The 67,422-nt window shown below is 48.4% G+C and overlaps 3 protein-coding genes across 3 annotated transcripts; 1 reads left to right on the plus strand and 2 right to left on the minus strand.

Annotated features, from left to right (window-relative positions):
* Window positions 1-10,622: 10,622 nt before the first annotated feature.
* IGLL1 (immunoglobulin lambda like polypeptide 1) lies at window positions 10,623-17,797 on the minus strand. The gene is made up of 3 exons (XM_059408993.1): window positions 17,396-17,797; window positions 12,162-12,280; window positions 10,623-11,029 (listed from the first exon to the last, which is right to left on the minus strand). Exons 1-3 carry the CDS (start codon window positions 17,593-17,595, stop codon window positions 10,713-10,715), a joined length of 636 nt encoding a protein of 211 aa, XP_059264976.1. The 5' UTR covers window positions 17,596-17,797; the 3' UTR covers window positions 10,623-10,712.
* Window positions 17,798-42,181: 24,384 nt separating this feature from the next.
* Window positions 42,182-43,275, minus strand: LOC132023395 (immunoglobulin iota chain-like). Its single transcript, XM_059408994.1, has 2 exons — window positions 42,943-43,275; window positions 42,182-42,858 (listed from the first exon to the last, which is right to left on the minus strand). The coding sequence occupies exons 1-2, from the start codon at window positions 43,118-43,120 to the stop codon at window positions 42,452-42,454; spliced, it is 585 nt and encodes a 194-aa protein (XP_059264977.1). The 5' UTR covers window positions 43,121-43,275; the 3' UTR covers window positions 42,182-42,451.
* A 19,860-nt stretch (window positions 43,276-63,135) lies between these two features.
* PRAME (PRAME nuclear receptor transcriptional regulator) lies at window positions 63,136-65,840 on the plus strand. Its single transcript, XM_059409918.1, has 3 exons — window positions 63,136-63,425; window positions 63,828-64,418; window positions 65,315-65,840. The coding sequence occupies exons 1-3, from the start codon at window positions 63,136-63,138 to the stop codon at window positions 65,838-65,840; spliced, it is 1,407 nt and encodes a 468-aa protein (XP_059265901.1).
* The last annotated feature ends 1,582 nt before the right edge of the window (window positions 65,841-67,422 follow it).

The raw sequence follows: 67,422 nt of genomic DNA on the forward strand, positions 1-67,422 counted from the left end.
GGGGGGGTGGGTGGAGGTAGGGGGCGGAGAGACCACTCACAGTGGAGGTACTACGCGTGGCAGGGAGGGGGCACATGGGAAACTGCACCTTCCTCTCAGTTTTGCTGTGAGCCTAAAACTGCTCTAAGGTGAAATATTTGAAAACAATCAGCTGGCCACAGGTGTGGTTTTCTTTCTCTCAACTCCATTGCCTTGATCCTTGGGCCAATACTGCATGGTATTGTTGCCTGTAGCTTTTAGTAAGCTTTGAGATTGGAAGGTGTGAGCCCTCCAGCTTTGTTCTACTTTTTCAAGATTTCTTTTTCTTTTCCTATTCTTTCTTTCTTTCTTTTCTTTTCTTTTTTTTCTTTTCTTTTTTTTTTTTTTGGCCCTTCAGGGTCTTTGCATTTCTGTATGAGTTTCAGGATCAGCTTTTCCATTTCCATAGTGGACAAGGCCACTGGGATTTGGGTAGGGTTGTTAAACCCGCAGAGCGGTTTGGGCAGTATTGCCAGTCCGTGACCAGATGGGATGGAATGTCTTTCCATTTATTTAGTAGGTCTTTTTAAATTTCTTTCAGCAACATTTCATAGTTTTCCTAAGTATTTTGTACTTTCTGATGTTATTGTAAATGGAATTGTCTTAATTTCCTTTTTTTGTTTGCTCATTGCTAATGCATAGAAATACAAATGACTGGGGTGCCTAGGTGGCCCAGTCAGTTAAGCAACCGAATCTTGGTTTTGGTTCAGGTCATGATCTCAGCTTAGGCTTTATTTTTATTCGTCCCAAAGTATTTTCAATATCACCTGTGATTTTTTTTTTCTTTGACCCATTGATGACTTAGCAGTGTGTTGTTTACTTTCCACATAGCTGTGAATTCACAAAATGTCCTGTATTATTTATCTCTAGTTTTATTCCAAGGAAGTTAGAGAAGATACTTTGTATTAATGTAATTCTTTTAAATTAGTGGGATTTATTTTATAGCTAACTGTCTATTCTGGAGAATGTTCATGTGCACTTGAGAAAATTTTGTGTTCTATTGTCGGATGGAATGTTCTATACATTTTTGTGATGTTTGTAGTTATTAGATATGTCTTATTAGATGTGTTTTTTTTTAAAGATTTTATTTATTTATCAGAGAAAGAGAAGGGGAGAGAGCGAGCACAGGCAGACAGAATGGCAGGCAGAGGCAGAGGGAGAAGCAGGCTCCCCGCTGAGCAAGGAGCCTGATGTGGGACTCAATCCCAGGACGCTGGGATCATGACCTGAGCCGAAGGCAGCTGCTTAACCAACTGAGCCACCCAGGCGTCCCTTATTAGATGTGTTTTATAGTGTAGTTCCCCTATGTTGTGTTATGCCCAAGTTTTCGCGTCTGAGAGACCACCAAGGATCCAAGCACTGATGCAATCACACGAGGGTTTATTTGACAAGCTTAAGCTTGGGCCTAAGTATACCCGACACAGCACAGAGTAGGGACTTGGACCCCGAGGCTAGTTAAGGCAGGGGTTTTATGGGTCATTACAAGAGGCTTGGCTGGGGGAGAAGTTTCAGACTTTTCTGCAGTGAGCTGATTAGCTGTTGCCGGGCTGTTGTAGGGTGGGATACTTTCTTGGGACTAAAGCAGGGTGGGCTTTAGTTCCTAGAACTAAAGTAAAGTAGGGGAAAGTTCAACACTTAGGCCTGAGATGCCACCAAAGCTAAGATGGCTGTACTTGTGCTAATGCTAAACCTGAGGTGGGATGGCCTTAATTTTCTTAGCCTCCACAGTTTTTTGTTTTTTGTTTTTTGTTTTTTTAAGAGAGAAAGGAGAGCAGGGGGAGAGAGAGAATCTTAAGCAGTGTGCAGTCCCATGTGGAGCTTCATCAAACTACCCTGAGATCATGACCTGAGCCAAAATCAAGAGCAGGACACTTAATGAACTGAGTCACCCAGGTGCCACTCCTCTATGTTCTTATTAATCCTGTCTAGACCTTCTATCCATTATTGATAGTGGAGCATAGAATTCTCCAAGTATAGTTGTAGAATTTATAATTGTAGAATTTATAATTTTATAATTGGAGGACTGTATTTCTCCATTCAGTTCACTTTGGATTTTGGGGCTCTGCAGTAAGATATGTATATGTTAATTATTATATTTCTTTGCCAATTGACCCGTCCATCAATATGTAGTATTTTTCTTTGTCTCTTGTAATAATTTCTGTCCCAAAGTCTATTTTGTTTGGAACCGGTATATGGTCTCAGTCACCTGCACAAGGTCATGCACTTGGAAAGTGGTGGAGTCAGGACTAGAACCCAGGTCTGTCTGGGCTCCAAGCTGGGGCTCTTCCCACAAGCTGTGATCCAACTCCGGAGGATCAGCTCAGTGACCTGCAAGGTCCTTCCACACCAAGAGTGCTCCCGGGAAGCCCTCTAGGGATCTTAAAGCACCTTCTTGCCTGTCTGTCTTTGCAGGTTATTTCCCAGAAGCTGAGCTGGTGAGGTGTGCAGGGCAGGTACTGACCCACATCTTGGTTGCCTGTGAGGGGACAAGGCTTAGAGACATTAAGGCAATGACAACGCCAAGGTCACCCTCAAGTCAACATCAGCATCAGAACCCAAGTGTTGGGTTCAGGCACAGAGCTGCCAGGCACCAAGGGTCTGTGTTTCTCATGGTTAAGATCTACCCACCCACCCAACTATTGTCCATCCATTCACCCATCCAATTACTAACCTATCCATGAACCCACCAATCTAATCCACCCACTCATCTACCTATTCATTAATCCATCCACACCCACCCAACCAGCCGCACATCCATCAGCCATCCACCCGTCTCTCCATCTGTTCACACACCCACCCACCCAACCATCCATCCATCCACCCGCACATCCATCACTCACTCACCCACACACACATCTATCTACTCACCCATCTCTGCCTTCCTTCCCTCATTCACACTGTTTACTGGGAGCCTTGCAGTTCCCAGGTACTGAGCCGAGGATGAGATAGAGTCTGCACATCCAGGAAGGGCTGCACATCCAGGAAGGGCTGCACCCCGTGGGGGCAGCAGTTTTTCCTTTGTCCATGAAGGTCCTGGAAGGAGAAGGTTGAAGTCCCTGAGGTCCGGCCCTCCAGGATTCCAGGATTCAGATTGGAGCTCTGGGAGGCAGCCAGGGGGGTAGCACCAGGCATGGGAGTGGTGGGGAAGGGGGCTGGGCATAGGGGGAGGGCTCTGCTCTTCCCTGCTATGAGCAGCACTAACTTTCAGCTCTAGCTGAATGCCTCTGTCTGCCCTGTACCCTTCCCGGGCTGCACCTGGCTCTGTTTGTCACCTGTTCCATGCCCCACTGACCACGGGCTCAGTTTCTCTTCCTCATACTGCTCCCCATTTATCACTTTGAGTTCTAGTTTAGGTAAAAGTTAGGATTAACTTTAGCCTGGGGGTTCCCAAGGTGGCCTGCAAGGTCACAAGAGTTGAGGAAGGCAAGTTGGCCCAGCTCCCTTCTGCTTCAGGCCTCAGGGTCCTGGCAGGCCCTGGCCTCCTTAACCAATGCCTTCATTTAGGAATCTTATTGTTTCCTAGCAGGCTGGCCCTTGGAACCTCTCACCCAATTGTCCTTGAGCAGACGGGAAGGCTAGGGTCCAGAAAGGGGAAGCAACTTGCCCAGGGTCACACAGCATGTCAGAGGTGTCCCTTGGGCAAGAGCCCAGGAAATGACAGCAATTGTTGGTGGTTAACGAGGGTCACCATGGGTCAGGCACACCACAGGCATCGTCTCAAATCCCCACACCGACCCTGTGGGGAAGAGGTGAATTATCTCCCCCTTGTACAGAGGAGGAAACTGAGGCCCAGAGAGGGGATGCAAATCACCCAAGGTCAAGGGCGGAGAAGGCTTGTGTGTGGGTGGGGACTCCTGCCTGCCTGACCCTGGGGCTGGGCTCCCACTGTAGAGTCTCCCTGAGGCCTTTTGCCTTCTGGCCCTCCCTCCTCTCAGCCATGGGGTAGAGGTACTGTCACTGGGGTCTGCACTCCTGGCTCAGCCTGACATCCACACTTGGACCTCCTTTCTGCACCCTGAGAGGGAATTGGGGCGGCAGAGTGATGGAGGGAGGTCACCGCGTGTGAGCATGTCTGGTGCCTGGCAGAGGGCAGCTCTCCACACAGAGCACCCCTCTGTGAGCTCAGCGGGCCCCGTCCTCTGCTGGCCTCAGTCTCCCCATCCATCAGTGCGAGGTCCCAGGCTGGGAGTCGCAGGAGCTGCTCCGACTCACTCTGGGATAACCCTTTTGAGCCTCAGTTTCCCTGCTGGTGAAATGGGACGATGGCCCTGGCTGTCAGCCTCACAGAATCCCTGACGCGCTCAGCTGAATACCATGTGCCCCATGTTTCGTAAGTGCTACAGCGACAATCAGCCACTCATTAGGGTCTCAGGGATCAGTTGCTTTTGCAACCAAAGCTCTAGTCAGTGCTGAGGCCTTCAGGGCTCTGCCCCTGCCCTTCTGCTAGGCTCCGGGACTCTGGACACTCCAGCCCACTGGCTGGCTCAGCATGTGTGTTCTGTCTCTTGCCCCGTCTGTTCCTGGCCTATGGCACTGACCACTCCTCCACCCCAGAGAACTCCCGCATGCCCCTGGGACCTTGCCCTGGCCCATTTCCCAGCATCCTCGGTACGTCCCTTCTCTGCCCAGTGGTCACTGTCTGATTCTCCTTCCTCCCTAGGGCAGGCCCCAGCCATGTGGCACAGAATCCAAGGGCTTTCTGGGTGGTGAACAGGATGGCAGGCCAGGTGGCATGGGAGACAGGAGGTTGGGGTCCTAAAGGTGGAGAGGTCGGGGGCTTCAGTGGAACTGGAGAGGACCAGCTGAGGGGTGCTACTGTTCCCCTCTGCACCTTTGCTCATGCTGTGCTCCAGGACGCTCTCCCTACCTCTGTCCTTCCAGCCTTGGGGGTCTAGCTCCCAGGTCCTGTTTTGAGGTTACAGAAGTTGTTGCTGCCACCAGACCACATTTGCTTATTGTGCATGACCCCCAGAATCCCCTACACCCTGCCTACTTGTGCTATCTCTATGCTAAATAAATAAATAAAATCTTTAAAAAAAAATCACACTGGGACACAGGCCTGAACTGGGAATGTCCAGGAAAATCCGTCGCCCAGAGGCCCTGAGCCTAGATGCTCTGGGGGAGTCCACCACTTGTGGCATTCCTGGCCAAACAGAATTTGGTTGCTGTGGTCCCAGGTGACCAGCTGGTCCCCCATTCCCCCAGGTCCCTCTGTCCTCCCCAGCCTGAGGCTATTCTGGGCTCTGTCTTTTGGGCTGAGAAGGAAGTCACAGCCTCCCTCCCCCATCTGACTCAGTCCTGGTCCTGTCTTTCAGCTCAGGCCTCCAGCAGGAAAGAGGCCCTTAGGGACGGGGCTGCCCTGGGTCCTACAACTAGGCAGGCAGGGCCAGGTCAAGCCACCCTCCCAGGACCCGTCCCTCTTCTCCATCCTGTGTGGACTTGCCTGCCTGGTGTCCCAGGGCCATCACTCCTTCCAGGAAGGGATGACCCTGCTCTTACCTGGGCAGGGCAGCCCCAGTGCAACCCTCATGCTCAGTGACCTTCAGTGAAATGGGCTATGACAGTCCTAACAGGGACGTCAAGGGTCCATGAGGGACGGTGACATGCCCAGAGTAGTGGCCAGTGACGGCAGCTGCGGGCACTCAGCACACATATCTGTTGGTTCCATCTTATTCTATGTGAGCAGGAAGAAGCTTGAGGTTCATCAGACGCTCTCTGGGCTGAGAGCTGATCTGGGGGCTTGAGGATGAAAGTGGGGTCAGCACAGGTCTCCGTGGCTGTCCCTGGCCATGAATTCTTTCTCATCTCCTTGCTGCCAGCCCTGGCCCACAGATTGTTGAATAAAGGAGGGTGTGAGTGAATGAGTGACATGTCACATAGGAGAGTGGAGCTGAGGAAAGGGCCTGCAGGGCAAGGACAGCAGGAACTCACCTTGTGACCCCAGGCTTTACCCCCACCCCCCCAGCCCATTGTCAGAGCCTTGGCGCTCTCATCTGTGAAATGGGCACACAACACCTGCCCCTGCTTTGTTCAGGAGCCTGTGGCCCCCGAGGGGCCGGCTGACAGGCTCTGACATCCTCCAATCTCAGGTCTCCGGGGGAGCTCACACTCAGCATGCCGGAGGGTGCATGGGCCCTCTGAGACGTCCCCTTGCTGAGAGGACAGGAGTGTGGAGCCTGCCCCGGGAACTTGAGAGTCAGAGGGAGGAGGCCTGTGGAGAGGGCCAGGAAGGGGCCAGCGCCTCCCTGAGCCTGCAGGCCTAACAGAAGGCGGGGAGTAGGTAGGAGACTCCTGGGTCCGTGGCTGTGGTCCAGAGAGGCCCTGTGGTGACTGACTGACCCTGTCCCTAGGAAGTTGCCTGTGAGGTGCAAAGGGATAGGCACAAAGCCACACCCCACACTCACAGCCGGTCACACCTGCAGCTCCAGACGCTAACACACCAACCCACACCCACACACCCCACCCCCACTCACACACAGGGACACTCCTGCCACCACACTCAGCATGTTCCAGTGCTGAGACCAGAGGGCTGAGGAGCCCGGATCCTCCCACTCCACAGAGCCTTAAGGGTATCTTTGATCTCTAGAGATAAACAGGGTCTGTGTGTTCAGCATCTTCTCCTGGCCTGGCATAGTTGTCACTTCTCCAGGAAAGAGGGTGACCTTGGGGTGAGGAAGAGGCCTGGGTACCCATCATCTCTGTGACTATGACCACCTGACCAGAGAAAGAGCTCTGCAGGCTGCCAGCGCTCTGAAAGCCTCAGTGTCCCTGTCTGTAAGGTGTGGGGTATGGGTACTTGCCTTCTGGGCTGCCCAGTGCATCACATGAGGTCAAACACGAGCCTCAAGCAGTACTCAGCAGAGGATCACCGTCAACCCCCATCTGTGGCCACCTCCCACAGTGACACACCTGGCCCATCCCACTTTAACCCCCCAGAGGAGCCCAGGGACCCAGCATGAAGGGCTGCGGGTGCTGGGCCCGGGTCTATTGACCACCCCTCATGTCCGAGGGTATCTGGAACCCCATGCCCCCAGAACCCCGTAGTGCCACCCAGAATGTCCCCAGTTGGACTCTGCTTTTCCCAGGGACTTCCAGGGTTGAGTGGAGTGAATTCTGAATAAGCGATGCCTCTCTTGGCCCCCAGAAGATGGCAGATGATTTTCTGAGCCTCACACCTGGGCCAGTACCCCATCTTTCTTTGGCAGAGCTGGGGCACAAGTTGGGGAGTGGCTCATAGGCCCTGGAGTAGCCAAGGGGCCATCAGGCAGAGTGGGTGTGGGCTGGGCCTGCAGTGGGTGTGGGGCGCTGGGACTTGGCGCCAAGGGTCCATTCTGGGTCCAGGGGCAGGAGCTTGCCTGGCAGGAATGCACTGGGCCAAATCAGGGGACTGTAACTAGGTAATCACCCCTGCTCCATTGGGCTACAGTGACCTGGCAGTAATGGAGACAGGAACATAGGGAGCTCCCCATGCAGAGGCAGTGGAATCATCCTTAAGGTCATTGCTATATCCTGAGGCTGCTGGAGGGTTATCCGTGTGTGTGTCCGAGCCCGAGTCCCATCCCTGGGGAGGTCTCGGGTGAAACAGGTCCCCACTTTTTATTATGGTACAAGATACCTGGCCTCAGCATTGAGACACCGGTTTCCCTCCAGCAGAGAAACTGGGGGGGGCACCTATTTCCCTCCTTGCACTGGTTCCTGGGGAGCTCAGAGCTTTTGCAGATGCCCAAAGCTCTGCAAAGCTCCCAGCAGGCCTTATGTTCAACATTTTCTTCCTGGCTTTCTTCTATTCCTCTTACATCTCTGAACCTGCCATCCAGTGAGGAATTCAAGCCCAGATTCAAGAGCCTGTGAAACCGAGCTACTGGAGTGTCCTGGACCCTATGGGTGGTCCAGCTTGAGGGAGTGACAAGGAGGGGATGAAGTGAAGAGAAGCAGAGCTGGATGGGGTGAGGGGAGGAGGGCATAAGGGGACAAGGGCCAGGAGCAGAGGGGGCCCAGGTCAGAGTAGGGTTTCCAGGCTGAGGAAAGAGAGGACACCAGGGTGTGGAGGGTCCCCACAAGGTCAGGGAGGAAGAGCTTATCTGGAGGTCACAGCCATGGCCCCTCCGACCAGAGAGATAGCTGGGAATGGGCACGGTTCTGTGCTGGAGGAGGAATGGTGGAAGGAGAGGACAGAGAGACAGAGGTTCTGGTGACCAGACTCCTCCTATCCCGAGAGATGCCCCAAGGAGAGTGTGGGCTGCTCCTCTTGGGCTACTTTCCTACCTTGATCTCATGCACGTCACCCTGAGAATCCTGGAGAGGCTGCTAATCAAGTATGAGACCCAAAGGAATTAGCAGAAAGAGTGGACATGCTCCATGGGAGCATTCCAATGCCTCAGTCGGGGAAGCCCTGGCACCCTCTCTTTAGTCTCTGTCCTTCTGCAGGTTCAGCTGTCCTTATCCCAACCCTGAGGCATCCCAGCCCTGAGCTGTCCTTTTCCTGGTTTGCATCAGCCTTAAGACCTTAGAGCTCCTTGAGAAATCCATCTGTCCTCCAGCATTGGTCTGCCTGAGATCTCCCCCAGGTAACTCTCCCTAGTATCTTCCTGCAGGGATTCTGTCTGTCCAGCTTGGTCCTTCTGTCTTTAACATGGTTTCTGTCTTTCAGGCTCTCCTCCCTTCCCAGCCAGTGAGATCCCAGGATTCCAGGGAGGAGCTTAGCCATTAGCCCAGAGACTGCTTGGGGTAGGACATGGTCCACACAAGAATGGTAAACATAGGGAAGGAGCAGAGGGTGGGCTGTCCTGTCCTGCTGGTCTGTCTTCTATATTCTTTTGGCTATTCTGGGTAAGATTGAAACTACCCCATAAGGAAAACTGAAGATTCCTTCTATCCCAGAGGCCAGCAGGGATGGTCAACTGGAGAAGCAGATCTGAGTCCCAGCGACGAGGGCAGGAAGGGGTCACGGGAACTGGCCCATCCTGTCCCCACCAGGTGCTGCAGAGCGGGAATAGGCTATAGGTGGTGAGATGGCCAGACAAAAAGTGAACTTTCCAGAATGCCAGAGCATTCAGATCCCAGTCCTAGACTGAATGGAAAGGAGAGAAATTCAAGTCCAAATTTCACTTTGGTTCTCAAAGAGAGAGACAGCACAGTCACCTGGGTCCCTCCACTGAACACATCACATGGTGACATAGTCTGGAGCACAAACCCTCTGTCGCCCGCACACAGCCGCCCCGCCAAACCCAGGCCCACCTGCAGATGCTAGGGAAGCTCAAGATCCAGCCTCCTCCTTGTGGGGGCTGGTCTGGGTCATGGGAGCTTGAGAGGGGGCTCCCTCCCCACTCGCATCTTCAGGTCCTTGGTGGGGAGGGTGAGCTTCCCCCCATCCCAAGCCATGGAGGGGCAGTGGGGAGTGTCTGAGTGACATACCCCATCCTAGGTAGCTTCCTGGAAGGAGCTCTGTGTGTGGCTCAGCTTGCTTGGGGAATGCTACCCGGCAGAACCGACAGACCTGTTTCCAACACAGACATGATGGGGCCTGTGACCTTGGCTGAGCGGAGGCCCATGGAGGCTTCTGGATGCCACCACACATCCTAGACACGTGCCCAATCTGGCCATGTGTGCAATAGCAGACATGCGTGTGTACTAGCATGTGCATGTGACCTGGCCGTGCATGTGCACGTGTCCAGTCTGTGGGACACGGAGCCGGGACCCAAGCTCCTGAGCTAGCTCCTAGCACAGCAGTCTTCCTGGTTCTCAGAGCCCATTGCCAACTCCTAACGTGAGCTGGCTCATGGCTCACAGTTGTCCAGCACATACTCCAGAATGTAAGCTTGTCATTGAACTCCTGGCCCCAGTGACTACCCATGGACATTTTGGTTTAGTGCTTGTGGTGGGGTCAGTGATGGATTGGACTCTAAAGGGTCCCTGCTTCCCAGGAACCCTGAATACACGCTGGAACCCGATGACACATGTGGGAGGAGGAGCAGTCCTCAGTGGCAGTGTGGGATTGAGTGACTAGGGTCCAGGGACTGAGGGTCCAGTACTGAGTGTGACAGAGACGTCTGTGGGAGGAGCACAGGACAGTGTTCCTGGGGAGGCAGGAGCAGGGGGTAACTTAAGGAAGGGTGAATGCTCTAGGCTGACAATAGGGAATATCTATACAGAGTAGATAACCAGCCAAAACATGGCAATGAGGGGGGGGCATAAAGAAAGGAGAGTGGACATCTCAGAAAGAGCTAGTCCCTGATGGTGAGGCCCTAGATCGAGGGTGGAGCTCACACGTTATCCAGGAGTCCACAGGGAACCAGAAGCGATGGGCTTCTGGTACTGGTGGTGACCGATGTGGTCCATGCAAGAAAAGTAAGCATGGAGACATGGTGGAGGAAGGCCTATCTGGGTTCTGCTGTCGGTATCTCCTGTTCTGGAATATTCTCTGGCAATTCTGGGTGAGAGTGAAACTTGCCCTTCCAGAAACCTGACAATGCCTCTGTTGACTCCTTTCCCAACAGGATGAAATGTTCACATTTGAGTACACAATGTGTTTGAAACGCAATGAGCTGAGAACACGATTTCTGATTGAATAAAGAGCATTTTATTGAGTGTTGACTAGATACAGGGAGAAGGGCTGGGATGACCCTGGTGAGGGTAGATCGTCCTGGAGGTCTTGTTGCTCCAGGCCCCGCTGGGTGGGGGAGGGTGTCGGGGACCTAAGAGCACTGTGAGGGGACCACCTTCTTCTCCACGGTTTTGCCCTCGTGCGTGACCAGGCAGCTGAAGCTGCTGTGAGATTGCCACTTGTCAGGCGACAGGCTCAGGTAGCTGCTGGCCGCGTACTTGTTGTTGCTCTGTTTGGAGGGCTTGGTGGTCTCCACGCCTTGGGTGATGGGGCTGCCATCTGCCTTCCAGGCCACTGTCATGCTGCTAGGGTAGAAGTCACTGATGAGGCATACCAGGGTGGCCTTGTTGGCCATGATCTCAGAGAATGTCAGGAAGAGCGTGACCGAGGGTGTAGACTTGGGCTGACCTATGTGGACAGAAGGGAGAGTGAAAGATGCAGGCAGAGTCAAAGTGTTGGGCCGCCCTTCCCTTACCTACAGCCTCTGTGACTGTTCCCATGGTGTCCATGCTTGTTTACCAGGAGACCCTCCTTTCAACTCCAGCCCTGGACAGCAAGCAGCCCCCGAGGCTCCCAGCAGCTCTGCCATGTCACCTCTCCCAGATGCGTGAGAAGTGATTCTGTGGCCTCAGTTTCTTCCTCAGGCCAGCATCTGGCCCACTTCATTCTTCCAGATCCAGGTACTTGCCCTGTGAACTGGAGTCCCCTATCCAGCCTGCCAGGACAGCTCTGACGGTGTGTGGGGAGGTCCCAAGCCTGCGCCCAGTGGGGCATGGAGACCCCGTCACTCTCAGGAAAGGCTCTGTCCCTGCCTTCCAGCAGGAGGCCAGCCCTTGGACAGGTGAGACACCTGGGGGTTATGGGGCTCCAGGAACTGGTAAGGCTCTGCCCCATGGGACCTGCTCCTTTCTGACCAATGTCTTAGGATGGCTGTATTTCTGGTCACCCTGGCCTGCATCACTCTTGTCTCTGTGCCTGTGTCCTCGTGCCCTAGCAGAGGTTCTCAGCACTTCAGTCTAGAGCAAACCAGTCTGTTCTGTCCCCCTCCCATGGGCTTTCCCTCAGACTTCCCCTCTGTGTCCCCAGAGGCTGGGTTCACAAGCCCCAGCCATGTCCCCAGCCTCCTGTGTGGCCCTCCTAGCCTGGATGTTATTAAGCCCTTGGCCAAGACCTGAAGGGACTCTATGTAAGGCTGCCCCAGGACCCCTAGTCAGAACCTGCCTCAGACCCCACACAGCTGTCTGCCCTGGAAGAAGGGAAGGAACATCCATTTTTGGATACCCCCACCCCCAACTCCGGCGTAGGCCCCTGCAATCTGAACACATTCAACTGTCAGATTCTAAAGATAAATGTTTGTACCATTGGGTCCTTCCTGTTGGTTCCCTCAGGCCAATCCACTTCCCCCAGATCCCACAAATCTGCTAGGGGCTCTGTCTTTAAGGTTGGGAGAGTGGACAGGAAGCAGCCCCCAAAGAAAACTAACTTTCCCAGGACAACAGAGGGGTGTGACAGGTTGAGAAATGTGGTGAGAGCCACTTACCTAGGACGGTGAGCTGGGTTCCGTCACTGAAAACATACCAGGGTGACTGATTTTCAGGCCAAAATCCACCAGGCCAGCACCTGGGGCCTGCCCCGTGGGGCCCGGGCCAGAATAGGAACCTGTGATGGGCATAAAGCTGTAGTAGTGGGGCTGGGAAGTCAGCCTCCTAGAGGCTGTGACACACCTGGATGACCCCATAGCCCAGAGGTGTCCCCATACCCAACCCACTGATTGAGGTAGACGCTGCCCATGTCTTGTATATTTCTCCCCTTTCCAAGGCTGTCCTGGTCATCTCCTAATCCTCAGGGCTGATGGTGACACTGCATGGAGTAGGTGTTCCCTAAAGCGCTGAGCCTCACATAGAGCTTCCAAGGGTTCCTCTCAAAATACAATTTCCCATGGTCCAGCCAGGTGGCTTCCTCTCTGGGCCTACTGGTTGGTCTGGGACTGGGACATTCCTGACTCATAATTCTCCCATGTGAAGACCCCCCACTTTTTCTCTGCACATCAAGGCACAATGCAGTCCCACTTCTTTGATGAAGTTTTTTCTCTGATCTCTCAGACCGCTGTTTTTCTGTCCACCTATCCATGTGTTCATCCATCTATCATCCTTCCAACCAACCATCCACTTACCATCTATCCATCCAACAGTAGCTCCAGGCACTGTTTCATATCCTGAGACATGGAGGGCCTCCCTGGCTTTCATCTTCATCTCTCCCTGAAAATTCTCAGGTGAAGGCCAACAAGGCCCTCTTCCTGGTATTTTCCCAATTCCTGCTGTACATTATGTCTTTACAGGATGCAACATAGAGTCAGCCTCTCTTTTCAGTGACCCTCTTCCTGTTGGTACCTGAGACCTCCCATTCTCCTCCCCTAACCTCCCTTTCACTCCTGCCCATGCATGGCAGCTGACTCCCTGACCAGCACCCTGGATCCTCCTTCTTTGCCATCTTCCTACATTGTGGATTCCCACTACTGCCCACTGGGTGAGGCTCGAGTCTATTTCAGCTCCAAACCCTCTCCTTGACTCTTCCTAAATTGCTACTGACCATCTCCAGCTGTATGTTCAACAGGAATCTCAAATTTACCATACCCAAATGAGACTGACCACTGTTCCCCCAACCCAGCTCTTTTTCTGTCTTCATCTTGTCACATGTGACTATGAGTGCTCTCACTGCTCAACCCTCAGGCCAGATCTGTAGCTTCAATGCAATCCTAATCAAATTCCCAGCAAATTAGTTTGTTGATATTGGCAAACTGATTCTAAAGTTTCTATAGAGGGACAAAGGACTCAGATAGCTAACACAATTTTGAAAGGAAAGAGCAAAGTCGGAGAAATGACAGTATAAGACTTTGAGACTTACTATAAATCTACAACAATCAAGAAAGTGTGGTATTGACATAAATACAAACCAATGGAATAAACAGAACAGAGAGCCCAGAAATAAACTCTTATGCATAAAATCAAATGATGATTTTTGACAAGGGTGCCAAGACCATTCAATGGGGGAAGGACAGACTTTTCAACAAATGGTACTGGGAAACATAGATATTCACATGCAGAAGAATGAAGTTGGACTCTTACTTAACATCATAGACAAAAATGAACTCAAAATGAATGCAAGACATAAATATAAGAGCTAAAACAAAGACACTCTTAGAAGAAAATATAGGCCAAAAGTTTTACAACATTGGATTGGCAGTGATTTCTTGGATAAGACACTGAAGGCACAGGCAACAAAGGAAAACTAGACAAGTTGGACTTCATGAAAAATTCAAAGTTTTTTTTTTTTTTAATTTGACAGACAGAGATCACAAGTAGGCAGAGAGGCAGGCAGAGAGAGAGAGCGGGAAGCAGGCTCCCTGCTGAGCAGAGAGCCCGATGTGAGGCTCCATCCCAGGTCCCTGGGATCATGACCAGAGCCGAAGGCAGGGTAAAACCCACTGAGCCATCCAGGCACCCCAAATTTAAAAACCTTAAAAAAAAAAAAAAAGAAGAAGTAAGATTTCAAACCAATAGCTTAAGTCTACCTTAAGGAAATAGAAAAAGAAGAACAAGTTAATTCCAAAGCTAGCAGAAGGAAGGAAATAATAATGATTAGAGTAGAAATAAATGAATTAGAGAGTAAAAAAACAATAAAGAGAACCAGTATAATCAAAAGCTGCTTCTTCGAAGTTTAACAGCTTTGAGAAATGTTTACCAGACTGACAAATAGAAAACACAGAGAGAACTGGGACACCTGGGTGGCTTTGGGGGGAACCAGGTGAAGGGGACCTGGGGCCCTTGTGTTGTTTCTTACAACTATATGTGAATCTACAATGATTTCAAAATAAAAAGTTTAATTTATGAAAAGGTTATATACTGTACTATTCCATGTATATGATAGTTTGGAAAAGGCAAAACTATAGGGTCACAGAGAGATCAGTGGATGCCATGGTTGGGGCCCAGAAAGGGACTGATTACCAAAGGGAAACAAGGAAATTTGGGGGGTGATGGAAATGTTCTCTATCTTGATTGTGGTGCTAGTTACATGACTCTATGATTTTATTAAAATTTACAGCTACTATACCAAAAAGAGGGAATTTTACTCTGTATAAATTAAAGTAAAATAAAAATAGAAATCTTTAATATGTTATTATAGCCACCAAATACATATCTCTATGTCTCTATCTCTATATATCTGTATCTCTATATATCATTTATTATTCTCTTCCATGATATGCCATAGTTAATTTTACCTTCTCTTATCGTTGGACTTTGAGGGTGTTTCTACTTTTTCCTCTGAACACACATACAATATTTAGCTCAAATTCTCATTATTTCCTCAAGATAAATTTCTAGGAGTGGAATTACTTGGTTAAAAGGAACGCAGGTTTTTATGAATTTTGACACATGGTGTCATTGTTCCAAGAATTTCGTCTCCCACTGACCATCTATGAGAATGCCCAGTCCTTCTCCGTCAACCCTCTGGCGTCATCACTTTAAATTCACTTGCCAGTTTCACAGGTGAGCTTGGTCATTGTGTGGACAGCCCTCTCTCTGCAGCTCTAATCTGCCGTCAAAAAATCCGCAGCCATTTTCCCAAGATACAGATCTGACTCTGAGAGTCCCCACGTGTAAGTCCCTCAAGGATCTCAGGAAAAAGCACCAGTGCGTGAAAGCGCCTGCAGTCTGCCACCAGTCTCCCTCTTCCCTCCCCCAGTCTCTGACGTGGCCTTCGCACCTCACTCTCCCCTCAGCCTTGGCTACTTCCTTTGCCTGGAGACATCCCATCACCGGCCAACAGCGTTTTGTCTGCGAAACCAGCTGGGTCATTTCCCTCCTCCCACCTTACTGCTCGAAAATGGTCTATCGGTCTGTCCTCAAGACGGCATGTGAGCTCCTTGTTTGGGCCCCATTCTCTCTATATCCACTGGCCCTGAGTGTCAGGAAAGTGAGTGGACGTCCTTGGGCGAGACCAAGGCCTTGCAGGCACCCCTTCCCTTGGACCATTTTGTTAAGATACAGGACACACTGGTGTGTCGCAGCGTTCCTTTAACTGGCTAGCAAAAAACCCGGGGTGGGGGCATCCTGGCTCCTCCCTTTCCTGTTACTCCCACCTCCTCAATCTCCAAGGATCCGGGCACTTTGCCAGGGAACCCGCCACACACCTATCCAAGTCTTTCTAGCCCTGGATTCCCACCCTCAATCACCCAAGTCTGGTCGTGTCCTTTCCTTGCAAACATTCCCCAGGATGCCCCAGATGAAATCTGTCCTTCGAGGTGGGTCCGCCAGGTCAGGCGCTGGTCACCTGTTTGGCCTTTTCTCAGACCATCTTGGCCCCAGTGCCCACTCCTTCCAGCCCTGCAGACCACTGAGAGCTTTTCGGGCATTCTGTACCCATACCCCTTTGCCACTGTCCTTGGGTGTGGTTACTGTTTCACCTGCCCCTCTCCCGAGGGACCTTGAGCTGGGGCCAAACCTTCCTCCCCTGGTATCCCAGCCCCAGCACAAGGCCTGACCCTGCATGGGGCTCCATCTCTCTCTCCGTGTTTCCCTGGACCCTGCCGGACGCTGAGATACCAGTCCTTGCCCGACCCCCACAGGTGCTGACCCACCCTCCATGGCTGGCCTGCCAGTACAGAACAGACGCATCTCATCCTGTTCTAGCCCTTCACCACGACGACACCAGCATCCCTAGGGTGGGCGTCAGACTACAAGGCCCTCACCCAATTGGGACCCATTGCTTTGCAGGGTAGGCAGCTGAGGCTGCGAGGAGCAGACCTGTCAGCACCCCCAAGTTAGGAGATCGGGGTGGGAACAGCTGCAGGCCATTGGTTATGAGTGTTGGAGTCTGCACCAGCTATATGACACTGAGCAGATCCCCTCAGCTCTCTGGACCTCCATCCTCATCTGTAAAATGGGGATGACAGTGGGCTGTGCCTTGTGGGGCTGTTCAGGGACATTCTGCCCCTAAAGGGATTAGTGCCCACAGTGAAGGTGCTGTTGTGTCACCCATTATCATGAACGGACCCAGACACTTGGCACTTTGCCCAGGGACTTCCCACCCATACATGAGAGGCGGGGGCTGGGTTCAATCAGCAAGTGGGGGCTGACCGTGGCTCCCCAAAAGACCCTTGTGGGGGCCTTTCCCATGGAGGAGTTTGCACCCTGGGTGGCTCGAGTTCTTAGGGGGTGGGTTGCAGGAGGTGGCTCTGGTTGAAGATGCTTGGCAGAGGGTCCAGTGACCTGGGGACAGCAGGGAAGGCCCACTCTGAGGTAGGAAGCCTGCACCCTAGTGCTCCAGGGGGTGGCCCCTGCCCAGCAGGAGAAGGGCAAGGAGGTGACTCATCAGCATAAAGGAGGTGGCCTGGGCACCCTGGCCCAGCCACAGCACCCACCACCCACATGGATATCCTGCCCCTGCCTCCTGTTTCTTCCCTACCCAGAAGACCAAGGTGAGGTGAGTGAGCCGCTAGCCTTAGGTGCAAAATTTTGGAGTGCCAGAAAGTGCAGTAAGTCAGATAAATAATATTTTAATGCAATAGTAAAAAAAAAAAAAGCAAACAAGTATACCCTGGACAAAATGTCAACACTTTAAATAAAGCCAGGGTCTGTCCAGGCTGCCTCTCTTCTCACTGATTTTTTTCCCTTGTCTTTCTTGTCCCCCTCATAGTGGCTCAGTGTCCCAGGCCCAGTTCTGGCAGCAAAGACGCTCTCCTCCCACACCCCCATGACTCACTCAGTCCCTTACCTGTCCCACAGGCTCCGAGAGCTGCTTCCTGCTGGGGCTCTGGGCTCTGGGGTGCTGTTCGGTGGGGCTACTGTCTTGGGGGGCAGCCGGCCCTGGGCACCCACAGCCAAGCCCAGCAGCAGCAGGGGCCAGCATGACTTGGGGCCAGGTCTCTGCCCCCAGGGGGCCTCAGAGCCCACCTGACCTGTCCCTGGCCTCATTTACCTTCAGGGTCAAAGGACCTGCAGCCTGGAGATCCCTGGAGGAGATACAGTGGGTACCCTGGTCTTTCTTGCTGGCAGTGGGTATCCCAGTGTTCTGTGGCCCAAGTGGCCTGGTCCTCTGCCTGAACCTTCTCTCCAAGGCCCATGGCTGTTACTCCGGGGGGCTCTCTCCCAGCGGGCCATTGGCCAACTGCCCTGCTGTGGTTGGCATCCACAGCTCAACCGTCTTCCCTCACAGCTGCAAGCCTGGTCTTCCCCTGGGGCCCCGGATGGGGTGCACCTGCTCCTGCCTTCCTTCTCAGAGGGCGACTGGTTCTGCGGAGCATCTCCCCTGGGACTGGAGAGGCCATGGAGGACCAAGGACGCCAGGGGAGTGGGAGCCGCCAGCATTCGGGGCTCGGACTGGTGCTGCTGTTCTGAGCAGCCTGGGGGCAGGGGTGGCCACAGGGGAGGAAACAGGTGTAGTTTAGCAGGAAGCCCATGTTCAAGTTCGGGAATCATGATACAATTCTAAAAACAGTGTTTAAAGCACCTTGTTCAGCACCTCATGGGAGTCATCTCTCTCTTTCTCTTTCACACACACACACACACACGCAGACTCACTCACACTCTCACAGATTTTATCCAGAGGTCAAGTCATAAGTATAGCATGGACACACTGCACGCAGTAATGGCTTCCGTGAGATCCCTTTTCCATCTCCCTGGAATGCGCACACACTGTCCGTCCGGGAACCCCTGCTTAGGTGTGGGGTGGGCAGAAGCAATGAAGAGGGACTGAGCCCCAGCATGGGGTGGCCAGAGCCGGGCTCTGCAGTGGGCGCCGCCAGGAGGGATACTCTGGTCACCAGAGGGGACCAGCCAGCCCCGCCTCCCGGAGGCCCGGATGTCCCAGGGGGACCAGAGTATCCCTCCTCGCATCACTGGGAGATCACAGCCGGAGCCGAAACCAAGAGTCAGGCACTTAACCGACTAAGCCACCAAGGCGCCCCTTAATGTACTTAAAAAAAAAATTAAATCCAATTAATTAACATAGAAGGTATTATTGGTTTCAGAGGCAGAGGTCAGTGATTCATCAGTCTTATATAACACCCAGTGCTCCTTACATCACGTGCCCTCCTTTTTTTTTTTAAACCACCATGGTATTTTTATTTTGTGCTATACTATTCAAATAAACTATATTCAGATATAATTTTCTATTAATTTTTACAGTTCCCAAGTTCAGCCTTGGCTTTCTCCTCCACCCTGGTACCTAGTCCTTTTTTTAATTTTTAAATTATTAAATTATTTTATTTTTTTAATAAACATATAATGTATTATTAGCCCCAGGGGTACAGGTCTGTGTATCGCCAGGTTTACACACTTCACAGCACTCACCATAGCACATACCCTCCCCAATGTCCATAACCCCACCACCCTCTCCCTACTCCCCTCCCCCCCGGCCACCCTCAGTTTGTTTTGTGACATTAAGAGTCTCTTATGGTTTGTCTCCCTCCCAATCCCATCTTGTTTCATTTATTCTTTTCCTACCCCCAAACCCCCCACGTTGCCTCTCCACATCCTCGTATCAGGGAGATCATATGACAGTTGTCTTTCTCTGATTGACTTATTTTGCTAAGCATTATACCCTCTAGTTCCATCCACGTCATCACAAATGGCAAGATTTCATTTCTTTTGATGGCTGCATAGTATTCCATTGTACATATATATACCTTATCTTCTTTATCCATTCATCTGTTGATTGACATCTAGGTTCTTTCCATAGTTTGGCTATTGACATCACATGCCCTCCTTAATGTCCATCACCCAGGTACCCCCTCCCCTCCAGCAACCCTCAGTTTGTTTCCCATAATTAAGAGGCTCTTATGGTTTGTCTCCCTCTCTGATTTTGTCTTGTTTTATTTTTTCCTCTTCCCCTATGATTCTGTTTTGTTTCTCACATTTCTCATATCAGAGAGATCATATGATAATTGTCTTTCTTTGATTGACTTACTTCGTTAGCATAATAGCCTCTAGTTTCATCCATGTTGTTGCAAATGGCACAATTTCATTTTTTGATGGGCTGAGTAGTATTCCATTGTATGTCTATGCCTCATCTTCTTTATCCATTCATCTGTTGTTGGACATCTGGGCTCTTTCCATAGTTTGGCTATTGTGGGCATTGCTGCTACAAACATTGGGGTACACATGCCCCTTCAGATCACTGCATTTGTTTCTTTGGGGTAAATACCCAGTAGTGTGATTGCTAGGTCATAGGGTAGCTCTATTTTCAACTTTTTGAGGAACCTTCATACTGTTTTCTAGAATGGCTGCACCAGCTTGCATTCCCACCAACAAGACAGGAGGGTTTCCTTTTCTCCACATCCTCACCACCACCTGTCATTCTTGACTTGTTAATTTTAGCCATTCTGATTGGTGTGAGGTAGTATCTCATTGTGGTTTCGATATGTATTTCCCTGATGCCGAGTGATGTTAAGCATTTTTTCATTTATCTATTGGCCATTTGGATGTCTGTCTTGGAGAAATGTCTGTTCATGTCTTCTTCCCATTTCTTGATTGGATTATTTGTTCTTTGGGTGTAGAGTTTAAGAAGTTCTTTATAGATCTTGGATACTAGCCCTTTATCTGATAAGGCATTTTCACTGATCTTCTCCCATTCTGTCAGTTGTCTTTTGGTTTTGTCGACTATTTCCTTTTCTGTGCAGAAGTTTTTTTCTTGATGAAGTCCCAATAGTTCATCTTTGCCTTTGTTTCCCTTGCTTTTGGGGGGGTGTCTCGCAAGAAGTTGCTGCAGCCGAGGTCATAGTGGTTGCTGCTGCCTGTGTTCTCCTCAAGGATTTGGATGGATTCCTGTCTCCCATTTAAGTCTTCATCCCTTTTGAGTCTATTTTTGTGGATGGTGAATGTGCTTTTTAAATGGAAAAGTACAGCGAGCATAACGCATATGGAGGACGGCTGTTACGATCACATTTCTTATTGCTATTCTTGTTAGTATACCCACCAGCTGGTCCGTCTGGTGGGGCCGAGGAAAAAAATCACCGGCTAGCAAAAAAATAAATGACACCCTAGTTATATCAACTGTCACGTTTCGAAGTTTGTCTTGTCACTCAGAGGGCTGTTACAGCAGTTCGGTCAGTTGCAAATAGCATTTTGCAAAAGTGAAGTAGCCTAGAGCAGTGGGGAGAACAGAGAGGGTCCGGTGCAAGGAGCAGGGTGCTGACGGTTCACAGGATTTGGCTTCAGCTATCGAAATTCATATCAGGACTCTGGATGATGATGGGAAATGCCTTTCTTAGTGGTTATTTTGATAGGAAAACTTGAGGAAAATGCTATCTAGCAACACACTGGTTTGTCTGTGCAATCCAGCTGAAGCTAGCTGTCAAATCCACCTGCCCTTCACGGTTGGCAGACCTGGAGTTCAAGTTTGAAACCACCCCTTGTTTTAGATCCTCTAGATCCTGGTGTATCCTGGAGCAGTGAGGTCCTGGTGGCTTGTCCATCTTTGTAAGGTTTCCTCTAGTGTCCCCCAGAGTGAATTTCATGGGTGCCATATGCCCTCATGGATTCGGGTGTTTCCTTGGCATCTGTCCAACCATGGTCCCGGATGCTGTAATAGACATTCTGACTTCCTCCTCGCACATGGAGCTCATGAGGGCCAAGTGAGGTTGAACTCCATGCAGGATTGTGATTCTGTTTGGATCCCTGGGTCCCACACTTAGTGACCCAGCATCCCTGAGGGCCAGGCACTGCGTCCTGGAGAGTTCAGGGTCAACAGGGAAATGGACAAGGCACGGAACAGTAACAGGGCCAAGCCCCCTAGCAGACGTCATATAGGGGACAGGGGCAGACCTTGGGAAGCCCCTGATTCAGTCCAGTTTTTCCTTATTGTGATACTGAACCCGCTCTGGCCTCTGACCTCAGGCTTCCTGCACCTTTGGACCTGGGGCCGGGTTTGTCCCAGGGGTCCAGGTTGAAGCTGCTCCCCAGGCCCCAGCAACCCTGTGTGGGTGTGACACGCTCAGCCAGTGTCCAGGGTTCTGAAACTGTGGTTCTACCTGGGACAGCCCCAGGTCTCAGAGTGAAGGAGGGGCTGGACCTAAGCTCAGGAACCCTAGCTGTCTTGCCATGGTCTTTGGGGATCACTGTCACAGACCACATCCTCTCATGGTTGCAAGGTTGAAAATCCAGGTTTGACTGCATCCTGAGGACTCACACAGGCTGGCCTGGGCTTGTTTTCTTTTATAAAGATTTTATTTATTTATTTGACACAGAGAGAGAGAGAGAGAGACAACAAGAGAGGGAACACAAGCCGAGGGAGTGGGAAAGGGAGAAGCAGGCTTCCTGCTCATCAGGGAGCAGGATGAGGGGCCGGGAGGGGGCGGGGCTCGATGGGGGCGGGACTCAATCCCCAAACCCTGGGATCATGACCTGAGTTTAAAGCAGATGCTTAACGATTGAGATTGAGTTACAAGGCACCCCATGGGCTGGGCTTCCTCAGCTGGTGCAGTGGCAGCTCTGACCCAGCCAGGACTGCCCCCACCCCTTCCCTGGACTGGATTCAGGCCTGGCCTAAAAGCCATTTGTATTCACGGTATTTCTTATTTCTTTTTTTTTTTTTTTTTTAAGATTTTATTTATTTATCAGAGGAGAGAGGGGGAGAGAGCGAGCACAGGCAGACAGAATGGCAGGCAGAGGCAGAGGGAGAAGCAGGCTCCCTGCCGAGCAAGGAGCCTGATGTGGGACTCGATCCCAGGACGCTGGGATCATGACCTGAGCCGAAGGCAGCTGCTTAACCAACTGAGCCACCCAGGCGTCCATATTCACGGTATTTCTTAAGCCTTGGTTGAAATAGACGAACAGGAGACAAAGCCAGTCCTGTTCACCCACCTGTCCTGGCAGTTTTAATGGAAGAAGAATGCCGCCAGCAATGTCCAATGCCTGGGCAGCAAATCTCACGAGTTCCTGGGATGGAGGGAACTGCGGGAGGGCAGCAACAGCCCCAGGCAGAGAGAGAGGCCTCCAAGTCCTGGGGGGGTGAGGGCTTCGAAAGTGAAGGGTGAGGGTGTCAGGGGGGCAAAGGGGGCGGGGGACTGGATGAGGGAGGAGGGACCGCAAGTCATCAAGGAAGCAGGGCTGCAAAGATCCAGTGGGAGGCTTGGTCAAGATGTCAAAACAGCCCAGACTACCTAGGAGGGAAGGGGTGTGCAGTTTACAACCCAGTGGCGCCAGAGACCAAGGGGAAGTGACTTCTCCGCTTGCCCAAACGCGTGGTTTTCAGGCAAGCCTCTCAGCCGGTGAGGCTGAACCAGATGATGAGGGCTAAGGACGTGCTTTCTCAGTCTTCGGTGTGCAGAGAATGCCAGGGACCTGGGGAAAGTGTGGATTCACATTCAGCACGTCTGAGCTGGCCCCGGAAACGAGTTGTTTTTTTTTTTTTTTTTTTTTGGTTTTTTTGTTTTTGTTTTTGTTTTTAAAGCTCCCAGGGGGTGTCGTGGCTGCCACCCTACAGACGGACCACACTTGGAGTAAGGAGGAGCAAATGCGACTCTGTACTGCCCCCTGGCGGCCTTGTTGAGAGGTGTTCGCACTGGTCCAATAGGTAGGTGATGGAGATTGGGGCGGCCACCTGCGGCCAGAGGGGCGACTCTGGGGGCCAGATCTGACCTCTGGTGAGCTGAAGCCGAGCTCGAACTAGATGCAGAAAATGAGAGGAGAGTGCGATTTGAGGCACTTGCGCACACTTCCCAGTTAGAGGGTGGTTCCTGGAATGGCGGGGAGGGTTGTGGTTGACCTGTAAAGACAATTATCCTTGCAGCTCTATCGGCTTCAGCGGCATTCCACATAGTCCAGCGTAGACTGCCTGCTCCCCAACTTCCAGCCTCCCTGTGCCTTACCTCTGGTGAAAAACGAAGCCTCGGGGAAGGGGACAGGAGGCTTGCAGGGGATGGCGGTATTTTCCTCAGACTTTCACTCTTTCGTTTTGAGGGAGTGATGTAAGGTGGGCTAATGTTATCCTGACATTATCCTCTTTTTTTTTTTTTTTTTTTTAATCTTTTGGGGGAGTAGACTGTTCGCTTCTCATATGCTCCTCCCACCCTTGTTTGGATCCCAAGGATCACAAACCCTAATCAGGATTTGTTCAAACAGGTTCCTTCATCTGGTAATAGTGGTTGGAGACTCTGCTATCCCAGTTTTCCTTCTTCTTCTTCTTCTTTTTTTTTTTTTTTTTCTTTTCTGGCTGTTTATTGAAACTTTTCATTCTGGGTTCATTATAATATTTTTGTTATGTTAATTTTACTAAGTTTTAAAATGTTAATTCCAGTGCATAATGTACAGTCTTATATTAGTCTCAGCTCCCAATACTCCACTTTCAGTAGTACATGGAAGAAGTAGATGGAAGCTGAACAAGGCCATAGAGGATCTGAACAATATCGTAAGCCAACAAAAGCCAACAGACATCTCTAGAACAGTCCATCCACTCGACAATAGCCGTGTACACATTCTTCTCAAGCACATGTGGAACATTCCCCAAGATAGCCCTTATGGGAGGTGATAAAATCAGTCTTCCTAAATTTAAAGGGATTGAGATAACACAAAGTACATTCTCTCACCGCAAAGGACCGAAATAAGAAAGAAATCACAGAGGCAAATTTGGGGAATTCACAAATATGTGGAAATTGGACATGTTCCTAAATAGTCAATGGGGCAAAAAAAGAAATCACAAAAGAAATTAGAAAATATTTAAGATGAATGGAAATGATAACACAATGTACTAAAACTTGTGGGCAACAATGTCTTGGGTATTGCACCAAAAGCACAGATAACAAAAGAAAAAATAGACAAATCAGACTACATCAGATCTAAAACTTATTTGAGTCAAAGGACACAATCGAGAGTGAAGAGGCAATACACAGAATGGGAGAAAATATTTGCAAATCAAATACGTGATACAGGATTGATATCCAGGGTAGAAAGAACTCCTACAACCCAAAGCCAAAAATCCTAACACAGGGATGCCAGGACGGCACAAGTTGGCTGAGTGTCCAACTCTTGATTTCTCTCAGGTCACAATCTCAGGGTCCTGTGATCAAGCCCCGTGTTGGGCTCCACACTCTGTGGGGAGTCTGCTTGAGATTCTCTCTCTCTCCCTCTGCCCTTCCCCCTACTCACACATGAGCTCTCTTTCTCTAAAATGAATAAATACAGGGACGCCTGGGTGGCTTAGTTGGTTAAGCGGCTGCCTTTGGCTCAGGTCATGATCCCAGCATCCTGGGATGGAGTCCCACATCGGGCTCCTTTCTTGGCAGGGAGACTGCTTCTCCCTCTGCCTCTAGCCTGCCACTCTGTCTGCCTGTGCTTGCGCTCTGTATCTCTCTCTCTCTAACAAATAAATAAAATCTTAAATAATAATAATAAAATAAAATGAATAAACATAATCTTTAAAAAAAAAAACCAACAATCCAGTTTAAAAAATGAGCAAAAGACTTGAACAGCCATTTCCCTAAAGATACAGAATGACTGGCCACAGGCCAAGGAGTACATGAAAAAATTGTTCAAAAATCACTGGCCACAGGCCAAGGAGTACGTGAAAAAATTATTCAAAAATCACTCATCATTAGGGAAATGAAAACCAAAATCATAATGAGAAGCCACTTCACATCCACCATATGCCTGTTACTAAAATGTTCTCAAGGTCCGTCTTTTCTTTTTATGGCTGAATGATGTTCCATGGTATGGATAGACCATATTTTGTTTACTCATATGCCGATCGATGGACAAATGTTGGTTCTACCTTTTAACTGTTGTAAATAATGCTGCTATGAACACAGTTGTGCAAATATGTCTTTGAGATCTTATTTTCAATTCTTAGGCTCTATGCCCAGAAGTGGAATTACTTGATTAAATGGTAATTCTGTTTTTCATTTTTTGAGGCTCCTCAGTACATGTTCTATAATAGCTGTACCATTTTGCCTTCCCACCAAGGGCACAGGGTTCCCATTTCTCCACATCCTCACCCACATTTGTAATTTTCTGTTCTTTTAATAATAGATATCACAGAGGATGTGAGGGACTTAAACAGCCATTTCTCTATGTGCACGTCCCCAGCGGGCGTCATCTGATCCATCAAGGGTCTGCACAGAACACAAAGGCAGGGGAAGGTTGGAGCTACTCTCCCTCCCACTGTCTGCATGAGCTGGGACATTGATCTTCCTCTGCACTGGGTGCTCCTGGTCCCCGAGCCTTCAGATTTGGACTAGAATCTACACCATTGCCCACCCCCACTCCCCAGCTCTTGCGCCTTTGAACCACACCTCCAGTCTGTGGGGCTTCCAGCTTGCAGATAGCAGATGGCAGGACTTCTCAGCCTCTGTGATCACATGAAGCAATACCTTACCATAAGTCTCTAGATATTGCTATATCTATCTGTCTTCTTTTTTTTTTTTTAAGATTTTATTTATTTATTTATTTGACAGAGATCACAAGTAGGCAGAGAGGCAGGCAGAGAGAAAGAGAGGAGGAAGCAGGCTCCCCACTGAGCAGAGAGCCTGATGCGGGGCTCGATCCCAGGACTCTGAGATCATGACCTGAGCTGAAGGCAGAGGCTTTAACCCATTGAGCCACCCAGGTGCCCCTCTATCTGTTTTCTTAAAATTTTAAAAATTTATTTGATAGAGAACACAAGTAGGCAGAGCAATAGGCAGAAGGAGAGGGAGAAGCAGGCTCTCCACTGAGCAGGGAGCCTGATGTGGGGCTCGATGCCAGAACCCTGGGATCATGACCTGAGCCAAAGGCAGCCACTTAATCAACTGAGCTACCCAGGTGTCCCTATCTGTCTGTCTTCTATCCATCCATCTGTATCTCTTATTGGTTTTGTTTTTCTGGAGAACCCTAAGATAAAGGTCAAGGTCAAGGAGAAGAGAGGGGTCAGGGATGGAGTAACATTTTGTCTGAATGCAATTTTCCATGAATAGTTTTAAGTATATGAGAAAAATCTATAATTTCACTTTTTAAACTTTCCACCTGTGCAGGTAAAAATCCACCATAAACAAAGTTTATGGCCGAGTTGAGGCACCGGGGAATATGATTTAATCCAGAGGGGAGGGAGGAGGATCGGCTGTATTTCCAAGAGACGGGAAGAAAGGAGGACCCTGGGCATCAGGCTGAGCAGGTGTGAGGCTGAAGACGACGGAGAAGACACGAAGGCCAGAGACACAAGGGAATGGCCCAGATGTCTTCAGGAGGCTGAGCCATTGCTGCTCACTGGACTCCTGTGTGTCCAGATGGAAGGTTGGCCTGTGAGGAAATGGCGCTGGTTGCTTCGGATGAGTGATGTGGTTTGACATGATGGCCAGTTACACACTCAAAATACCCTGGTGCTTAAAATGCCAGGCATTGTTTCCAGAAGCTTCTTCTTCTTTTTTTTTTAAGATTTTATTTACTTATTTGACAGACAAAAATAGCAAGAGAGAGTAAAAGCAGGGGGAGCAGCACGCTCTCCAATGAGCAGGGAGTCCAATGTGGAGCTCGATCCCAGGACCCTGGGGTCATGACCTGAGCCGAAGACAGATGCTTAACTGACTCAGCCACCCAGGGGCCCCCTCCAGCAGCTTAAGATGAGCAACTAAACAAAGGCACAGGGCTTCTCCTGTCTGCTGTCCCGTCTCACCACTGCGCTGTCCACTCTCCTGAAGGAGCCTTTCTGACTGCTACCCCCCTCCACCCCCCCACACCCCCACCTTGGCTTGCTCAACTCCGTAGGGGTCCATGTCCTTTGTAGTCCTCGCCTGTGGGGGCTCTGCAGGGACTCTTTCAGACAGAGGATGAGGCTGACTCCTCCAGAGGCTGCCTGGGGCCAGGGGAGAGGCTTCATGGGACTCACAGACAAACACCACCAGCTGACCAGCCCTGTCCATCTCTCCTTGCCCTGCCAGCACCACTGGGAAGATGAGACCCCAGCTCAGTGGGAAGTGGCTACTCAACAGCCCTTGACCAGGGTTGACCATGACAGAACATCAGTCTGACTTGCAAGTAGCCCAAAACACAATACCCGAGGGAAAGCCTTTGTCGAAGACATCTGTGTTATGTGTGGGAAGTAAGATCTCTCCAAGATACAGAGGCTGAGCAAAGCTCTTAAAAATATTTATATCAGAAACAATGAGAACATACATGAGCCTGACACATGCATGCGGGCAGGGGGAGGTGTCTCAGGTTGTGCACACAGCTCTGTCTGATACCTGCCTTTTCGAGCACTCCAGTGGTTCTCTCCTAGGCTTGGCCACCACCTGGGTCATATAGGGAGTGACTTCAACCGGGGCACAATCTCAATTTGATTTGATTTGATTTTTTAAAGATTTTATTTATTATTTATTTGAGAGAGAGAGACAGAGAGGAAGCACAAGCTAGGGGTGGAGGGGCAGAGGAAGAGGGAGACAGCATTGTGGGGCTCGATCCCAGGACCCCGGGGTCATGACCTGAGCTGAAGGCGGATGCTTAACTGACTGAGCTACCCAGGCCCCCCACAGCCTCAATTTTAAAAGAAATCGCCCTTGAGCATTAAAAAAGAAACCAATAAAATAAAATTCCCTTGTGGTGACCTTTCCATTCTCTCAGGGAAAAGCTAAAATCCTTACAGCAGCTTCCAGGCCCTCAGCCTGCTCCTCAGCCACCTTGTCGCCTCTATTCGCAGAGCTCCTGGTCTGGCTGTTCAGAGAACATTCATAGAACGTTCTGGGCACCCTTCCACCTAAGGTCACCTGCATTGGGTGTTCCCACCCCTGGCCTGGCTGTCGTCGTCTTGTCCGTCTGACTCACCCTCCCCACAGCGGCTACTGCTAAGGCGCCCCCGCCCCCCTGCCAGAAAGGTCTGTCCTGCCCCCAACCAGGACAGCACTCCCATGACCCTCTGTCCCAACCTTGCTTTGTCACCACCTTACAAATGATGTATTTGCTTAGTTGTTCAGTGCTTGTCTCCTTCCAACAAAATGTGAGATCCCTGAGGGGCTGACACCTGTGTCCCCACTGCTGGATGTGTCTGTCAGATGGTATTCCCTCAATGTTTATTGAATGATGAAATGAAGTTCTTGTCCATGATGGAAAAATAAGGGAGCGGGAGTCTGGGTGGGCAAGATGGGTGAAGGCAGTCAAAGATGCAAACTTCCAGGGACGCCTGGGTGGCTCAGTTGGTTAAGTGTCTGCCTTCAGCTCAGGTCATGATCTTGGGGTCCTAGGATTGAGCCCCACATTGGGGTCCCTGTTCAGTGGGGAGCCTGCTTCTCCCTCTGCCTCTGCCGCTCTCCCTGCTTGTGCGCTCTCTCTCTCAAATAAATAAATTTTTTTTTTTTTTTAAAAAGGTACAAACTTCTAGTTGTAAGAAAAGTAAGTCCTGGGATGCCTGGGTGGCTCATTTGGTGGAGTGACTGCCTTCGGCTCAGGTCATGATCCCAGCGTCCTGGGATCGAGTCCCACATCGGGCTCCTTGCTCAGCAGGGAGCCTGCTTCTCTGTCTCTGCCTGCCATTCTGTCTGCCTGTGCTCTCTCTCGCTCTCTCTCTCTGACAAATAAATAAATAAAATCTTTTTTTTTTAAAAAGATTTTATTTATTTATTTATTTGACAGAGAGAGATCACAAGCAGGCAGAGAGGCAGGCAGAGAGAAAGGAGGAAGCAGGCTCACCACCGAGCGGAGAGCCCGATGCGGGGCTCGATCCCAGGACACTGAGATCACGACCTGAGCCGAAGGCAGTGGCCCAATCCACTGAACCACCCAGGCGCCCAATAAAAAATTTTTTTTAAAAAGATTTTATTTGACAGACAGAGATCACAAGTAGGCAGAGAGGCAGGCAGAGAGAGAGGAGGAAGCAGGCTCTCCACTGAGCAGAGAGCCCGATGTGGAGCTTGATCCCAGTACCCTGGGATCACGACCCAAGCCGAAGGCAGTGGCTTTAACTCACTGAGCCACCCAGGTGCCCCAATAAAATCTTTAAAAAAGTAAGAAAAGTAAGTCCTAGGAATATAATGTACATTATGGGGACTCTAGTTAACAAAACTGTGATGTATTTGAAAGTTAAGAGAGTTAATCTTAAAGGTTCTCATCACAAGAAAAAAAATACCTATATGTGGTGATGGTAGTTCACAAAACTTACAGTGGTAATCTCTTCGCAATAGACACATATAATCATATCCCACACCTAAAATGAATAGTGTTATATGTCAGTTACATCTCAGTTAAAAGTACATTTGACAAATGAAGCAGGTCCAGAAAGAAGTGGGATGATATTTCAGACCAGACTGGGCGTGTTCAGGGTGATATGGCAGTAGACATGATATTTCAAATATTAAATGAAATTCAAGATTCTGTTTATTTTGGCTATTTATGTTTTTCTGGATATACAACCTTTTGGATTATAGATACATAGTTGATTTTCCATTTGCTGTGGTAAGCAATGTTTTGCCATTCAATTAAACTGTAAGAAGCTGGGTGCCTGGGTGGCTCAGTGGGTTAAGCCGCTGCCTTCGGCTCGGGTTGTGATCTCAGGGTCCTGGGATCGAGTCCCACATTGGGCTCTCTGCTCAGCGGGGAGCCTGCTTCCTCCTCTCTCTCTCTGCCTGCCTCTCTGCCTACTTGTGATCTCTCTCTGTCAAATAAATAAATAAAATCTTTTAAATAAAACTGTAAGAAGCTAATACATTTTACTCCTTTTTAAAAAAGACTTTATTTATTTATTTATTTGACAGACAGAGACCACAAGTAGTCAGAGAGGCAGGCAGAGAGAGAGAGGGAAGCAGACACCCCACTGAGCAGAGAGCCTGATGCGGGGCTCGCTCCCAGGACCCTGAGATCACGACCTGAGCTGAAGGCAGAGACTTAACCCACTGAGCCACCCAGGTGCCCCCATTTAACTCTTCTTAATAGCAAAAATAATTTGAAAGTGTTTTATGTATCCTAGCAAATGAGAGAAGAACATTAAATGAAACATCAATAATCTAATTGCTTGTTCTCTGAAGAAATAATTATGAGCAGAAAAGAATCATCAGTCCCTTAAAGAGTGAAATTTGAAGCACAATATAAGCTTGTAGTTAAGTCTTTTGTTATTAAGCCTTACCAGAACTTGCCACATTTTAAAAAAATGCAGCCACCTATCTTCTCTGTATGCAAAGATACATTTCAGGTATATTGAATAGCTAAAAACAAAGCAAAACAAGCAGAAAAAAGAATGAATTAACATTTTTTTTATTAAGTAAACGCTACACCACCCAACGTGGGGCTTGAACTCAAGACCACAAGATCAAGAGCCCCTACTCCCCTACTCCCTACTAGGTGCCCCAAGTTAATGCATTATTAAACATAGAATTAAGAAGGGTTATGTAACAAGAAGCAGGAGCCAAGAAAGAAAAGATGGAAACGTTCGGCTGCCCGGAACGAACCCCCATCTGTTCGTTCTTCAGGCACCCCATCTCTCAGAGCAGAGCTGGCAGCTCCGGGGCTGGAATCCTGTCCACTGTCTGTCCGATGCTGGGGTCTTGGATGGAAGAACCCCTCAGGGAAAGACTGAAATTTGACCTGTGGCCAGCAAGGGGCGCTGTGGCCTCGTCCCAGGGTGTCCTCGCGTGGGCTGCTCTCAACCGCCTCCCAGTCTTGGATTGAGCTTCCTGCTCACTGATGCAGACTCAGTGGCAGACTCCACGGCACCTGGACTTGTGTACTGACCCAGCAGCTGCTTCCTTCCTTTCCTTGTCATGCAGAAAACTCTATGTCAAGCCCCAGCCATGCCAGTGTCCCAGATCAGTGCTGATTTTTGAAGGGCACGCCTCTGCCTCACCCTCCTCCAGTCAATAGCTGTGGCCACCACCTAAGGGCGGACAAGCCCATCATCACTGGCAGTGTTCACGTTCTTTGCAATGTGATTTTCCCATTTCTGTTGACTTCCCTCTATGCTCCACAATCTTACAAGCTATAAACCAGAATAAACTCATCATCAGATTTCTCTAGAAATCTTTCTTCTCAGTCACTTGGGGTTGGCTTCATACCATTTTGCCTGAGCTCAACTAAACCACGTTAGCAGAATTCTCTTCCCTGCATGGCTTGGCTAGGATGAGGCGTAGGGGAACACTCAACGGAAGATCTGGAAGTTGAATGCGATGCTGCGTCATTGTTTCTGTGCCAGGGGTCACTGCCAGCACTGAGGTTAACGTGGGAGAGATGGGTATAAATTTGCCTATGTTGCTTTCTTTCCCAACTGCGGATCTGGATAACCTAGAGCGAGCTCAGGCTCAACAGTAGAGGAGAGGCAGTAGCCTGTGAATATTGCTCCACCACTCACACCCCGGCAAAACATCCACCCTCCTAGTAATCCTTTGTTCTGTATCCTTCACAGTGATTCTGCTTCCCTAGTCAACCCTGACTGACACTTACCTAAATCGGAACCCTCGTACACATCAGGACTCTCCATCTGCCTCCAAAATCTTTTGAATTAACATAGTCCTCTTGGTCTCCACTGAGAGAATCTTCATTCAGCCTCTGGAGATTGTAGTAGAAGCTGTCTGGGACCTGCCTGTATTCCCTCAACACTTGCATTTCTGCTTGACTTCTAGTTTCTATCACCTGGACATCTCTGGCCATCAGTGCCGGTGTGCAGGGGAGGACAAGGGTGCAAGAAATTAGCTCCTCCCAGAGCAGCTCTCAACCAATGACCGATGAGAGTTGGTAGGTACATAGACACCTTGGTTCTCCCACCCTTCCAAGGCAGTAGTCTTGTAAGGGCCTATTCAGCCAGAGTGGCCCCACCCCGGTTGAACTGCCATTTTGTTGTAAAACTTAAATTGACTCTTGCCCCACTCCCCCACCGGGGAACTTACTTGAAAACAAGTCCTGGAAACCAGTCCCAGGTAAAAAAGCCCAAATACAAAGGTGGGTCAGGCCAGGTGGAGGTATTCAATCAGTAAGGGTGCATACTGTCTCCTAGCTACCAAGGAGTATGGGCCCCGCCCTTTGGGCACCTTTTGGGTGCCAATTCTGACCAAGGTGATAGGCTGATTCAAATGTCTACTAGGGTAAATTGTAATTCAATTGGTCACTTATGTGTGACCTAACATGACTGTGCAGCTTTCTCTGTGTGTTACAATTTCATTGGCCACCTGTGTGTGGCCAGGCCCAACCACATGGCTTTTGCTCTATAAAAATTAGCCTGTGAAACAGAGGGGGGTCACCCTCTCTGTAAGGGGCGGCCCCGACCGGTCTGTTTGACAGTCGGTCTGATTCTTGATGCTTGGCACGAAATAAAGCTTTGTTTCACCTTCGCTTTGTATCAGTCTCGCTTCTTTAATCACGGACCCATTATTGGGAGACCCAACAGTCCGAGATATGTGTTCTAGGATGTTTCCCAGGGGTCCCCAGTGGAATTAAACTCCAGTTGCACAAGAGTGATAACTTGTTTTCCTGCCATCCTTCCATTCCTTATCCACGTTTTGTAGGAGCATCTCCTAAATATGCTACTTGCATTCGATTCAGGATTGGATTCTTGTGAAACCCTAAGCAGCTGGTCATGGTCATAAGAAGCAGAACTTCAGAGTGAAATTCTGGAATTGGATAGCTCACCAGTCAAATAGAAGTAAGGACCTTATTAGTGACTCTAGCTTGCTCGGTTCCCCAAGTAATAAGACATTTACCGGAAAAGCCCCTTGAATGTGGTGGATCTGCAGGTTCAGATGGAAGGGGTTGCATTGACTAATATCTCCAACATTTGAGCAATATGGTGGAAATGGTCACTGTAAAACCATGGAGTGGGCTGGTTGTCGCTAAATGCCAACAGAGCACTAGAAGAAAATGGTGGTCTCAGAACAGCCAACTGATGTGGGAGCCAGCTGGCTTCTATGGCAATGCTTAGAGGTCTGTGTAATCTGTGGCCAGAAGGAAGATCAAGATCTGTGGGTGGAGCATAACAGAGAAACAAGGTGACAGATTTCACAGCCCTAGTGTCTCTGACGCCAAAGTCAGGCTGTGATAGAGAGGGCATAGGACCTGGGACTTGGCATGGCCGCATCTAGCTGCATACACTTAACCTGTAACTCTGATTCCCTAGGACCTCTGGGTCAAGGGGCTTCCTCCTTCCTACACATCTGGAGCTTCCAACTTCATCTGGAGACATGGCAGAGATCTCACCCAAAGGCTGGTTCAGAATTATGCTTGCCTTACTCAAGAAATGTCCCATATCCCATCATTTGTTTTGGACTAATAAGAAAAATCAAGTCTCAAAGTGTCCTGACATGAGTACTGTCTCTGGATGACAGGAGGAATGACCAAACAGGACCTAGGAGTTCACGTGTGTCTTGAGGGTGTTGGATCAAGAAGAGGGTAAAAGGGGGTGCCTGGGTGGCTCAGTGGGTTAAGCCACTGCCTTCAGCTTGGGTCATGATCTCAGGGTCCTGGGATCCAGTCCCGCATTGGGCTCTCTGCTCAGTGGGGAGCCTACTTCCCTCTCTTTGCCTGCCTCTCTGCCTACTTGTGACCTCTATCTCTGCCAAATAAATAAATAAAATCTTTAAAAAAAAAAAAAAGGAAAGAAGAGAGTAAAAGGCCAGATGGAGAGAGTTTATTGATCCTGGTGCAGTGCCCCCATGATTAAGACAACTAGAATTGGTCTTAATGGGATGGTGCTTGAAACTTGGATAAATGGGACCCTAGTGTCAAAACAATGGGAGGCTCTGGAACCTCCTTGCCCTTGAGGAACAGGGTAAAAATGATCAGAGAGAGGTGTTCATGTTACAATGGACTTATTATAAAGGTCCAGAGAAACACCAGTGGACTGTTTTCCACAGGGCTCAGATGACACTCTCTTCATAAAATGAAGTTGATGGGAGGGGCTGCCACTCTGGAAACACTCAGTGGTGGCTATCCTCCACAGACTGGAGTTCATGGTAGGGATACTGCCATAGAATTAGACTAATCCATTTCAATGAGTATGGTGGGAGTCCCAGTGGCAGCACCAAAGCACAGAGACCAGATGAAGTTACTTACCATGAAGGGAGTGAGATGCCCCTCCCAGATTTCCTTCCAGAACACCTTGGGGGAGGGCTGAGCAATGAAAATTGAAGGATAGCCCTCAGCTGTTTCATCCAGGCTCTGGCTGGGTTACAAGTGATGGACCACTCCTTCTCGCATGGACACCCTAATGGGCAACTTTTGCTTGGGGACTCCCCATGAATGTGGATAAGATTTTCTTAGAACTTCCACCTGAGACCCTTCTTCACCATTCCTTCTTTCCCTTTCTCCTTTCTCAGGTCTCAGATCAGTAGTATGGTCTGAGGTCTATCCCTACCAATTCTTGTTCCTTTCCCCTTTCAGCTATTTGCCCTAAAAACTCTCATACATGTCTAATCCCAGCTTGGTGTCTAACCATCAGAAGACTCAAACTGACACAGGCAGAAAAGTTGAGACGGCAACCAAGAGACTCTGGTCCACAGGGACATGTATAAATGAGTAATAGACCATGGTACATTGAGGTATCAGATGTAGGGGCAGTCACATATGGCTTGACTAGTGATCGCAAGTGGGTGAGTCACACCAGTGATTCAGCCACACTAATGGAGAGTCACGAGCCCTTCCCAGTTTCCAGATATAAACTATTCTCAGATCCAGAATAAATCAATAGGAAAACCAGGTGTACTTGAAGGAGGACCTTACAATATTTCAGAAATCCTTCCCCAAGGAGACCCTCTCATTATTTACCCAATAACTGACAGGAAATGGGAATGAATATCCAGATACTTTTGAGGGCTGTTGACACAGGTTCTGAGGTGATACAGAAGGCAGGGGGAAAAAGAAGAAAGGAAGAAAAAAAAGTCATCCTGTTCGTTTGCAGGTAACTACAATACAGAAGACTGGTGATTAATAGATTCCTCCCCCATGTCAGTTTCACACTGTGTCCAGTGGATCTGCAGAACTGGCTGGTGATAATTTCCTGTTTCTGGATATATACAAAGTCAATCATAGGTCATCAAAAAACAATGTGGGGGCACCAGGATGGCTCAGTCAGTTGGGCGTCCAAATCTTGGTTTCAGCTCAGGTCATGATCTTGGGGTTGTGTGGTCAACCAAAACCTGTGTGGGGATTTGGAGTTGGTGCAGAAACGGCTTGAGATTCTCTGTCTCTCCTTCTTCATCTGCCCCTTCCCCTGCTCTCTCTTTCTCTAAATAAATAAAAATAAAATCTTTCTTAAAACAAACAAACAGGGGAGCCTGGGTGGCTCAGTTGTTAAGTGTCTGCCTTCAGCTCAGGTCAGGATCCCAGGGTCCTGGGATCAAGTCCCATGTCAGGCTCCCGGCTTAGCTAGGAGCCCGTTTCTGCCTTTTCCACTTCCTGTTTGTGTTCCCTCTCTCACTGTCTCTGTCAAATACATAAATAAAATCTTAAAACAAATAAACAGACAAACAAAACAAAACAAACAAAAAACAACAATAACAAAAACCAATAAGGCACTCTAGGTGGAATGGCAGAATATGTTCCCACCCCCAAAACTTGAAGAAGATGTGGTGATCCCCATCTTTTAAATCATTCATCTGGTCCCTGGAAATTCTACTTAGGTCAAGGCTGAGAATGGTGGTAAATTTAATCAAGCGGTAACCCCAGTTGTTCCAGATGTGGTATCATTACTAAGACAGATCAACGAGGCACTTGCTGTGTGAAATTTTTTTTTTAAACATCTGGTATACTGAGATATAATTTAGATATATGAAAATGCATCTTCTTTAGTGTACAGTTCAGAGTTTGAAATACATGCATTCAGTCTTGTAGCCACTCACTGCTGCAATCAAAATATAGAATAGTTCATCACCCCTAAAAACCCGTCATGCTCCTTTGTCATCACCCCATCCTTCCACCTGCAAACCTTAGCAACCAACTGGTCTGTCTCTTTTTTTTTTTAATCCCCATAGTTTTGCATTTTTAGAGTGTCATGTAAATGGAATCATACAATATGTAGCTGGCTTCTTTCACGTAGCCTTTTTTTTTTTTTTTTAAACTGGCTTCTTTTTTTATACTGGCTTCTTTCACATAGCCTGCTGCACTTGAGACAATCCATGTCTTGCGTATATCAGCGGTCATTCATTACTTTGTGCGGCTGAGTTATTATTCCATTGTGTGAGTGCTCCAGCTTGTTTATCCATTCACCGATCAAAGGACAATTCTATTAGCAGGTTTTGGTGATTATGAATAAAGCCACTAGAAACATTTGTGTGAAAATATGTCTTCTCTTCCCTTGGGTAAATACCTAAAAGTGAGATTGTTGAGTCGTAAGTAAGTGTACATTTAACTTTATATGAAACTGCCAGACTGTTTCCCAAAGTAGCCATATCATCACGCAATGCCTTCAGTAACGTGTGAGTGTTCTAGTTGATCCACATCCTTTAAGGAGTTAGCATCGTTAGATTTTTTTTATTTTAGTAGTTCTAACAGATGCGTAGTGTTATCTTGTTGTGGTTTTAATTTGTGGCTTTCGGTTTTGTTTTGTTTTGTTTTAAGTAGGCTCCACACCCTGCGTAGAGTCCAACATGGGGCTTGAACTCTCAACCCTGAGATCAAGACCTGAGCTGAGATCAAGAGTCACACACTTAACTGACTGAGCCATCCAGGCGCCCCTAATCTGTGGTTCTAATTCTCTAATGATTGACAATGTTAAGCATCTTTTCATGTACTTACTTGCCTTCCATATATCTTCTTTAGTGAAGTATCTGTTCAGAACTTTTCCCTTATTAAAATTGAATGGATTGTTTTCTCATTATTGAGTTTTGAGAGTTCTTTGTGTATTCTTTATGTATTACATATTTTGCAAATATTTTCTCCCAGTCTGGGGCTTGTATTTGAATTTTCTTAACAGTGTCTTTTGAAGAGCAGACATGTTTTTCATTTTTATGAAGCTATCTACCTGTTATTTTATGGACAGACAGTACTTTTGCTGTTACATTTAAGAAGTCTTTGCCTAACTCGAGGTCATAAAGATTTTCTACTAAAAGTTTTATGGTTTTAGGATTTCTACTTAGGACCATGGGATATTTTGAAATAATTTTTGGATATGATGCTACCCAAATGTTTGTCAATGAGAGAATGGTTATACAAATGTGGTAATCCATTCCATAGAATATTATGCAGCCATAAAAGAGAATGAACTATTGATACATGCAACAAATTGGATGAACTTCAAGGGAATCATGTTGAATGGAAAAAGCCAGTCTCAAAAGGTTACCTACTATGGTTCTATTTCTATGACATTCTTAAAAGGACAAAGTTAAAGAGATGGAGGACAGAATGATGCTTGCAGGGGTTAGGGATGGGAGGAATGAGGGGATGGATGTGGCTATAAGGGGGTAGCATGAAGGAGCCTGTGGTAGAGATGGTAGATGGTGGATGGTAGATGGTAAAGCTAAATATCTTGCTTGGTGGTGATCGTGCAAAGATACACACGTGGTAACATGGGCGCGCACACACAACACGCACACGCATACACAAATGAGTGCAGGTAGAATTGGAAAAAATGGAATAAGCTCCAGATTATACTAATGTCAATTTCCTGGTGTTAATGCTGTACTATAATTATGCAAGATGCTAACACTGGAGGAAGCTGGGGAAAATGTGCATAGACCATCCTTGTACATTACTTTGCAACTTCATGTAAATCTATAATTATTTCAAAATTAAAAATTTGGAAAAATTCAGTTGCAGTTGTCTTGACACGTTCTCCTAAAAAGCCACAATATCTTGATCCCATCTAAATTATTATAATCCCGTAATAGTTAATAGCTGCTTCACAGTCAAATTTCCACAATGGTTCATAAGATGGCTTTTATTTATAGTTACTACTTTTTGTTTGGTTTGGTCTCCTGAGAAGATCTAATCTGTATAAACTGTGTTCTTGTTACTTGTTAGATCTCTCCAGATTCTTTTCATCTGTAAGGGTCTACACCTTTTCTTTCCTGATATTCACTTTTCGAAGCGTCCATGCCAATTTTCTTTTCCAGCATTCTGCAGTCTGTGTTTGTCTGGCTATTTTCCTGGGGCCCTTGCTTTCCCTGAGAACTGAGAACGACTTGCAATGGATTTAAACACCTCAAATATGCTTACACACATGGGCTTATCATGACACTAGCAAATCAATGTTGGAAGAAGCTGGCACACTGACTTGTTACTATTGACAGTCGGTAAATAAGAGAATAAGAGGGAAAAAGATCAAACATTTATCTTGCTTTTTACCTTACACATAGCTCCTCTGGGGACTGAATCACTGATGAGGGGAAGTTTTCTTACCAAAGTCAAGGAGGAACGCAGGAATGCAGGAATGAGAACTTCCCTGGCTTGCATCCAGTAATGAACCAATGGATTAGGGCATTGTGCTTACATCACAATTTAGAATGGAATACAAGGGCCCCCACTCCATATCCTGATGGGTGTCCTCGTGTTAACTCCACCCTCCCCCTTGTTATGTGGAGCCATCTCCCTCAGTTCATTTTGCCAAACCATGTCAAGGCCACACTGGCCTTCTGTATGCTCCAAGAGCCCCTTGCATTTTCATTCTGTCTGATTGGCATGCTCCACTCTCAAGACCCCTGGGGCCTCAGATTTGGGGGGTCTCAGGATCTAACTCAGGTCAAAAATGTTGGGTACTCCATCTTCAGTACCACTGGTGCCATAGCCAAGCCCATTGGGTTCTGTGTTTCTGTGTCAAATTTGGGATCTGCGCCAAGCAATTCTGTGCACAGGCCACAGTTCTTAGCACCCCAGGTTCTCAACTTGTGTCACAGCTGGGGGTGCTGTAGATGCTTAGGGGTGGCAGTGGGGGTGAGATGCAGTACCAGATCCCAACAATCTGGGAACCACACCCTTTCTGACATCCCTCTCCTCTGTTACTGATTCAGAAAGTTCCCCCAAATGTTCCCTTCCCTGATTGGCCTAATTTGACCCTTTCCTTCCCACATGCTCCCAGCAGATGTATATCATCACCAGCTTCATATGCAAGGCATCAGAGGGGTGTGTGTGTGTGTGTGCGTGTGTGCGCGCACGTGCATGTGTGTGTGATAGACAGACAGACAGAAGGACAAAATGTGACCAGTCACTGATGTGACATGATTTCCCTTCTTAGGGAATCACAATGACCCCAGCCATCTCCAGGAGTCCCAGAATGTCAGGGTCTTTGGAACTCAGGAATCCCTTTGGTCGTGCCATCAGTTGCTCATTCATCTTTTTGCCCAAATCTGTCAGCTCCTTGTGTTTATCAGACACATCAAACACATGGAATGGATCCTGCCCACCAGGATTTGCAGAATTTGCAGATTAGTTAAGGAGAGAGACTTGCAAAATAAACTTAGATCTGTGTGGTAGGCGCTTAGTTAGGAAACCACAATGTTTACACATGGCAGGAAGCTGGTAACTGCGTTAAGAGGTCAGGGAAATATTATTGCCTGAGGAGGAAGTTTTGAGATCCTCGTAGAACCCTGAACTGGGACGCCAGCTGGAGGACACTGTTAAGGGTCAGGAAGTCCTGTCCATCAATGAACCGCTTGGAAAAAGCGTTGGAGGCAACCAAGAGGATTAGGTGTCGGATCAATTGCAGATACTTAATGTGGCAGAAACACTTGAGGGGGGCATGTATAAGACATGGGACTTGGGACCAAATCTAGGCCAGCCTCCAAAGACTGTGTCATGATAAAGAGTCTGAATTTCCCCCTTCAATCTGTACTTTCCGGCCCAAGCCACAGGCAGCTGTTGATTACTGGGAATGTGGCCAGTCCAAATTGAGATGAGCCACAAGTGTAAAACACACACTGGATTTTAAGGATTTCATACAGGGAAAAAAAAATTTTAAACCATCATAGCTAATTTTTATATTGACTGCATTCTGCAATGATAGCATTTGGGATGAACTGGCTTAAGTAAAATGCACTATTAAAAATCATTTCAGGGACGCCTGGGTGGCTCAGTGGGTTAAAACCTCTGCTTTCGGCTCGGGTCATGATCCCAGGGTCCTGGGATGGAGCCCCGCATCGGGCTCTCTGCTCGGTGGGGAGTCTGCTTTCCCCTCTCTCTCTGCCTGCCTCTCTGCCTACTTGTGATCTCTGTCAACTAAATAAATAAAATCTAAAAAAAAATCATTTCACCTGTTTCTTTTTATCTTTTTAAATAAATGTAGCCAATAGAAAATTAAAAATTACAGATGTGGATTGCATAGGTGACTTTGAAGGTGGGAGACAAGCAAAGGTTAGTTAGAGAGGAGGAGTGCAGGCAAAGCTGGATCTGGGAGTAATGAGGAGGAACAGAGGGTACAGGCTGAGCAGTGGGGACAGGCAGAAAGCCAGATAATGGTCGAGGTGAGAAATGACTCAGGCTAAAGGAAAGGACTTGACAAAGAGGAAGGCCAGGCCTGGTGACTGATAAGGAAATAATACAATAATAAGAAGAACACAGTGCATTTGAGGAAGTAGAAACTCAGAGGGTACCTAGGACATGGCATGAGCTGAGGCCATTGTTTTACACTGGTGGAAGGGCCAGTACTGACATGCGCCCACCTCTCTGGGGGACCCCTTGGGAAACGGACGTTCTCACCCATATTTGGGATCATAGGACGGATAGTCTGCCTGGCACCTCTCTGAGTAGGAGGCATGTCCCCCCTAAGTACCTATATAGGGGGTCCCTTCCTGCAGGGTACATCCTGACCTACCACCCAGGGACTCAGGTTGCTGCACAATAGGTCAGGCCTGTAGGCCCACTGTTTCCTCTTCACCCAGTAAACCTGTTGGTGAGGCCACTCCCCCTGCCTCCAGGTTTTTCCCCAGGTCTAGAGGTTTCCATGGAGTTATCAGGCAGGAGGACTTGCGGTTGACCTTGATTGCCCCACCAAATGTGTCTTGACTGAGACCCAGCAGCAGCAGAGCTCCTCCAGAGCAGGGGTCAGCAAGGTCTGGTACTATCTGGCGCGGCCCTATGTTTCTGTAAATAAAGTTAAATAGGGACATAGCCATACCTATCCATTTATGTGTTTGTTATCTGTGACCGCTGTCACAGTAATTTGGAAAGCCTGAATTATTTACTATACAGTCTTATATAGAAAATAATTGCCAGCCGCTGCCACTCTCTTGTGCAAAAGAATCCATGCGTTTCTCTCACCTGCATCAGTGGTGTTTAATCAAGGTAATTTTGCCACCTTGGGGACTTTTGGCAATGTCTGGGGACATTATGGTTGTTGTAATTAGGGGTGGGAAGGCGCAGGTCTGGGCATCTGTTGGGTTAGGGGTCAGAGATACTGCTCAACAGGACAGCCTCACCACAGAGAACCGTGTTCGAACGTCAGAGGAACCGGGCTGGAGCCCCTGCTCCCAACCTGTCCCTTGGCGCCCACGACCCCCCAGAGGCTTGCTCACCCTGTAACCCCTGCACGATCCAGCATCCTGTCCTCAACAGGCATGTTCCCCAGGTGCAGCCCCTGCCCCCCCAGGACCTCCCAATGCAGAGACTGGGGTCACGTAGACTGTGAGCCACCGGTCTCCTGGGACCTTCACCCTAGGTTGGTTCTTGGGTGCGTCCCATTCCTTCTGACCTTTCACCGAACATCTGGGGCCTCCCCAGGACAGTTCAGCACACCAGGTGCACCAAACTCAGTGGAAAAACTGTGCAAGACACAAGCGAGTTTAATTCCCCCAATCTGGCCTTCCGGGGGCAGAGGGCAGGGGGACAATAAGAATTTGCAGGGTTTCAGCAAAGCTGCCAAACAAGAAAAAGCTGAGCCAGGACTCTTCTCCTCAGCCCTGTGAAGCTCATGGCCGCGGCCCGCCTTGCCCACACGCGCCTCTCCCTAAGGATGCGTGCCCGTCTGTCTTTAGATCACGGTATGTGAGTCTTGGGGTGCCTGGGACCCTGGAGCAGCAGGCTCCTTTTCTTCCCTCCTCATCACCCTCACCTTTTCCATGCCCTGGGCCCCCACCGCACAGTAATACATCGCCTCGTCCTCAGGCTGCAGCTCTGCGATGTTCAAATACCCCGTGTTCTTGGCCACATCTTTGGATCCGGAGAAGCGAGGGGGGATCTTGGGGCCCTGGTCATTGTCTGAGTGGGAGAAATATCTCAGCACGAATCTGGGAGGGTGACCGGGCCTCTGCTGGTACCAGTAGATGCTGTAAACGTTGACGTCATGGTCTCCGTTCAAGGTGCAAGGCAGGTGGATTGTGGTTCCGAGGGACGAGGACACAGATGGCGGCTGGCTCAGCACTGGCTGAGAGCCACAGCCTGGGGACACAGAAGGCATGAGTATTTGGGGCAGGCGAGGGCAGGGGATGGGGCTGGGGGTGGCAAGCTCTGGGGTGTTCTCACCTATGCAGTGAGCGAGGAGTACCAGCAGGGCAGGAGTCCAGGACATGGTGTAGACGTGCTGGGCTCTGTCTCCTTTGTGCTGCCACGGTTCCTGGGGCCCTCTCAGGGCTGGGCCAGCACCCTCCTGTACCCTCTCAGGGGTGGAGCCATTGCAGACCTGCTTCCTGGCCGCCACCATCCCGAAATTTCTAGAATTTGCAGTGTCGGTTGGGGAGGGTCCACAGCCACCTCTGTGGCTCTTGCCTTGGCCCCATGGAAGCGTCCGGGGAGGAAGCACCTGCTGGAACCTCACGGGCCAGTGCCCAGGAGGCCAGCCTGCAAGGTTGGGTGTCTGAGGTAGGGTAACCTCAACGTCCTCCTGAGGGAGCTGAACCCCCCAATAATATGATTCTTGTCTGAATTTACATGCCTGGTGAAACAGTAGAGAGAACACAACCTTAGGGTGGTGAAAACACCTGCTTTGTACAGCAGAAAATGCTGTGGCCCTGGGGTGAGTGTGGTACTCTGTCCCCTTCCACATTCCTGCTGCTCCCTTCTGCCAAACCCAGTCTCCTTTCCTCCTAGAATGAAGTAGCTGTGGCTCACAGCTTCTGAGAAAGAAGCACCAGAAGGGACTTGCTGTTGGGGATAGGAGTGCCCAGGTGGGGCCCAGGGCAGGTGGGGGCAGAGGTAGAGCAGCCTTCCCCCCCCCCCCCCCCATCGGGTCCTCCAGTGGCCTGGCCCGAGCCTTTCTGACCTCTCTCCTCTTCACAATAGTCTCCCTGGGGAGCAAGTATGTCAGTGTCCCCCTGGTCCTCAGCCCCCTCCTTGGCCAGTCCCTGTTCCTGTAGAGGTTCTGTGTGTCCCATCCCTGCCCCACCTGCGTTTGACCCCCATCATCGAGCACTTCCAGAAGGCCTGACGCCTACTCTCTGCCCTGTGCTGCCCACAAAACCCTCCCCACAAAGCCCTCAGATGAAGACTAATGTCCCTATGTTAATCAGAAGCTCTCCAGAGAAATAGAACCAATAGGAGATATATGTAAGAAGAGATTTATTATGAGAACTTGCCTCACTCAAGTATGGAGATTGGGAAGTCCTGTGATCTGCCAGATGTCTGCAAGATGGTGGACCCAGCGATCCATGACCCACCATCTTGCAGACCTGGGAAAGTCAGTGGTGTCACTCAGTCTGAGTCTAGAGGCCTGAGAATCAGGGGAGCCGGTGGTGGAAAGCCCAGTCCAAGGGCAGAGGAACACCAATGTCCCAGCTCAGCAGGAGACGGGAAGCAGAAAGGGACCAATTCCTCCTTCCTTCTGCTTTCTGTTCTAGTCAGGCCCTCGATGAACTGGAAGATGCCCACCCACATTGGTGGAAAGCCCAGTCCAAGGGCAGAGGAACACCACTGTCCCAGCTCAGTGGGAGACAGGAAGTAGAAAGGGACCAATTCCTCCTTCCTTCTGCTTTCTGTTCTAGTCAGGCCCTCGATGAACTGGAAGATGCCCACCCACATTGGGGAGGGTCTCCTGCTTCAGTGAATACACTGGTTCAAACGTTAATCTCATTTAGAGATGCCTTCACAGATACACCTAGAAATAATGTTGAATCTGGGCATCCTTTGGAAGAGTCCAACTGACACATGAAATCAACCATCACGCTTTACCATCCCTTCTCTCCTCGTCTCATTCTAGAACTTTCTCAGCAAGACATAGCCACAGAGGGAAGTCAAGGAAGTGAAGTGGGTCCTCAGTTCTCATGGGACTCTTTTTTTTTTTTTTAAAGATTTTATTTATTTATTTATTTGAGAGAGAGAGAGTGCACAAGCAGGGGGCTTGTGAGGGAGAAGCAGACTCCCCACTGAGCTTGGAGCCCGATGTGAGATCATGACCTGAGCCCAAGGCAGATGCTTAACCTACTGAGCCAACCAGGCACCCTCTCAGGGGGCTCTAAGGCAAGGTCTCTCTTCTGGTGGAGGTAAAAGAAAGAAAAGGAAAAAAAAAGAAAAAGAAAAAGGGTTACTCCAGGGGGTGGGTCACCTGAGCTGTTGTTTCTCCTCAAAAGGCATAAGTAGGACCAGCCCCTGAGATGAGAACACTTGCTGAATTCTAGAGGGGGTTGCAAGGTGTTCCACGCCTGGAATAATTTTCAGGGCAGAGGGCAGAAAAACTCCTGACTCTGACTTAGTTCCCCATGGGACTGGCAGTCTGCTAGCTGGTTCCTTCTGGTGTCCATGTTGAAGGTCTTCTGGGTCATACTGACAGTGGGGACCAAGAGAGCTCCCAGCCAGAGGGAAAGAAATCCTCTCCCAGGGCAGGAAAAGAAGCAACAGGGTTCCCCACCAGTAATGTGCCTACCCACACCCTGCAGTTACAGGTGTGGTTGTCTGGGGTTTATTATGAATAACAAAGACACCTCTAGAGCTCTCATCTCCTAAGAAACTCCAGGCAGACTGTCTCCTTTGCTGTCGTGCCCTCTGCTCCCTTGTGGTGCATTCAATATATTTCTATTTCCGAGAGAGAGAGAGAGAGAGAGAGAGAGAGAGAGAGAACGAAAGAAAGAAAGGGAGAGAGAATGAAAGAAAAGGGAAGGGCGGGGGACAGAGGAAGGAAGAAGGGAGGGAAGGAGCTCCAAAAGTTTCAGGAGCTTTGTGCCAGGAACTGGAAGAAGATCAAATATATATTTCTTATCATAAATCACTGTATCACCGGCTGGTGCTCCTAACTAGGGAAGCCTTATTTACTGCTATTTTAGGAGAAATTGGGATATGGGTTTTTATATGACCTCTTCTTCCAGGTAGACTCTTCTTTGCGAGTCTTTGGTCAAGAGCAGCCACTGTGAATATCCATGGTCTCTGTCCCCGTGGAACTTAGAGTCTAGTAGGGAATCAGCAAATACAGTTGACCCTTGAATGACTCTGATTTGAACTGTGTGGGTCTACTGATATGTGAATTTTTAAAAAAGATTTTATTTATTCATTTTTTTAAAAGATTTTATTTGTTTATTTGACAGATGGAGATCATAAGTAGGCAGAGAGAGAGGAGGAAGCGGGCTCCCTGCTGAGCAGAGAGCCTGATGCAGGGCTCCATCCCAGGACCCCAGGATCATGACCTGAGCCAACGGCAAAGGCTTTAGCCCACTGAGCCACCCAGGCACCCCTTATTTTTCATTTGAGAGAAGAGAGAAAGGAGCATGAGTGAGGGATGAGGGAGAAGAAGGGGAGGGGGGGAGGGAGAAACAGATTTCCTGCTGAGCAGGGAGCCTTGTGGGGATCCCTCCTGGGCCCCAAGATCTCGACTTGAGCCAAAGGCAGACACCAAACTGACAGCCACCCAGGCACCCCATATGTGGATTTTTAAAATAAATAATAATAATAAAAGAAATAATAAATAAAAATAAATAAATAATAAATAAATAGGACAGTACTATAAATGTGTTTTCTCTCCCTTTTGATTTTCTTAAAAACCCCTTCTTTTCTCTAGCTTACTTTATTTTTTACTTTTTGAGATAAGAAAACACATTTATAACAACTCTATATTGAAAAGAAAACCCCAAATTGTGCACAAACCTTGTTCGAGACCCAAAACTTCACACTTCGAAAATGACGTAAAGTCCAAGGATGCTTTGCTTATGGATGAAGAACACTGGGCCTGGTTGGGAGAGCAGGAGAGACAAGAAAACCTGCTGGGTGAGCTTGACAGTAACCCAGAGGCAGGGGTCACATATGGAGAGGAAAAAGATCATATCTCAGATGAGACTATGGGCTCCTTTGCTCAGAAAAGTTTTTACAAGATTTCCCAGTGCAAGGTCAAAGACAAGGTCAAGAGAATGATATTGAGCATCACCAGTACCTGCACCTTGCTGATGATGGTGGTTCCGGAGATGACAATGAATCTTCTTCAACAATTTATTTTTCCCACGACACTGAACCAAAGAACGTCCACAAAAATACAGGAGAAGAAAAAAAAAACAAAACCCACCCACAGTGTTACTTTTTTAGTGAATGGAAAGTAAGAATCAGACATAGCCTTGGAGACCACCAGTTTGCCCTGGAGCACTCAGGGATCAGAACACCAGAAGATACTTACAGAATATTTGTCGATGCTGCAAATGGAGGAGCGGGGGGCACAGCCCTCAGATGTTCCTCCTGAAGCTGAGATGCAGAAAGACTCTTTGATGTGGTGGTGGTGGTAGAGAAAGTTAAGCTGCTCGGCATTATGACCCATGGTTTGTAAGGAATCCTGGCTATGAAGAAGCCATTTGCAGAGAGGCCAACAAGGTCTCTTTGGAGAAGAAAAATGAGGAAATCCTCAGCAAGAGCTCTCAGCCTCACCTGGAACAGCATTTTCCTGGCATTATGGCCAAAAAAGAATTTTTACCCTCTTCCTTGACATCACATCCAGCTGCTTCAGCGCAGGTATCTCCTGTCTGTCCAGAGAAAAGAGACCCCACCTCAGAAAGGCTGGGGGAAACTCCAAAGACGGTTTACAAGTTCAAGGCTGCCAGACTAAGTTGGAGACACTAAAAGAAATGCAACTGGGTCTGCGAAGCCTGGGGTGCTTGCTCAGAGCATGCAATCCATGCAGGTTTTAATGATGCCTGCAAGGAGACTCCTGGATCAACCAATCACAAAACTACCTGCTTCTCATCAGTGCTATGAAAAGAGCACAAACACATTTTATAATATTCCCATCCTTGTCTTCTCCTCAGATGGAACTGCAATATTCGTAGTATTTTTCAAGGGAGTTTGATCTCAATCCTCATTCTTGTCTTTTAATCCAATAAAATCTTTTTAAAGTTTTTTAAAATAAAAACTTTTTAAAGTTTTTATTATATTTTTTTCTTTAACTTTGATTTCTTTAAGTAATCTCTATACTCACCCTGGGGTTCAAACTCACAACCCCGAGATCAAGAGTCACATGTTCTTTCAACTGAGCCATCCAGGTGCTCCAAGGCTTTTTTGAAAAACAGTAGTTACTTTGCTAATCTTTACTCAGTATTGATCATTTTAGAGAAAATCTTAAAGCCGAAGTTTCTATATGTTGCACAATTACATTTCACTGTTTGCCAACATTTTAAAGATGTTTCCCAATGTACTATTACAGTTTTTGCAACTTAAAAATCCAAGTAATCACTTCAAACCATGGTGAGCTCGAAGAAGAAAGCTGGTACAGTATGGTGACTAGAGCTGAGGATACTATATATTTGCAAGTTCCCAAGAGAGTAGATCTTCAAAGTTCTCAACACAAGAAAAAAATTTGTAACTAGGTAGGGTGATGGATAGTACCTAGACTTATTGTGATCATTTCACAATATATGCAAGCATTCAATCAGTATGTTGTACACACAAAACTAGTATGTCAATTATACATTAAAAATTTTTTTTAATTTTTATTTATTTATTTAATTGATAGTGAGAGAGACAGCGAGAGAGGGAACATAAGCAGGGGGAGTGGGAGAGGGAGAAGCAGGCTTCCCGCCAAGCAGGGAGTCTGATGTAGGATTCGATCCCAGAACCCTGAGATTATGACCTGAGCCGAAGGCAGATCCTTAACAACTGAGCCACCCAGGTGTCCCCCCCAAAAATAGTTTTTTTAAAAAAACGCTGGGTCTCAGTGCGCCTGGGTGGTTCAGTGGGTTAAGCGTTAAGCGTCCAACTCTTTTCTTTTTTTCCCAAAGATTTTTATTTATTCATTTGAGACGGACAGAATGAGTGAGAGCACGAGCAGAGGGGAGGGTCCGAGGGATAGGGAGAAGCAGACTCCCTGCTGACCTCAATCCCAGGATCCCAAGATAATGACCTGAGCACAGGCATTTGCTTAACTGACTTAACCTGCCCAGGTGCCCCTAAGGGTCCAACACTAGATCTTAGCTCAGGTCTTGATCTCAGGGTCATGCATTCAGACCCCGCCATAATTAATTAATTAGTTAATTAATTAATATTAAAAAATTAAAATCTGGGTCTCTAAAGAACTACTCTTATTTAGAAGTAAGAATATACACAAAGCTTAAGATATCACTAAGGTTTATACTGAATTTAAGCTATGAAATAAAGGGAAAAAGAAAAGAATCTGGGGACACCTGGGTGGCTCAGTTGGTTAAGCGGCTGCCTTCGGCTCAGGTCATGATCCCAGCGTCCTGGGATCGAGTCCCACATTGGGCTCCTTGCTTGGCAGGGAGCCTGCTTCTCCCTCTGCCTCTGCCTGCCACTCCGTCTGCCTGTGCTCACTATCTGACAAAAAAAAAAAAAAAAAAAAAAAAAAAAAAAAAAAAAATCTGTAAGAATTATAAAGGCATAGATTTCTTTTTTTTTTTTAAGATTTTTTATTTATTTGTCAGAGAGAGCGAGCGAGAGCAAGCACAGGCAGACAGAGTGGAAGGCAGAGTCAGAGGGAGAAGCAGGCTCCCTGAGGAGCAAGGAGCCCGATGTGGGACTCAATCCCAGGATGCTGGGATCATGACTTGAGCCGAAAGCAGCTGCTTAACCAACTGAGCCACCGAGGCGTCCCTAAAGGCATAGATTTCTTACCAGCACCCCGCTCTCACCCCAAGCTGGTTACAAAATAGAAGGGAACATTTAAGTTAAAAAGGCGATATCACTAAGCTACAGCATACATTAATAAACATTTCGGCCAGAATATTAATGTTCCATAAAACAGTGAACATTTTTTTACTAATTTAATTGCACATTTAATTTTGTATAGTAGAGAAGTCCAAGTAAATCTGTTATTAAATATATTTAATGAATCCAAGCAATACATCACTTAATCAAGAATTTGGAATTTTAAAATATTTGTGCAGTGAAATACCAGACATGTATGTGTAAGTTTATGTACTGCCAGAAGACTTAGCTGTTGAATGTTCTGACTCTCTGGTTTACCAAACATCAGTGTATTAGAACTTTGAGATATAGAAGGACATTAAAACCGTAATGAGGGGCACCTGCGTGACTCAGTCGGTTAAGCATCTGCCTTCTACTTAGGTCATGATTTCAGGGTCCGGGGATCAAGCTCCAAGTGGGGCTCTGAGTCTGCTTCTCCCTCTTCCTCTGCCCACCCTGCTCCCACCCCACTCATGCTCTCTCCCTCTCTCAAATAAATGATTAAAATCTTTCTAAAAATTGAAAAAATAAAACCATAATGAGTACAATCTGATTTTTTGGATTCAGAAAATACTTTGGTACATTTCAGTGGTTCGGTGTTGCCATTATGAGCAATTAATCATTTTTATCTGCTATACTCTAGACGTACTAGAGCTGTCTGCAGCATTCTCTTGCTATTGCTTTTCTATGAAATGAACTCCCCATGTCCAGTTGAAGAGAAAAAATGCCTGGGTCTTCCAGAAGATAGTTTTTCCCAAATAACTATAATCATATACATCTTTTGTGGGATGCACTGGTACGACTTGGTGAAGGATGGATCGTTGAGTAAGAAAGAGGATCCCAGAATGATCTCAAGCAGTCGGATGGGCAGCTGAAGTGCTAGTAAGAGGTATAAAAGGAGAGGAAAAGCCCAAGAGAAATAAATATCTGAGGAAGTAGTAAAAGATAAATGTACCAAAATTAAAGGAACATTTAGGACCTCAGCTTGAGATGGTCCATGATGAGATAAGGAAAACCCTGCACCAGGACATATAGTAAAATTAAGAGTTTAAAAAAAGAATAAAATCTAAAAGTTTCAAGAGAAAAAAAGATCACCTACAAAGGAAAAAGAACCAGGCTGACTGCACACATGCTTTTGTATGCAAGAAAAAAATGGAGGAATATTTTCAGTGTAATGAACAGGGGGAAGTTCAGCCTAGCATTCTATATCCAGCCAAATTTTATGAACAAGAGAGCATAATATTATTGCATAATAGAATCCGTCTACATCATAAAAGCCTCAGAAATGTTGACACCCTTGTCCTGAAGGAAGAAACACTTTTGGGAGAAGTATCAAAGCAGTTGGCATGCAAGTGGGCTAAATTTCTCATCTTAAGGGAGAGATGTAGAAATCAATTTTTAAAAATTGAGATAAAATCCACACAGCATAAAATTCACCATCTTACGTTCCCACCAGCAATGCACAAGGGTTCCCATTTCTCTATAACCTCATTCATCTTTGTTATTGTCTAACTTTTTGACTCTAGTCATCCCACTGAAGAAGAAGTGGCATCTCCTTGTGGAATGGCTAGTGATGTCGAACATCTTTTCATGTGCTCATTAGTCATTTGACTATCTTCTTTGGGGAACTGTTTATGCTAGTCCTCTGACCACTTTTAAGTTGGGTTGCTTGTCTTTTTTATTGTTGGGTTCTAGGGATTCTTTACATATGCTAGACAATAGACTCTTACGAGATTTGCAAATATTCTCTCCCATGCTGTGAATTTTATTCTCACTTTCTGGACAGTGTCCTCTGATGCACATGGGCTTTAGTTTTCATGAACCCCATTGATCTGTCTCATTGTTGCATGTGGTTTTGGGGTCGTATTTAAGAAATAGATTTAAGGCCACAAAGATTTGCTCCTATGTTTCCTTCTAAAGGTTTACAGCTTTAGCTTTAGGTTTTGATCCAACCGAGTGCCATTTTGTACATGTTGTGGGAGGTTCGACCATGCAGAATACTGTGCCAAACTTCGTGTCAAGCTCTGACTTTATCAAGTAGATGGTGACCATGCGTCTCAGAACCACTGTCACTGAGACTGGCTGGGTCAGCACTAACTGGGTCTAGGGCCCTGGAGGGAGGGAGACTCAGAGACCAGTCCGGTCTTCCTGAGCTGAGAGCCACACTAAACGCAGAGGAAGGCAAGAGAGAAGCCCAGGGGCTGTTTCTTGAGACTCCATCTGCACGTCACGTGGGCAAAGAGAGAGGAAGGTGAGGAGGAGCAGAGAGGTCAGGCCCTGGTGGAGGTACCACACAGCTCTGGCCCACAGTCCACAGCAGGGGCTGGTCTCTTGGATCCAACTAAAACTTACTAACACCTAAGTGGGGACAGAGATGCCGAAAGATTCTGCTTCCTGATTGGCCAGTCTGAGCATGGTCTGGGGGAGGGGATTGGCTTCCTGGAGCCGCCTCAGTAGGGGTGGAGGGCAGGGCAGGTGCTCCTGGCCCCATTAGGACCCCGTTGGTCTTGGCATGGCACAGCTGCAATCAGTCACACAAAGACTATGTTGGTTCAACTACCTTAGAGTCCCCTGAGAGGTCCCCTGATGGGAGGCGGTATTCTTTTCAGGACGGCTGCACGGCGCCCCCTGTCGACCAAGATGAGCGCGCACCAGCACCAGGCTTCAACGGGGCTTGAGGTAGGTAGAATTCTGCGAGCTGTGCACTTGGGAGGGTTAAATTGTATACTTTTATTACAACTCACCTCTCCCTAAAATTTAGCAGTTCCTTCCGTGGCGAATGTAGGCATGAGACCAAGGCAGTCTTGGCAATACCTATTTATCGCCAAGGGAAATTGCAGTAACGTTCACATCATGTTATAGTTAGTTGTTGACCAACTTCCAAACACAGTTTACACTTATCCATAAGGTTAAATTCTGGTAATTATTAGATTAGGCCTGCTGCTATAGTCTCATATATTTGTTCATTCTAATATCGTGGTAACTGTGCTTCGATTACGATTAGATTTATTTGTGATCCTGGGTACTCATCAATGTTCTCCAGACAAAGACCTCAAGCATACACCTGTAGCCAGACAAGGCTGGATTTATGGACTTGTTGGAATGTCGGACACTGGATATCCTGGGAAACGGTGGGGTGGCTCAGTTAGAGGGTGTTAGGAAAGAATTCTAGGATTTGGGTTTGCTTTCAGGAATTTTGGAGAGGATTCAAGGAAGAAGGACTTTGTTGGGTGGCTGGATGCTGTCAGGAAGGCAGGGTGATTCTATCATTGAAGAGTGTCCTAATTCTAACCTGAGAGAGGAGCATAAGACATGTATAAATCTAGAGCAGGCACTCATAGGAGCCAACCAAGGTGGGCGTATGGTCATTTTGTGGTTTGAACAATAACTCATGTTTTGTCTGTGTTCAGATATCACTGCAGTATGATCTTGTTTTGTCTTGATCCATCACTGACCTTGTATGACGCTGGTGTTCTGTGAAATTGTTTATGTTCTTGAGTGCTGCAGCGCTGGGCCAACTCCCAGCAGCCCAAGACCTGGCTGATAGGACCAGGCAGGGTCCCAGCTGTCAGGAGCTCACTCCCTTTCTCTTGCTCACATATATATCTAGGGGAAAAAAGGGGCATGAGGGTAGCTCAGTTGGTTAAGCATCTGACTCTTGATTTTGGCTCAGGTTATGATCTCAGGGTTATGAGATTGAGCCCTGAGTTAGGCTCAAGATTCTCTCTCTCCCTCTGCCCCTCCACCCCTGCTCAAGTGGGCTCTCTCCCTCTCTCTAAAAAAGGAAAAAGATAGTGGTTTTATGAGTATTTTAAATTTGCATCAAAGTTATTGTTATGCAGTGCCCAGCCAATCTGTCACTTTTTTTTTTTTTTTAACTCTACCGTACGTGTAGAGATCTATGTTTACGGCTATCTAGTACTCCATTAACAGGATAACTGGGTCTCACCCATACCTATTACACTGGAACATCTGGGGGTTGAAGCCAGGCATCAATGTTTTTTAAAGATCCCTGGTGACTTCAAGACACCACGAAGTTTGGAAACCCCTGCCCTATGTAATACTTCTAGAAATCTTACTGCTTGTTAGAATCACATGGGAGTTTCTCTTAAAAATCTGATGCCTAAGAAATGAAACCATGGTCACATTCTAATTCTTTATCTGAGTGTTAGTCACACAGCAGAGTTCAGTTGGTGAGAGCCCATCAAGATGTACACTTGTTTTCCATTTGCTTGTCTGTAGGCGAAACTTCAGTATTTTCAGTATTTCAGTACTCAGAAATTTTCAGCATTGTTATTACCATGAAGGCGTGCTTTTGGCCTTTACCCTTTAGCCTTCTGGGAGCTGCCCATGTATATGTCTGTATGTTTCCATGAGATCCATTTTCTCTCTCTTGATTGTGGTTTTCTCATTTCCCAGACCTTAATCAACTGCCTTAAAAATTTATTGTCCCAGTTTATAATCTGGCATTTACAATTGTCTCTTTGATCTTTTTGGATGGAAAATTTTAGTTTGATATTCACTGACTTGCTTCCCCTTTGCTTAGTGCCATGCTCAAGCAGCACCTCCAGGTTACAGAAAAAAATGTTCGCCTGCAGATTACTCATTATCTTTATAGCTTTACTCTAATCCCCTTTGGGTTTCTTTCTTAATGCCGTGTGGTACAGAGTCTGTCTTAATTTTCCTCCCTACGGAGAACCAATTTTAACAATAGCATCAATTAATCATTTTCCTCCCACTGGTTTTCAGTTTTTTTGTTTTTGTTTTGCCTTATACACCAAGTGTATACTTGAAGTCTCTTTTCCAGCAGGTCTCTGAAACTTGAAGTCTCTTTTCCAACTCCCTGACCTTGATCATGTGCCAAGTTCATGCCACAGTTGGTGCCTGAAATCCCGAGGTACCTAGATTAGGAAAAGTGTCTGAAATTTAGTAAGTCCAGGGGAAATCAAAGACCTTAGTTCCCCCATCCCCCATATCTTGCTGGGCAGAGACTGATAGGCTTTGGACTAAAAATTGAGAGGAAAAGCTGCATTGGAACTTAAGGTCATGAGAAAATCAGTGTGGCAGGTAAAATGGCACGCTATTTACAACATCCACCTCAACTGGAAGAGGTGCATCTGAGAGGCTCCTGCTGGTGCTGAGTGGGGAGATCATTTAGAGTTTTTCCTTTTTTGTTTTGTTTTTTAAGATTTTATTTATTTGACAGAGAGGGAGAGAGTGCAGCAGAGGGAGAAGCAGACTCTCTGCTTCTCTTGTTGAGCAGGGAACCCTATTTGGGACGCGATCCCAGACTCTGGGATTGTGATCTGAGCTGAAGGCAGACACTTAACCAGCTGAGCCACCCAGGCGTCCCTAATTTGGAGTTTCTTTTGGGAGAATCTAGAGATGTGAATGGCTCCTGCCAATAAAGGAGCATGTCCAGGCTGACAGGCTGGGGGAAGGAAGGGGAGATTGGCTCATGGAGCACTAGTGGAATGAGGTTTCGCTCACTGCCATTACCCTGGGAACTTCTCCTCTGTCCCCTGTGAAGACAGAATACATTATACCTGCAGACTATTGAAGTTGGATTTATTCTGGTGAAGGAGAGAGGTTTGGGGTTCTGGGTAAGAGCCAAGGTCAGAGGAGGGTGCCCAGCCTCAGCTGCTGCAAATTATTTTAGTTGAGGTTTTTTGGTTTATAAGAGGTAACCACGAGGATGCCCACAGAAGGAACATCTCTTGGGTTCTGCAGGGAGCTGGACAGGTACTCAAGAAGGGTGCTTCTATATCTTCACTCAAGGTGCTTCTTATCATCTAATGTTTAAACATTTTCTTTCTCCATGTCCTCAAAGGCCACAGTTGGGCCTCCAGTGAGCTCAGTGGGAAAGGGGATGTTCGCTTTGAAACAAAATGATTCAGAACCTCTAAGGCCATCAAGAAACCAAAATAAAACCCAGGGGTGATGGTTCTAACAGAGACACTCAGGCCTACAAAAAGGAGGGGTCCCTGACATAGGGAAGTAAGGAGTGTCCTGGTCCTGGTCCCAGATCCTGGGAGCAGCAGAGTCTGTGCAACCTAATTCTAGAAACCTAGAGGATGTAAGAACAGGTCTGAGAACTCACAGATGGGGGTACAGGTGCCCCTACTGTCATCTCTCCCCCACTGGGGGTGAGAGTGTAGCCTCCAGGCTAATCTCTCTGATCCCTGATTTCAGTCCTGCCTCAAGCCCAGGTCAAGGCCACAGCTGGGGTTAAGCTGGAAGAGAACATGAAAGCATCATCTTCACAAAAATGAATGAAAAAGTGAGTGATTCCTTTGTAATCTATTGACCACATCATTAAGAATGCCCAGAAGGGCACCTGGTGTCCTCATGATCCTCAATAGGTCACTGTAGGGTGGATCTGTGCACCCCTATTTCCAAGCCATTGTTCTATTTTGAGCAGTCTTATCTCACGCAGAATCATCATCCAATGCATCTGAGGCACTGCCTACAAATATTTTTACTCTAAGAAGTACACAGGAATGGTTTACATTCAGGGTCTCAGAATGAACAATATGTGGAACACATCCTTAATGGACGTAAATGAAGTTAAAAAGAATGTTCCAGTAGGAGAAAACTATATGGGTCAGACAGGAGAAAAGGAAGGGTGTGTGTGGAACTTCCAGCAGGATTCTTGGGAGGAAAAAAGGTACAGCAAGCCCTTGACAGGGTGCCCGGCACTGGACAAAGGTCTTTTAAGAGGTAGTTACTTCTTTCAGGCGCCTGATGCCCTTAGAGGAAAAGGTTGAAAAGCTGCTCTCTCTACAAAACATGGTTCAGAGTAGGCCTGTTGCAGACCCTTGAGGACTCCACTGGGGAACCAAAATACAAGATAAAAGATGGGGACGTGTCTTCAAACTGCTCACTGGGCAGGGCCACCTTTGATTCTTACGCCAAGCGCTGGGACTTTGGCGGTGCGCAGAGACCCTTTTCTTAGGTTTAGAAGCACTTTCTGCCCAATTCCCAGAAGGACCCTCCCAGGGTCAAGACGCCTCCGTGGTCCTCCATGCCCCCTCCTCTGTCTCTCCAACAGGCCTGGGACCCTATCTCACTCAGCCCTCCAGGTTTCCAAGCCCCAATTGGTGATATGACCCGCAGACTGCAGTCCGAGGCTACTTCTCGGCCCTTCCCAGCACACTCGCCAACCAGGAGACAAGGGGTGAGCCGAGCAGGACCTAACCGCCACCGCACATGTGATCCCAAATGACAAAACGAGGTCCCGCCCACGTGAGCACGATGAAGCGATCAGGCCCCAAGATCCCTTTAAGGGAGCAGGCCCCGCCCCATCTCCCAAGTTCCCCTTAGCAGGAAGCAGGCCCCACCCTGACCACGTGACCCATAGAAGGCGTGGGGAGCTGGGCTGGCCCTGCTTCTCCCGTGACCCAGCGTGAGGGGGAGGGGGCTCTGCCCACGTGACCTATGTGAGGCCGCCAACCCTCTTCTCAGCCCATGCCCCACGTGACTCAGGAAGCCTTCCGCGCCCATGTGACTCAGAAAGCTGCCCGCGCCTCAGGAAACTTCGAGATGCAGTTAGGCTCCGAGTATTGCCTTCCGGTCCTTTGAGAGTGCTTTCAATCCCCAGGTCGCCCTTTTCAGCTGCCTAGTAGGCTCTGGGGTCTGTGGGGCGTCAAAATGTGGAACAGGAGCCCAGGGCTCCCGCGCCAAGGAGGCCTCAGGAAGCCGGAAGGTGATGCTGCCTGGGCCCCGGGCTTCCTACGTTCTCCTGCGGTTGAGGTGGCTGCGCGGGATGCGGGACGCTTCCTGTGTCCTTTGCTTGATGGGGGATCTGGAGAGGTTCCAAAGGAAAGTCGAGTGGGCGGACTTCCAGGTGGGTGCAGACTTCTTATCCCAGGGCCAAGGTAGCAGTTCTTTCTTGATGTAACCACTTGCGCTGCCTCTTACCCTTGACCAAAGAACGCCACGGGTTGGGGGGGGGGTGCCTTCCGGAGACTGCCCCCAACACAGTGGAACAGAGTGCACCCGAGAGGCCCAGTTTCCACCATTGGGACCTACAAGGGTGGGCTGACCCTGACACCTGGCCATGCCCTGCCTCTGGACGCAGCTCACCACCTGCTGGCATTAGGAGCCGTCACTGGTGGAAGGGGGTGGAGCTCAGGTAGCCCAGGCACAAGATGGCGGCCCCAAAGTTAGAGCTTGAACTGGTGGTGAATTGGGATAGGATGCCCACAGAAGGGAGTGCACTAGGCAGCGCACTAGGTGAATCATTTCGGAAAGCATGACCAGTTAGTAATTAGGAAAAGAGAACTGTGGGATTGAATGAATGGCTAGTGCTAGGCTGGGTTGATGCCATAGGGAAGGATAAAGGCAGAGAGCCAATTGGCAATTGGAAGCCACCCTCAGGATCTCCTTGGTAGCAAACAAAGAGGCCTTCATCTTGGGGGGTGGAGGGGGAAGGATGTGGAGCTGGGGGGGGAGGCGGGGGGCGGAGCTAAGGGTCTGGCTGGGATTTAATCTGCAGGGAAGTAGAGTTCCAAAGGAGGTTGAATTCCCAATCAGGGCAGGTCTGCTATACCAAAATAATCCTGGCTGGGAAGGAATGGCACCCTGGCCTATTGTTAGAGTTACCTGCATTGAAGACCCATGATCTGAAATTCACAGATTCTCCTTAACGCTCTGATAGGAAGTAAGTGAGCCAACCCACCCTATTAAAAACTAAAATATTGAGGTGCCTGGGTGGCTCAGTTATCTGGTTAAGCGTCCCACTTTGTCTCCGCCCTGGTCTTGATCTCAGGGTGGTGAATTCAGGCCCCATGCTGGGTGTGGAGCCTACCTGAAAAAAAAAAGTCCCCCCCTAAAAAAAAACCCACTAAATCTTCTATTTGAATACATTGCAGGGGCATTTTCACTAAGACAAAATATGCTTTTCTTGCTGTCTTTCCCACTTTCCCTCCTGGCATGTAAGTGGGGCTTGTCCCAGCATAACACAGCAGGAGATGTGCTTAGGCTAAGAAGGGAGATAAAGGAACCACACCTTAAAGGACCACAAAAGTCTATGGCAAGGGGAGTCAATATTTTCTCAAGGGAATTTATGCACGTTTACTCAGTATTTTAGTTACCTGATGGTGTGCAATAAGTAAGCCCCAAATTTTGCAGCCTAATTCATTATTTTTGTTCTTATCTCACATGGTTTCTGTGGCTTAGCTGGATAGTGCTGGCTCATTGGTGTGTCTGAGGACTGGGGCTGCAGTCATTTGAAGGTTCAGTTGGGCCTGGATACCCACTTTCAAGGCAGCTTCCTCACATGCCCAGTCAGTTTTTGACAAAAGCCCTTCATTACTTGCCACATGGGCCTTTCCATAAGGCCATTTGGGTGTCTCTGTGACACGAAAGCAAGTGATCCAGGGGGAAGCACGGTGGAAGTCACAGTGCCTTTTATGACCTAATTTTGGAAGTCACACACTGTAATTTCTACAGATGATCACAGGTCTGCTTTATTCAGTGCGGCGGGGGCCTTCACAAGGGCATGAATGGATACCAGGAGGCAAGAATCATTGTCATTTTGGGCGATTCTTTCTTACCACACATGGGTAAATGTAAACAAGGGGAACTGGAATATACAAGCAGTTTGAGGAACAGACCAGGGAGAGAGGCAATATATAAATAAATTATGTATTGTTGGACATAGAGTCAGAGTCAATATTACTATCTGGATGTGCAAAACATAATTGTGCCCCACGGTTAGAATTGGGGGGGGGGTGGCTCTAGAGAGCCAGATAATAAATAGAATTCTGGGTCAGGATCCAGCTCACAGTGGTAACCCTGTGTCATTGCCCAGTTTGCAAACACCTGATTGGAATAGAATATTTGGAAGTCAATGCAGCACCCAGATTGGGTCTTTTATCTGTGAGATAAGAACTATCGTGAAAGGAGAGGCCAAGTGGAGGTCTCTGTACCTGTTTCCATTCCTGGTCAAGATAGTTAACAGTATCACATGGTAGGAGGAATGACAGATAATTTTGTCATTCTTAAGGATGCAAAGGGCTGGAGTGGTGGACCTTGTCATATTTTCATTTAATTCAGCAGTCTGTCCCTGCAGAAAGCAGGTTTATCCTGGAAGTTGGCCAAGATTTTTGTAAAGTCACACAGATAGTAGCCCCAGCTGAAGCTGCTGCTCCAGATAGGCTTGCCTTGCTTGAGCCGGATTAATGAAATCTCGGGTATATGGTATACAAATGTTAAATGGCAAATGTGTTCATTTCTGTCCCTGTCAGGTACCATCTGCTTTCACATGGAACAGGTGAGAGTCTACGTTTAATTTTGCCCCAAGATTATGCCCTTCCTGCCTCTGTCAGGAAGAGAGATCTGGACAACCTACAACCGGGCATCCACAGAACATCACACCAGTTCACCACTCTGACTTGCATGCCATTCAAGCGAGATTAGTGAGAAATGGCTGGCATGTTGGAAGCCTTGATAAGAAACATGCATTGCATCCTTGGAGACGTGCCTTTGAAGATTCAGGGATCTGCTGCATGAGAAGAGCTTGGAGTGCCCCAGGACATGCTGGGTCATACCATCCAAAAGAAAAGATGAATTATCACAACTTGCACCTCCCGTGGCAAAGAAGGAAGCATGACACCTGGTAGGATTCTTCAGGTTTTAGAGACAACATATTCCATATCTTGGAACGCTTTTTTGGCCTGTATTCCAGACACAAAAGACTGCCCCATTTTTTTAAGGTGTATTGGAGAGTGCGCTTGTGTACATGAGCAAGGGAATTGGGAGGGGCAGAGGGAGAAGCTGACTCCCCTCTGAGCATGGAGCCGGACACTGGGCTGGATCCTCGGACCTGGAGATCATGACCTGAGCTGAAGTTAGACACTTAACTGACTGAGCCACCAATGGGCCCAAAAAGACTGTGACTTCGAGTGTATCCCAGACTACGAACGTTCTCCGCAGAGGAGCAAAGTCTAAGCTGACGTGAAAGCAGCCATTGTGCTTGGGCCACAAGATGGCGCCAATCTGAGGGGACTGGGGGTACCAGTGGTAGGAAAAGGTACCTTCTTAGGGGTCTGGAGCCAGGCCGCGAAGTCTGCAGAGGTGACTCGTGCTTATAAAGCAGTTCCTGTAGTGCTAGTGGGCCTGGCAGAGGGCCATCAGACACGACATGACCCTATGGCCAGAACTGCTTGTCATGAGGGAAGTTCTGTCAAACCCACGAAGTCATAAAGTTGGTTGGGTTCAGCCACCGTCCATTGTGAAGCGGAAGATCCTGCTGGGTTAGAAGCTGTAGCTGTGCCTGAACACTTTATCCTCTTTGTGTCCAGCACCCAACTGGTAAGAAAAAGGAGCCCCCATCTTGGTGGGAGTAATTGACCCAGATTAGGAGAGATAGAGCTGCTTTTAAACCAGGGGATAGAGAGGAATAAATTTGACTCCCAAGGGATCCATTTAGGGGCTCAGTACTCCCTTGCCTCATTGTGCCACAGCCCTCTCTGCAAGAGGCACAGGGTGCAGGGGCTCAGACGCTTCGGAGATGGGGTGTGAGCCAGGCCACCTGGCATGCTAGCAAGGACAGCAGAGTGGTAGGGACCTTGAAGGGAATCTACAATGAATAATGAAGAAAAGACAAGATGAGGAGAATCGATGCATTGGAACCTAGGAGAAGGCCTTAAGAAAATCAGTGTGACACGTTGAGTATGTGTTTATAGCATCTTTCTCCAGTATAGAGGGAAGTTGGTGAAGGTCCTTCAGGAGGGTGCAGCAGGGAGATGCTTAGGGGCTTCAGTGGGGAGAAGCTGGAGGTGTGAACGGCTTCTCCCAAGGAAAGCATTTGGCAGGAAGGCTGACAGGCTTAGGGGAGGGGAAGGGAGATTGAGAGCATGAGGAGTTTTCACTGCCTGAGTTCTGGGGAATCTCTTCTCTGTGTCTTGTGCAGATGTCAGTAGAATATACACCCCCCTTGAAGGGTTTGGTATTTGGACTTAGTCTTAACCAAGTGAGAGGGTCATGAAGGAGGGGCAAGGGCAGAGACGCCCTGAGGGTCCCAGGCATGGTTTCTCTTGGAATGTTCCTTCAAAGAAGTGGGCCATTTCAGAAGCATGGGAGGAGGCTTTAGACATAGCTACTTCTGCAGCCAGGGCCCTGCCTCCTTCAGACGAGCTCTGCCTTCAGAACAATTAGTGGATTATGACAGGGGCCTGGTGCTGCCTACTGGGCCTCAGCTCTAAGCAGGTACCCCTTCTCACGCATACATAGGCGGAAAATGCTCAGTCGGGTCATAGTCCAGAGTTTTGATGGTTAAAATCATCATTTACCAAACCAGCTCTCTCACAGTCCCCTCGTTCCCTTGGGAAGAGCAGCCTGCTGTAGAGCAGGGCTGAGAGAGGCTCCAGGGAGTGGCAGAGCACAGTCAGGGTGGGAACTAGAGAGAGGTGGGGCCCAGGTGTGGATTGCTGACTGTGCTGGGGTGGAGGGAAATGCATATGTTCCGTATGTTTGTAGAGACTGCTACCACAGGGCTGGCCAAGCGCTCTGGCCCTTGCCCAGGGCCCTGCTTGTGGGTGTCATTCCTGAGGCCTTTGTGGGTTCTGCAATTGATTTCTGACTTCACCATCCACACAGGCTGAGGTTTTAGCTTCTGTAGTCCAAATACTGGTTCCTCTGATCCACCTTTTTCTAGATTCCAAAACTTGCCTTTTTCTTAAAGAGCAGGGGTGTCTAACTTCTCTCTGACCTGGTTTTAGCTCTTCCTTTCTTTCTTTTTTTTTTTCTTCTTCTTCCTTTATTTCATTTGGGTTTTCAAGTGGCAACTCAGAGCACTCATGTTCAGTCATCCAAGTGTAATCAGAGGTTCACTAATAGATTCTCCAGTGTGTCACTCCCCTTTTGTTCCTGGAAGAAATGCTCTGTGATTCTGCTTGGTTATGAGACACTGCTTCGTTCTGTTTAGTAGTAGTTTATCCAGGACTGTTGTATCTACTTACACTTGGAATGGTGCTTTAATTTTCCTTTCTCTTACCTTTCTCTGACATTTTGGGTCAAATTTTTACGAGCACCATAAGAGGAGTTTTAGATCTTTCTGATTTTTTGAAAATAATTTTCTGATTTGCATTGAAGCCTGGTGGATTGTGAGTAGGAATGCACTGTATAGAGCAGAAAGGAATCCATATCTGAACATGTGGAAAGTTGCCATTACCATTTTAGTAAGGCCTGCTTGCCAGAGAAGGCAAACAAAAGCTCAGGACCTGACCTCTTGCCACTGGACTAGGGAAAGAGATGGTTGTCCAGTCCTTAAAATCATGTTGGAGATGGTGGTGATCTTGGGGAAGGTTTGAGAAACTAACTTTGGAAAAATTTATGCTCTGTGAAGCTCAGTAAGGAACAGAGATAAAGCCTAATTACTCTCCTTTCAGCAGCTGGGATCAGGATAAGGGACACCGGTGCCACTAGCAGAGAGAGAGAGCGTGCTCTAGATTTAGAACTAGAAGTGGTAGGGTGGAAGGAGGGTAGGGGACCTCCGGGGATCTCACTAAGAAGGGTGGTGGAGGCTGGGTTGTCCTGGCCCAAAAGAGGGAGGGCTGAGCACCATGAAAATACACTGAGGATTTTCCCTTACCTTGCAGCAGGTCAGTGGAGATGAGTGGACAAGACCCTCTCAGCCTCTTGGATCTTGCAGCACAGAGCCTCCTGAATGATGAGGACTCAGCTGTCCGTGCCCTGGAGAAGCTCCCTGTGGGCCTCTTCCCAACACTGTCCACGGCAGCTTTTGATGGGGGACACACAAAGACTGTGACAGCAATGGTGCAGGCCTGGCCCTTCCCCTGCCTCCGTCTTGGATCGTTAAGAGATCAGTCAATAACTCAAGACCTCTTGGAAGCTGTCCTAGATGGGCTGGAATTGGTTCCTACCAGTGCTGCTTGCCCCAGGTAACTGGAGAGACAGGGTGCTGATAGTGGCGCAGTGACTGAGGAAGTGGGAGTTGGATTCAGGGATGTGGGGCCCAGGCATGTGCCACCAGGTACAATGTCAATCATTGGGAAGCCTTGAGCCATTGCTCAGGGTCCCTCTGAGAAGAGAGCCCTGGTGCAGTTCAGAGCCGATCACGCTGCTGAGGTGGTTAAGGGGGTGGCTAGGTTTCCGGGGGGTATCCCCGGAGTGTATAAAAAGGTGGGCACTGAGGAGGACCCTTTGAACGCATGGTGCAGGGCAGCAGGCAGGGCTGCTGGCTGGCCCAGCGGCCCTTCCCAGGGTTCACTGCTGCTGGTCTCCCAGCCCTGCTGTACTGGCCTGAAAGTCCCAGTCTCTACTATCCTTCTCATTCCCTGCAGGAGATCGAAGCTGAAGGTGCTGGATTTTACCCATGACTTTGAGCACTCCAACTGGGAGGAGTGCTCTGAGACGACTCCTGCCCCCTTTGTCATCACTCACATGCTGGAAGAGCCGGAGGCAGACCCGCTGGCGCCCAATTCCAAAGAACAACCTCCGCATCACCGAGAACCTGTGGAAATCCACACAGACCTTTTCCTCGGCGGTTTGTTCGGCTTCTTCCACCTGTCGGGGTTCCCCTCATACATACTGCAGAGAGTTGAGAAGAGCCATGGCTGTCTGCGCCTCCGCTGTCGGACCCTGGTCATCAACCAGGTGCCGTTGCGCAGCCTCGTCGAGATCCTGGGAATGCTGGAGCTGGAGACCATCCGAGAGGTGAGGCTTCATCACAGGAGCAGGTTCTGCTTCCGGTCGGACCTGATCCAGTTCTTCACCCATGTAGGGCAGATGAGCAACCTGGGCCACCTCATCATGAACGACATCCCCTGGGATTTCCCTGCAGACTGTTTCTCCTTGCTGAGTCCACTGGGCCACCTCCAGAAGCTCCATCTCATCTTTGGCTGTCTCTCAGGCCAGCTACAGAAGATGCTGAGGTGAGTGTGCGGCAAGTCCTCTAAAGGTACACAGGCCAGGGCTTCTGGACGCCGCTCTGGGCATTGCTGCATTGGAGCAGAGACAAGCCTGGGCTTCCCTTCTGTGAGTCCATAGAGTTGCTGCTGGACCCAGACTCCAGGGCGGTGGTCCTGGGCCAGCCAGGGGCTGGTGGCTGCTATAGAAGAGAAAGAGGCAGGTCTGAAATTGTCATCTCATCCACTCATTCATTCGCTTACTCCATTCATTCATTCATTCATGCGGTTGGTCTGTGCCAAGCAGTTAGCTAAGAATGGATATGCAACCTTGAAAAAAACCTGTCTAGAGTTTATGTAGAGAAGGTGAATAAGGATGGTAAGTTGTGAGAGGGTGGTGTTTGAGGGAGGAAACTGCCCCCCACAACATCTAAGCTGAGCTGATTTGGTGAACGGACTCTCCTCATAAATGTCTCTCAGATTTCTCTGTGGTATACCCTGGAATAGGCAGCTGTTCTCCTGGGGCACGGGTCTTTGAGTAAATAGAAGTATGGGGAACCATCTTCCTGAACCTTCTACCGAGTAGAATCTAGGCCTTAGCATGAGTAGGAGTTATATCTAAATTTCATTAATTCTACATTTTATGGAGCATGAGTAATAACTGTGTCAAGGTGGCTTGTTAGGAAGCTTAGAGGGGTGCCTGACACCATACTCTGAAAATAGAGAGGTCCTGTGGGGAATGGAGAAATGTTTCACTCCATGCTCTGTGTTCTTAACTGCTGCGGAAGATGGCTCCCACCATTTGCATCCAGACTGAGGTAGGCGTAGTGCAAATTTCTCAGGCCAGATTTCTGGATCTTTTCCAAATACATCTAGTGTACACTCCAATTTCCAAGCAGTAAATAGTGTTTGTCTCTCCACAGTGGCCTGCAAAAACCACTAGAGACACTGGTGATTAATGGATGTAGGCTTACTGAGAATGACATCACTTACTTATCCCAGAGCATTCATGCCACCCACCTGAAGGAGTTGGTCCTCTGTGGCAATAATCTATCCCAAATGGTTCCTGGGCCCCTCGAGGTTCTGCTGGGGGAGGTGTCAGGCACTCTGCAGCACCTGAACTTGAGAAGCTGCCGGTTGAAGGAAGCCCAGCTCCGAGCCCTGCTGCCTGCCCTGTGCTGCTGCTCTCGCCTCCGCTCTCTGGTGTTCTACGACAACGTCATCTCCACCTCAGGCATCATGAACGTGCTGCAGCGCTTAGCGGGGCTGAAGGAGCTGAAGCGTGTGCAGTACCCTGTCCCTGCTGAGTGTGTTGTGTACTTGGATGAATACAGGTGGGGGAACCTCAACAGAGTGGAGCTCGCCCGCGTGCATGCCAAGTTGCAGGAAATGTTGCAGGCACTACGGCGGGCGGACATGGAGTTGACGAACGCGACCTCAGTGGCCTGACCTATGAGAATGCACAGCTGACCTGATGGGAAAGAGGGGCAGCAGTGGATCCTGGAGCTGTGGCAGTGGATTTCCTGAGGATGGTGTGGCTTTGAAGAAAACTATGAAAACAAGATAAAACACGACAAACGCTGTGGTGGGGACTCCTATTTCTGGATCCAACTGGGGCTCCCTTACTCATTACATCGACAAGCACTGGTCAAAAATCGATCCTGGAGGTGCTGTTTTGGTGCTGGATATAAAAAGAGAGAGTCTCCCAGCACTTTTCCTTCTGGTCTGTTTACCCAGTTTCCCTTTCATTTTGCTTCAGCATTCCCACTTTGAACACCACGCAGTTGGGTGAGTTTCTTTTCAAAACACTTTTTTTAAAGTAAGGTGGGATCACTGACATGTTCGTCAAGGGAATAGATGAATGTAGGTGCTCAGTACGTAGTTTTTTTCACCTCTTTGTTCAGATATTTGTCGACTTCCTGTTCAGAAGCTGCTCTTATTGAGGAAGAGTGTAAACATTCAAGGTGTCTGCTTTCAAAGAACTTAGCTTTGAAAGGGATGGGTACCACTAAACAGGTCACCAAACCCCTATGAAAGCTGCTTTCAGAGGAGTGCCATGAGAACAACAGGATACCAGTATGGCGAGGGGTTACCGGAGTCGGGGACTGGGATGGTTGAGCATATGTATTGGTCTGTCCTCAGCTCCTGACACAGAGCTTCTGAAAGCAGTGTCATTTCCTAAGTAACAACTCTAGAAGTATCCTTTGTCCCAACATTTGGCCTTTGACCCCCACCCCGACACAGGGCTCTTGAAACCCTTGTACATACATTCCTAAGTGAGAAGAATACTAGGATCATTTTTTGTTCTAATGACACACTTTAGGCTGGGCAATCAGATGGCTCCCAGGTGGGGCTGGTCCCCTGAAAGACCAAACCATGATTAGCTTGGAATTTTCAGCCCCTGCCTCATTTTCCAGAGGGGGAAGAGGGACTGGAAACGGGAGTGAGTTGATACACCTACATGAGGAAACCTCCATAAAACCCCAGTAGTAGGGGTATGGAGAGATGTACCCCAACACTGCAAGGACAGAAGCTCCTGCACTTGGATCCTCTCCCCCCAGACCTCACCATATGTATCTCTTCATCTGGCTCTTCATCCATCCTATTTATCATCTTTTCATAAACTGGTAATAGTAAGTGTTTCTGTGAGATCTGTGAGCCACTCCAGCAAATTAATCCAACTTGAGGGAGGGGGTCATGGGAGCGCCTCTGATTTGTAGCCAGATCAGACAAGTGGTGAGTAAGCTGCGGGCTTAACTACTTGCTCTTGGGCATCTGAAGTAGGGCGGGAGCAGTCTTGTGGGACTGATCTCTTCAGCTGGGATCCGCCACTCTCTCCAGATGCATGGTATTGGAGATACAGTGTGACTTAGTTTTTGTTGCTTGGATCTTGAGAAGCTGCCGGTTGAAGGAAGCCCAGCTCCGAGCCCTGCTGCCTGCCCTGTGCTGCTGCTCTCGCCTCCGCTCTCTGGTGTTCTACGACAACGTCATCTCCACCTCAGGCATCATGAACGTGCTGCAGCGCTTAGCG

The sequence above is a fragment of the Mustela nigripes genome, chromosome 8 (genome assembly GCF_022355385.1).
Source record: "Mustela nigripes isolate SB6536 chromosome 8, MUSNIG.SB6536, whole genome shotgun sequence".
Lineage (NCBI taxonomy): Eukaryota > Metazoa > Chordata > Mammalia > Carnivora > Mustelidae > Mustela > Mustela nigripes.

Excerpts from the sequence above, each read along its gene's own strand:
- LOC132023395 (XM_059408994.1), bottom strand. The coding sequence starts at position 43,120 with ATGGTGGCGGCCAGGAAGCAGGTCTGCAATGGCTCCACCCCTGAGAGG. Across the intron at positions 42,859-42,942 it reads ACTCCTCGCTCACTGCATAG|GCTGTGGCTCTCAGCCAGTG; the intron begins GTGAGAACACCC and ends CTGTGTCCCCAG.
- PRAME (XM_059409918.1), top strand. The coding sequence starts at position 63,136 with ATGAGTGGACAAGACCCTCTCAGCCTCTTGGATCTTGCAGCACAGAGC. Across the intron at positions 63,426-63,827 it reads ACCAGTGCTGCTTGCCCCAG|GAGATCGAAGCTGAAGGTGC; the intron begins GTAACTGGAGAG and ends CATTCCCTGCAG. Across the intron at positions 64,419-65,314 it reads CAGCTACAGAAGATGCTGAG|TGGCCTGCAAAAACCACTAG; the intron begins GTGAGTGTGCGG and ends GTCTCTCCACAG.
- IGLL1 (XM_059408993.1), bottom strand. The coding sequence starts at position 17,595 with ATGAGGCCAGGGACAGGTCAGGTGGGCTCTGAGGCCCCCTGGGGGCAG. Across the intron at positions 12,281-17,395 it reads TCTCGGAGCCTGTGGGACAG|GTTCCTATTCTGGCCCGGGC; the intron begins GTAAGGGACTGA and ends TGCCCATCACAG. Across the intron at positions 11,030-12,161 it reads AACCCAGCTCACCGTCCTAG|GTCAGCCCAAGTCTACACCC; the intron begins GTAAGTGGCTCT and ends CTGTCCACATAG.